This window comes from Ictidomys tridecemlineatus, chromosome 1 (genome assembly GCF_052094955.1).
Source record: "Ictidomys tridecemlineatus isolate mIctTri1 chromosome 1, mIctTri1.hap1, whole genome shotgun sequence".
In the NCBI taxonomy this organism is placed as follows: Eukaryota; Metazoa; Chordata; class Mammalia; order Rodentia; family Sciuridae; genus Ictidomys; species Ictidomys tridecemlineatus.
Genome location: NC_135477.1, coordinates 71,864,290 through 71,936,378, shown reverse-complemented (window position 1 = coordinate 71,936,378; position 72,089 = coordinate 71,864,290). Strand labels below are relative to the sequence as shown.

General features: G+C 37.0%; 1 protein-coding gene and 1 pseudogene across 1 annotated transcript; both read left to right on the top strand.

Annotated features, from left to right (window-relative positions):
• The first annotated feature begins 32,433 nt into the window (after positions 1 to 32,433).
• Positions 32,434 to 37,615, top strand: LOC101965298 (spermatogenesis-associated protein 13 pseudogene; annotated as a pseudogene).
• Positions 37,616 to 38,311: 696 nt separating this feature from the next.
• Positions 38,312 to 68,384, top strand: LOC144376070 (uncharacterized). Its single transcript, XM_078042242.1, is given in 8 exon segments — positions 38,312 to 38,407; positions 59,795 to 59,877; positions 60,118 to 60,830; positions 60,833 to 60,962; positions 62,327 to 62,507; positions 64,377 to 64,524; positions 64,900 to 64,986; positions 64,989 to 68,384. Coding segments are annotated over 8 exon segments (1,584 nt in total). The 5' UTR covers positions 38,312 to 38,380; the 3' UTR covers positions 65,204 to 68,384.
• The last annotated feature ends 3,705 nt before the right edge of the window (positions 68,385 to 72,089 follow it).

Sequence of the window (72,089 nt, the reverse complement as noted above, 5' to 3'; positions counted from 1 at the left end):
CGTGCTCACGGGTGAGCTGGGAGGGGCCCTTACAGGAGAGCTGAGATTGGCCCTTAAGTTTTCCCCAATGTGTGGAGAGGGAAGGCTAGGAAATTACACACCTGTAGCCGCAGGTTTCAATGAAGTTATCTCCTCCGCCGCAGTCTGATGACGTCAGTTGTCTGCCATGGTGGTATCTCTTGCAAATGGGGACAGTTCGTTTCCCTTTGCCGGGTGACCAATGCAACGGGTGGGTCCTTACTGTCTCTCCCAAGCCCCGTTTCAAACCTGTGGCCACTACCTATGAAGGCTCGGTTGGCATTTACCTCCGTAGGATCAGAAGGGCTGACGAGTTGTTTCAGCCGGATGGATTAGTGCTGAGTCACAGCTGTTTGTCTGCGGGAAGCAGGCGAACGGGAGCTTGAATTCAGCCGATCCAGGTTCAGTGTGTGTTCTGAGAGGCCCAGACTGCTCGTTCCAGATCCACGTCAGCTCAGCATTGCCTAGTGATCCTGAGCAAACAGAATTAGGCTGTTTACGACTCCCTATGCCTGCACAGCTGAAGAGGTCAGAGACTTGATTTCTCCGTGCCCGCCGCCATGTTGGAATCCCCCTCCTGATTGAAACTTTTAATCAAAGTAGTTTGAACAATCTGTCTTCATTGCAGTGTAGTCACAATGAAAGTGAAGTCAAGAGTTTTGTGTATCCAACTGGCATAAAACCTGAGTTATTAGTTTAATCAAAGTGATGTAGCTGCCAGGGATCTTCAAGGCATGAACACTAAGTTTTATTTCCACATAAAACTCACATGGACTAGGTCAGTCTTAGATAAAAACAACAGATACCCGCATGTTGGAAATGCCAAAATTACCATATGACCTGACAATTGTGCTAGAAAATTAAACAATGCTATAAGTATGAAAAGAAGAGAGTTTGAAGAGCATGCTATGTTAATTACTGAATGCTTTGAGGGAAAATGTCCCTAACTTAATTATAGTATCACTAATTCAAATTTGAATTATAGGTGAATAAATTGTTTACATGTGAGTGAAGTGACAAAAATGGTTGTGAACATTTAAGAAAGTAAGAATTGACTTAAACATTGACAATAATATTCACACTTTCAGTATGAAACCTTTAAAGTCAACGTGTATAGTGAGAATCTGACAGAAATTTTAAATGACAAGGATAAAAATTTTCACATAGATGTCAATATTCTTAAACTTATTCTTGGCACCTTTTGTTTGACAATAGATCCATGAGCAGACATGCCTGTATACTTGTGTGTATAGTATTTATATATGTATAGTATTTATATATTATATATGATATACATTACATAGATATTTTAAATGTAAACATATATTGCTATATAGATAGATAGGTAAATATAAGATAGATAGATTAAAGAATATCTCAATGGTTTTCAGCTTTGGTAATCATAAAAAAACCTACTATAAAAAATAATGCATTTTTTTTTATAGACAGAAATTTTCAGTTTTCATCTCTTTGGAAAAATATCCAGAATGCAACTGTTAGATCATATGGTTAAAGTATGTTTAAATTTGTTTAAAAAGTTCCACATCTTTCTTTCAAAGTGATTATATCATTTTTAATTCTGATCTACAGTGGTTTAAAATATTTTTCCTCTAGTCTCTCTATTTATATTGTCATGGTTTGGGATTTGGTCCATTCTAATTGAATTGTCATGGGATTTTGTTGTTTTGATATGTAATTTCCTAATTATATAACATCTGATGAGCATATTTACAGATGTCTACTTTTCTCTCTTCATGTCTTCTTGAGTAAGGCATTTATTCAGTTGTTTTTTTGTTTTGTTTTGTTTTTGTTTTGTTTTGTTTTGTTTTTACATTCAGCTCTCCCTTTCCTTATTGATGATTTTAAAGAGTTACTTGCACATTTTAGTCACAAGTCCATTTTCAAACATGACTTTTGGACACACTTACTTCCAGTTCATGGATTGTATTTTCTTTTTCTCTTAATAGGATTTTTCACAGAGTTATTTATTTATTTATTTATTTAATTTTATTTCAATCATGTCTTCCATCAGTTTTTTTAATTAGTCCTGCTTTTGATGCATGTAAAAACTAACAGCCAAATTCAAGGTCACCTATATTTCCTTCTTTGTTAACTTGACAAGTCTTAGATTTTGTGTACTATTCATATTTCCCATATTTCCATTTTCTGATGCCACATATAAAAAGCTTGGATATTTTTACTACTATCCTCACAATAAGAATAAAGATGAGCAATCCAAAAATCCAAAATCCTCAGTTCCATGAGATCATTGGGGTAACTAAACTGCAGCCTTGAAACCTGGGAATGAAGGCAGACAGACATAGAATCAAGATTAGATATCCACATTCAGAGAAATAAAACTAAATACCAATCTCCTGCCAGTGACAAAAATCAATTAAAAATGGACTAAGTATTTACACGTGAGATGTAAATCTGTAAAACTTATAGATGAAAATGTAGGGGAAATCTTTCAGGAGACTAAAACTGGCAAGAATTTTTTGAACAAAACACCCAAATCAAAGAAAACAAAAACAAAACATAGAGAAATCAAACTACATCAAAATAACACCATTTTGCTCATCAAATGAAATGATCAACAGAAGAAGGAGACAATGCACACTATGGGGGAAAGCATTCCAAACTCTACAAGAGGTGGATTCCAAAATTATACAAGAACTTGAAAACACCTCAGACCAAAGCAAAACAGAAACAAGCACACCAATGAAGAAAGGAACAATGGACCTAAAAAGACATTTCTAAAAAAAAAAAAAAAAAAAAAAAAAAAAGACATACAAATAGCTAACATGTGTATAAAAAGACTTAACTTCACTAACAGAGAAATGCAAATCAAAGCCACACTGGTTTATTGTCTCAACCCAGCAGAATGGTTATTATCAAAAAGTCTAAAGGTAACAAGTGCTGGAGAAGATGTGGAAAAAAGGGAACCCTTATAAATTTTCCTCTATCATGGAAAAGAATACAGAAGTTTTTCAAACAACTGAAAACAGAGATACTATAAGATACAGCAATGCCACTACTAGGTAAACATCCAAAGGAAATGAAATCAATAATGTCAGAGAGACATTTACACTGCTATGTTCTTTGCAGCACTATTCACAATAGGTAAGAAATGGGAACAACTAAAGCATTCAGCAATTATTGATGGATAAGGTAAATATTGGACACATACACAATGCAGTACTATTATGCTATAAATAAACTGGAAGCCTGTTATTCATGGCAACCTGGGTGGAACTAGAGGTCATTATGCTAAGTGAAATAAGCCAGCAGAATAAAACAATATTACCTCACAGTATTACTCATGTGGAATATGAAAAAGTGGATTTTGTAGAATTTGTGAAGAAAATGATGGTTATCAAAAAATAATAATGTTAAAGTCAAGGGTAAAATAGAAGGAGGGATCTTGGATAGAGGTTGGTCAGTGGATACTCAGGAGTAGGAGGTCCTGGTGGTGTTCTATTGTACAGAAGGCTGACTGATTATACATAATAAAAATGTACTGTATATTTCATGGAGGTAGGAGAAAGGAGTTTGAATGTTCATAAAATTTGCCAACAGAATTGCTATAGTTCAACAATAATAGATATTTGACTGACAATTACTCACCATGACATTAGTAGCTCAGTGTTATTATTTATTAGAAAATGCAAACTAAAATCGCAATGAGATATCTCTATACCTCTACTTGAATAATCAAATTTTAAAAGACTAAATAATTAACAAATTTTGATGGAGCATTCCTTTTATTGCCATACAAAATGGGATAGCCACTTATAAAACAGTTTGACAGTTTTCTATAAAATTAAAACTATCTTTCACATAGCATCAGCAGTTTCACTCTGAAGTAATTATTAAAGTAAATTAAAGTATATGTACCCAAAGACAAGACCCAGATACTTACAATAGTAGATTTTTTTTATATTATAAGAAAACTGGGCAAATAAATTTTGTATCTCTATATAATACAAATCAACACTATAATTTAAATTCATTTCTGATTTCATGAAATAGGTCTGTAAATCTCAAAGATATATTTAAAAAGCCAAAACCTAAACACTATATCTTATATAACTTTATTTAATATGGTGTCAGGAATAAGTTTATTCATTACTGGTGTACAGAACATATGAGGAGAAGACTGCTTATAGAAGTGCACAAAGGACTTTGCTAGTGATGGAAATGTCCTGTATAATCACTGTGGCTGTAATTAAATAATTGCAAACTTTTAAGATATCATCAAATTACAAGTTAGAAACTGTTTACATTAAAATGATACTTTAGTAAGACCTAAATTAAAGTAAATAAGGAGGCAAGCCACCTAACTAAGGACATTGTTATAGTTTGGGTATAAATTGTACCCTAAAGATTCATATAGAAAGCCTTGGTCTTCAGGTGGTATTATTGGTAGGTACTGTGGACTTTCATGAATTGAGAACTTTGGGTGGGTTCTAAGTACATTTTAAGTACACATTTAAAACAATTATGGGACCATGCTGATCCTCTTTCTCATTCTGCTTTGGTTTAAAATGTGAGTTTGGGGGGCTGGGGATATGGCTGAAACATGAGCGTGGTCGCCTGGCATGTGTGCATGGTGCTGGGTTCTATCCTCAGCACCACATACAAATAAAATAAAGATGTTGTGTCCGCCGAAAACTGAAAAATAAATATTAAAAAATTCTCTCTCTCTCTCTCTCTCTCTCTCTCTCTCTCTCTCTTTCTTTTAAAAGAAATGTGACTTTTTCTCTGATCTTTATTAATGACCATTAGCATCAGCACCATGAGGTAATTTCATTAATCATTGACTATTGTGAGGTCAGTACTTTGAGCTTCTGAATTGTGGGTTGAACAAGTGTTTTCTCTTTATGAAGTTAAGTATTTCAGTTATTTCATTATAGTGATGCAAACATGACCAATATATTCAGTTATTTCTAAGGGTAAAATATTTGCATTATTCTATATTTCATTCTTTGTCAAATGCCATCTAACAGGAAGGTGATCGTTTCCATTAAGGAGACTCTGTTCTATTAAGTAACAGATCAGAATATTCATTCCAGTCTGGTGCCACAGACAGATTGTCTTATTTTGACACTTTATATACCTGATTCTAGAATTCAATTTTAATTTTATTTAAGGCTATACATTTTATCTTGTCTTGTTACACCTTCAAGCACCACAGAATATTCAATTCCTTTCCTAATTGTCTGAAACATGGCTTTAGTCACTGTTTCCACCTCCATATATCTAGGATTTAGGGATTCTGTGTCCTGTCCTTAAAATCCTTTTATTCTATGAAAGATCCACCCACCAAAGCTTATCATTTGTTGAATATACAAAAACAGAGAACTTCCAATAAAAGTTATTGGTATATAATAAATTCTTCATGTATGTGTCTGTGTGGTGTATGTGTGTATTAGAAATACTACATTTCAGAAATGACTTATTGTTTTGGTATTTGATGAAAGGCTATCCAAATTACATGAAAACATGAATTATTTCAGGATAAATTTTACAGTTTAACAAGGAAATAAAATATGCTGTGGTAAATTTTTAGATGGCGAGTTAAAAAAAAATCTTTCCTTTTTAATTCATGAATGATCTCTCTCTCTTACTTTTTCTGCCCTTCATTGCAAAATGAAAGAAAGACAAGTATTAAAAACAAAATGGCACAATTGGAAAATTTTGACTATGTAAAATGGAAGATAGAGCAAAAATGGAATGTCTTTAAAATGGTAGAGCCAGAGAGGCATTGTGTTGAACTTCATACAAAATGTCAACATTTTTTCTCACCTTCTCATAATAAGTTTTGTTGACTTTCTAAAGGGGACAAAATCATCCTGGTTTTTGGATGAAAATTTAGCAGGACTGTTAGAAAGATCAAATTTTTCTCAAGTATTATTCTTTGTCACAAAACTCAGAAGTACCAGATCCCCTGAGGCAGATGTAAACAGCCTGCCACTTTTGGACTCTGTCTGCTCCACTGCTATGTGATGCACCATCTCTTGGGAAACATACCTGCTTCACTGACTTCTCAAATATTTACTTTGTACTACTAATTAGGTTAGAAAAAGTCAAGGTGAAATGATTCTTCACAATTTAGAATGGATATTTTAGACTTGGGATTCTTTAACATTCTTAGTCATCAATAAAGATCCATTAGTTAATTAAAAACAAAAATATTATAAATCAATATGAATAAAACAATTAATTTTATACCATTAAAGCAATTATTGGCATCAAATAGTTAACACGTAAGAGAGAGATGAGATAAAAAGTGTTTTATTCTCAACTAAATTATGATGGGGAAACAAATCCATGATTATTTTATTATTACAAAAATATAAAATAATTAGTAAATTTTTCAATATTTCTATTTGAGAATAATATTGCCTCAGTAAATTATCAAAAGCAAGGGTAAATCAGGAAAGAAAATTAGTATATATAAATATAGGTCCCAATAGATATACCTCATGGTACACACTACAGAATAATATTTAACTTTATTATAAGCTTTTAGACAATAGGTATCTCAATAACTGAGGAGTAGTAAATAAAACTTTTACAGGGAAATACAGGTGTTTTGCACACACACATAAATACAGTACACAAAACCATAGCCATAGGCACAAAGTCCTGGCTTCATTCAAATGTCAAGTCATGGAGATATTTATTAAGCAATTGCCATCTCATTTCATCCTCAAAGGCATATATCAGTGTATGTGCTCTTTCACTTATTTAATAAATTGAGGGCATCAAGAATCATTGGTTTAAATAGCTTACACAATCTTGTAAGTGAAAAGGTTTTATTTAAAACCAGATGTAACTTTATCCATGGTTCATTACATCATAGTTACCCTGATGCCACCTTACTGCTGCTTTCTGAGAGAAAAGATATAAAAGTGAAAAACTACAAAAGAAACACAAAATACACTGATGCACAATAATGTGGCTAACAAAGCATTTCAGAGTTTCACCAGATTGCACTTCCTTAATGAATACATAGGGAAAAAAGTCTTATTTTTAAGAAGTCAATGAAGTTAAGAAAAAAATTCTCTGTATATTCTTCATAGTATTTATAAAGAAATTTAAAATAGTAATGTGGATCCAGCAATACCACTAAAGTTCATATACAAAAAATGAAATCAGTAGTTAAAATAAGTATCAGCTCTGCCATAATTGTTTCACCGTTATTCACAATATCCAAGTGATAGATTCAAAAGTATCTATGAACAGATGAATGAATCAAGAAACAGAGAATACACAGGGATACAAAATGAAATACTACTCAGTATTTAAAAAACAAAGAAATCCTGGCATTTACAATAACATGGATGAACCTAAAGATTATCATGTTACATGAAATAAGCCAGGTACAGAAAGAGAAGCACCACAGGATCTTATTTACATGTACAATCTCAAAAGTTAAACATCATAGAAATACAGAGTAGGATTGCAGCTACAAGGGTCTGACAGAATTGGGGAAGATTGAAGATTTTGGTTAAATACTACAAAACTTTTTTTTATACAGAGAAATAATTTCCAGAGATATATTATATAACATGACAACTGTAATTTATATCAACATATTATTCTTGAAAATCTCTAAAGACTAGAATGTGTGTGTGGTGTGAGACACTAAAACCAGGGTCTCAGGCAAAGCACACAGACTTACCATTAAGTTACACAACCAGCTTCTAAATAGTAGATTTTTAAGTGCTCTCACCAACAAAAAAAGGTGAGTAGGTGAGATAATATGTATGTCAAATATTTCAATTTAGCCATTATACAATGTATACATATTTCAAAGCATCATGTTTTACCATGTATCTATGTTTTATCTATTAAGAAAACAATGAACTTAAAGATAATGAAACAATGTTGAACAATCAGATCTCTAAAATAAATATCTGAGTGAATAAATTAAAAACTAAGGTAGTCGTGTTCAAATTGGTTTAGGCTCAACTGCCAAAGCAACCAAATTTACACAATTTTTCCAATCTTCTTTTTATGACATCTCTAAATAATTTCATATAGATTATTACATGACTAAAATTATCTTAACAAATTTTATGTGGGAAAAAGTTTTCAATTTTAATGAGGCATGCCTAGTTTTACAATTATTGCACCATATGATACAATATTTAACTGTGTCAGAAATTACCAAAATGGAAGCTGGGTGTGGTCAAGCACATCTGTGATACCAGCTACTCAGGAGGATCACAATTTTGAGACCAGCCTTGGCAATTTATCTGGACCCTGTCTCAAAATAAAAATGGTTGAGGATTTAGATATCCCTAGTAAAATAACACCAATAAATTTAAATATCCCTAGTAAAAATAACACCAATAAATAAAACTAAACAAATCAAAAAACATAAATAAAAACAAACCAAAAAACCCTGCCAAGTATCTTCTATATTTTAAAGCAGCTGTACCAGTTTTCATTCCTACAGCAATGCATGAGAGTCTCTGTCTTCAAGCATTCTCATCAGTACTTGGTAAGAAAAATATTTTATGTACTTTTTATAGTGTATAGCAGTGCTTTATGCTGTTTATTTATGTAAGTTTCTATTTTTTTGAGAAATTTAAGGTTTACTCAGAAATTGAATGGAAAGTAGTTTTCATATGCCCTGAGACATGCAACCACCAAACCACCTTGGTTTCTCCTAATATTGACATCTTGCATTATTGAGGTGCCTTCTTTATTATCAACAAGTGAATATTGAAACATTGTTATTAATGAAAGTCTATGTGAGTTTTTACTCAGTCTTGTATCTGTGATGAGTTTTGACAAGTATATAATGACATGTATATACCCACCATTATAGAAGCATATCAAATAATTTCATTGATTCAAATGTTTTCTTATTCTGATTTATAATTTTGGTTATTGTGCTTTGTTTGCTAGTAGTCCCGTTCCCCAGGTGAAAACACTTGAGTCTGGATTTCTTAAATGCTTAATATTTCTTAATATATTCTTTTTAAAATTAATTTATTTATTGTAATTTGTTAAACATGACAGAAAAATATATTTCAATTCATAGTATAAGTATAGAGCACAATTTTTCATGTACCTGGCTCTTCATAAAGTAGAGTCACACCTTTTGTGTCTTCATACATGTACTTAGGGTAATGACTTCCATCTCATTCCACCATCTTTCCTATCCCCATATTCCCTCTCCTCCCCTCCCATTTGCTCTATCTAGAGTTTGTCTAATTTTCTCATGGTCCATTATGAATTAGTATCCTTATATCAGAGAAAATATTTAGCCTTTCGTATTTTTTGATATTGGGTTACTTCATGTATTCTCCAACTTCATTCATTTACCTGCAAATGTCAGGATTTTATTCTTTTCTAATGCTGAGTAATATTCCACTGTGTATATATATCCCACAGTTTCTTTATTCATTCATCTATTGAAGTGTTTCTAGGTTGGTTCCACAATTTAGCTATTGTGAATTGTACTGCTATAAATATTAATGTGGCTCTGTCACTGTAGTATGCTGGTGTTAAGTCCTTTGGGTATAACCCAAGGAGTTGGATAGCTGGGGCAAATGGTGGTGTCATTCCAAGTCTTCCAAGGAATCTCCATAGAGCTTTCCATATTGGTTGCACCAATTTGCAGATCTGCAAGGGAATTTGACTCAGTGTTGCATTGTTGGTCAGTTTCTAAGACTCAGAACTTTCTAGACATTTGTTTAATAGCATATCACAATGCTTATTTGCTTAATTCATGTATAGCTTTGGTTATCTGTGAGGTAAGGATTGTCTTAATGGTTTCAAAGACTTTCTCACAAGGTTATTAGTTTCAGAAATTCTCTGGGTAAGAATTCTTCCAGAAAACCCTGTGTGAATCACATTTACAGAAAGCTGATTTCCAGGCAAATGATAAAATGCCAAACATTACACAAAGTTTTCTCCCGCTTCAGTTTCCTCAAAGAAGTTCCTAATTAAGTTTATTTCGCGTGCATGTACTTTTTACATGAAAATCTTTTTATTTTTTATCTGACTGAGGGTGGAACAAGAATGTTAAGCAGATTGACATATTTTTGTTTGTAGATATATATCTCTAAATAGTGCTCATTACATGGAAGTTTCTCACTCCTTCCCTTGATGTTTCTCACATACCTCATGCATTTAGTGGGCACATTGATTATTATCCATGGAACAGATGGGTGTAGTCGCATTTTCTACTTCTTCACTTCTCAATCACTTCTAATATGACCTTTTAACAAATTATTTCATTAAAATAATTCCCCCAATAAAAGTCTACAAAAAATCTAGAAAACAGTACAATGAATAACTTTCTATTCTTTACTGATATTCCTCAATTATTAAAATTTGTCTCTTTAGCCTTATTTCTGGTGAAACAAATTTTCTGTACTAATATTTTCTTTATGACACTTTGTTTGCTTGAACTGGCTTGACTTTAGTATGATAGTTTGTCTTGCTTTGTTTCTGAATAAATTGTGTCTTTAAAATAATAATTATTATTTTTTTATTTCAAAAACTTGATAACAAATTTTTGAACCAGAAAAAAATACTTATTTTGAAAATGTCTGTTAGGTTTAATTTTTAATTTTATTTTTAAAAATTTATATCTTTGAACAACTCATCTTCAAACATCCTTTTGTCTTTTACTGACCCTGTTGGTATAGATATTATGCTCAATTCCACTGTCAATACATCTTCTTTAACCAGATGCATTATCTTCTTGAAAGTTCTAAAGTACTACTTAGCATTTTTGCTGAGATCTGATACATCCATGTATTGATTTTAAAGTCATTAATTCTGCAAATTCATGCACTAAAAATATCAGAATTTATGGAGGATAAAAGATATGACAGAGTAATTAAAACTTTGGCAGCTTTGTAATCTGGGCTTCAACTAAGCTTCTAACTATCCTAATAATCACACAAGCATATTAAACCTCCACTGGCATTTCAGCCCAGGATCAGCCAGTTCATCAGACACAGACAATGCAGGGCTTTCTGCCTCTTCCTTGGAGACTGTCAAAAGAAGCATGGATTCTATCCCAATTAAAATTTTGATAGAGCCTACATTTCTATCAATCAGGTTTTATTTAAGCATTTATTTTTTTGCACAGGGGAAATATCTCTGCATTTATTTTATTTCTATTTGCAGCATCACAGTGTCACCAGAGAGCTTGACATCATTGGGAGAAAAGCACTGTTTCCAGCCACTAAAATGAATACCATTGCTCTTAGAAAAACACACTTGGCAGATATTTCCAACTATAATTTTTCCTTTTCTTTTTTTGACAATTGTTTTACTGATTTTTATTTTAATTAGTTATACATGACTGTAGAATGCATTTATGCACTTTGATATATAATACATAGATGGGATATAATTTCTCATTTTTCTGACTGTACATGTTGCAGAATCTTATTGGTCTTGTAGTCCCATATATACATAATGTAATAATGTCTGTTTCATTCAATTATCCTTCCAATCCCCACATCCCCTTCTTTCTCCTCCCATAACTTCTCTCTACCTAATCTAAGGTAACACTATTATTTTCTAGTGCCTCCCATCTTATTGTGAATTAGCATCTGCATATTAGAGAAAACATTTGGCCTTTGGTTTTCTGGGATTGGCTTATTTTGCTTAGCATAATATTTTGCAACTCCATACATTTACTGGCAAATGCCATAATTTCATTGTTCTTTGAAGTGGAGTAATAATCCATTGAGTATATATACCACATGTTCTTTATCCATTCATCTATGAAGGGCACCTAGGTTGGTTCCATAGTTTAGCTATTGTGAATTGAGCTGCTATAAACATTGACTTGGCTGCATTACTGTAATATGCTGATTTTAAGTTCTTTGGATATAAACTGAAGTACATAATTTCTCCTTTTCTTACTTGAAATTTTGGCATGTGTTCTTTTATAGTGCTACATATTTGAGGCTTAAAATCATTTGTTTTTTTCATATTTCTCTTTACTTGTTATAATATTATAATAGGAGTGTGAACATTAACAGTCTGTAAGAAGATTTTCTAAAAATTTGCATTCTTTCTGAGTTTGAATGCTATTATAGCATACCTATGTGAAGCTATTAAAACTCATGCATTATTTCATTTTATTTATGGATAATATTGTCTGTACCATAAAATGCTTATATGGTGAATATACAGTGTGAAGATAAAAATAAATTCATTGTAAGCTTGAATATGGGTAGAATAATTTTAGAAACCTCCTACTATGGTTTATCTATGGTTTTTATATGTCACTCAAAGTCTTGTTTACTAGACCTTGGACTCAGTCTGAAGATATAGAGTCAGTGGTTTCTTTAAGAGGTGGGATTTAGTTCAGTCACTAGACCACTGAAAGTGCTTCATTTATAAGGTATAGATGCTGTACTACTAGGATCCTGGTTAATTCTTATGAGATGATTATTGTAGAAAAACAAGTCTGGCCCTTCTCTCTCTCTCTCTCTCTCTGTCTCTCTCTCTCTCTCTCTCTCTCTCTGTCTCTCTGTCTTTCTATAACCTGTCCCTCTCACACACATTTGGGCCATGGTGATGCTAAGATTATCCACTATACCCTAAGATGTGAGTGCCATGCCTCTGAAATTCCAGAAAAGTGAGCTTAATAAGTATCTTCTCTTTATACTTAAGTCACTCAAACTTATTCTAATACAGCAAAGGACCACCATTTATTTATATATTTATTTAAGTAACATAGCTATACAAAAGTCTTGAAAAGTTGATTTGGGGCCAAGTAACTGAAGTCTAGCTATTGAAGTATAGAAGAAAGGAATATACTTCAATTTCTAGGTTTGACTCTTAAGCTTTCCAACATATGATCCTCTTCTTCCTATTACATCAGAAATTTGAAGGCACCACCAAAAAAAGTAACTTCAATCATGGGAAAGTCATACAAGCAGAAAAGTATAATTCTAACAGCTTGAAATGAACTCTGGTTGTGGAAAATTAATGGTTATTAAACCTTAAAAACATATTTGCACTATTTGTTTCAGCATGCCTAATATAATGACAAATTGCCAGAAGAAGAAAGTGGGAAGTATAAGAGGAGAAATAGCTGATTTGGAGGCACCTCAGAAAGTGTTGACTATGTAATAATTTATATTCCCCAATTCAGTGAGGGTGGCGGTGCTGTCACATGCCACCCTACAACATCAGAAATTAAATCCAATGCATTTTTTCATATGGATATTTTTATAGCTACTGTCTATCCACAAATTTGGTGGTTCCCTATGACTTATGATAATGCTTCTTTGTGCTTTGTGGCAACTGCTGTAGTCCTCAAGAATGTTAAATTTTCTCTATAAGCAAACCATGATTTACTAAGAGGAAACAACTTGAAACAATAAGTATTAGATTCCCAATTTTTGTAATCTAATTTAGAGAAACCTGAGAAACAATTCCTTATTTCAGATGCCATAAGCCATGTGAGAGGTGGGACTTCTAACAAGATCTGTGAAGAATCTGATATTTTATATAACATGTTTAGTTTAAATTTATGTAGTGCATCTCAAAGGTATTAAGACAGCAAAAAGAAGGAGGTATATAATTGAATTTCTATAGAACAATGGCTCAAATACATTAGGATTCCTTGCTAAATCTAATTTTTATATGTGAATTAATGTTGAGAAACTATTTTATATTTTGACATGTTCATTGACATGTCCTGAGTTTCTTTCAATTAAGAGAGACTGACCCTTTAACCCACTACATTCTAGTTTTCAAAAACAAAAGAAAACAAACAAATTTTAGAAGCGATTATAACCAATATGTTATGACAAATCAGGTGATACACCCTTGAAGACTGCACACAGGAAATTGGTATGTTTAATTTTGAGGAAGAGCTGATCCTTAAGCACAGATGTTACAGATCACACAAGGGAAGCATGCTAGGCATACACAGCCGCTCTCTCAGTGGGGATGGACCACCTCAATTTTTGGAAACTGATTTTCATTGCCAAACCTGGGATGTATTATACTCACTGCCTAATTTTCTTTGCAGCAGCTAATTTTCTTGCCCTCAATAAGAATAGACCCATTTTCTTGGGTAGAAGAGTATTTATATCAACCCTAGGTCCACATATTTGAAATAAACATTATTTTTATTGGATAGACATAGTCCAGATTGAGCTTCTCACAGGATTACCCCCTTGTTCCAAAAATCATTCATTCAATGTAAGTCCAAGTCCCTGGATGATCCATAAGACATAGTCTTTTTTTATCTTGTGTAAAGATAAAAAAAATTAAAAGGGGGCATATAAGTCAACTGGCAATCATAAGACACAAATCTGGATCTATTGGTGGACAACTTAGTTTTCACTTTGAGAATGCCTTGAAATGAAGCAAATTCAGTTGGAAATTATATAGAGCTAGAAAAAAATAAGATTCTTGATGATGGTACTCAAACATCTGAACCCAGTTCTAGTAAAGTTTTAGTTTTCTGTTGTTTCATTGGTGGGTGTGTGTTTATGTGTGTGTTAGTATCAATACATTTGTGTCTTTTGTTTAAGTCAGTTTGAGGTTAATAGTGTAGTCTGATTTTCTATGAAAATCTGAAACTTGATTGTCTGTTGTAGTTTTGTTTTATCTTTTGACTAAAGAAGGAGAGTACAGCAGTATGGTTAAGCTCTGGTCCATACAGAAGCACTAACATGAACTATGTCATCAACCTTACCCAATATAAGCAGAAAACTGAATGTGCAAACAGAATTGTTTTGGAATCAAGAATCAGAGGTGATGCTTGGAGTGGTGGGATGCAGGCAACCTGGGTTTGGTGCAACTTTGTACTTCTTTGGCCACAACACTTCTAAGTACTACAAAATATATTTCATTTACCATCTGGATTCACCTTCATACCCGCATATGCACTTGCTGTTATTTCTTTTAATTCCTCTAGTCAAGGGTACCTCTACTGGTATCTGATATAAGAAGATAAGTGACCCTAGATTTCTGTGACTATGTTTTTAGAATTTATATCATGACATCTTCTGTCCAGTGTTTAGTTTACCTTCTACTTTCACCAGTTTATAAACCATCAATTCAGCTATGCTTATTACACAAAAAATAACAAAAAGTATTGCATGTATATTAAATATTTTTTCTGGAATTAAAAAGAAAATTTGTCAGTTTACATTTTAATGAGAAATAATAAGAGAGAGAGAGAGAGAGAGAGAGAGAGAGAGAGAGAGAGAGAGAGAGAGAGAGAAGCCTGAGTTTTTTTTTGAAGTTCACAACTTCTCTAAAATTGTATATTGATTGCGAGGTTAAAAAGCAAAGTTTTCTTTTTTAAAGTTCAGAAAATGCTGTATAAATCTGATAATAAAATCTTATACATCTTTTTGAAAACTTTCATGTAACATAATATAATTATTTCAAGACCAGTCTCTAAACAAATGATTACTGTGATCTACTTCCTTTAAAATATTATATTCTACATCCCATTATGTGAAATATTTATGGGCTTATTCATTATCTCTTCCTATAGGACTATAAATTTCCAGGAAATTGATCCTTTTATAAATTATATTTCACAACAATACATGTGAAAAGTCATTTTAATTGCCCACTAATCATTGAGGATGTAAAAAATTCTTAATATGGACATACCTTATGATTAGAATAAATTTTTTAATATTTATTTTTCTGTGATATTAACTGCCTAAACTATTGATTTCACAGTTTTCCACTTTGGATCATATCAGTCTCAAAACAATTCCTGATTAAAAAACAGTAACAACAGAGATGTTCAACTGGGTACAAATAGCAAAATGTTTTGTTGTTTGGGAATTCACTGAAGATAAGTGCAGTCTCTGGGGATGCTCAATGTGATCCAATGCTGCAGCCTTCTGCCCAAAGAGCTTCATTGCAGTAACAATCCTGCCCAAATGGTCTCTGCTTTCACTTATTCCTAAAAACACTGATAAAAATGCCCCTTTTATAAACTTCCATTTTTACCCCATATACAGATTGCAGAATCATTCATAACCCACTTGAATCAAATGTATGAAATATAATATGTCAAGAGCTTTGTAATGTTTTGAACAACCAATAATTTAAAAAATGCCCCTCTTAATATTACTCATAAATATGAATAGTGCATATTAGAAACTTGGACTTTAAAACAAATGATACTTTCAAAGCAGCAAATTCTGAAAAATATTAATAAATTGTTAAAATAAAAATGTATTCTGCACATGTATTTTTTAATGTTCTATTTTATAATGGACAATCCTATTCACATATGTACATCCTGTTATAATATTCATTATACTTCTTTTATAATCATAATTTTAATGTTGTAATTACCAGCAAAAGGATTTTTTTTTTGTACCAGGGATTAAACCCAGTTGTACTAACCACTGAGCACCATCACTAGCCCATATATTTTGAGACAGGGTCTCACTAAGTTGTTTAGAACCTCACAAAGTTGCTGGCTTTGAACATTTGATCCTCCTGCCCCAGGGTCCTGGGCCACTATGATTACAGGCATGCACCACCTAACCCAGCCAGGAGAAGGATCTTTATGAAAGAGAAGTCTTACATTACTTGTGCTTCCTGGAGAAGCTACTCTTGGTTTAGCAGAAATAAAAACCCAAGATTGAAAAATAAAGCATTCCTTTGAGTACTTGCATAAAAAATATAGGGTCCAGAAAACAGGGAAATGGAATAGAAAAATTAAAAGAAAATTAGTTGGGGCATCTTTACCTTTACGCACCAGTGTGGCACATGCTGAGTCCACTGTATTTCTTTCCTTATAAAGAAAATAATGTGTGAAAAAATGAAGCCTTTATTTTACATTCTTCAAAATATGTGGCTCTGCATAGCAATTGAACTTTAGAAATCTTAATGTAAAAAAATTTGTATACCTCATTCTGAGAATGAATGCCACTTTTGATCACGTCTTAAACCCCTTTGATATTGAGTAGAACCTCTGAATATGACAGATGTCATTCTTGTGACTGTGACAAGAGATTTTTGGGGTGGGTTCCATGTGATTGCATGAACCCTTTGCAGATTGTGACCTCCAGATGATGATAGAGGAGGAGTCAAGGGGATTTAAAGGCTAATAATGACTCACAGTGCCACTGCTGACTTTGAAAATGCATGTGGCATTACATTGACCTTAACATTTCCACCAACTTAAGTAACCTTTAGAAGATTTCTTCTTGACTGTGGGCCTCTGATTTACCCTTTGTTAGAGCACATATTTTAGAATTTGGAATTATAAAATCTGCCTTTGCCTCATTTAGATGTGAATCCTTTGTGAAACTAGAAACGTTGAGATGTAATCATCAAAATCATCACATTGAGATGTAATTATCCAAAGAGATGATATAAAGCATCTTTTCCCCCAAGTCTTGGAAGGCAGGATAGAAGCCCAACTTCAAGAAACAACAATCATCACACTTGATGGCCAGATCCTACTGGCCAACCTTTCTCCTGACATCTACCACTATTCCATTAGCTCAACCCACCATTGAAAATCTTCCTAATTATTATTTTTTCTGGAGAATTAAATTTAATTTCTCACCTGTATGACAATAATGGCTTTCCCCTATCCCAATAGTCTTGAATTAATTCTTCCTTTAATGTTTAACTGATCTGATGCAACTTTTCTTTTATAGAATACAAGAACTAGACAATGACAACTAGGAGCTCATAGGAATGAATGAGGGCAATAACAGTTAAAAAGTGAGCTCAATTTTTTAGCCTCGAGAAATAAACTACACCAACATTCCCAAAGAGGCTGAAAGTAGATTCTTCATCAGAGTCTTCTGCTAAGAGCTCACCATGATTTGGCCTGGTGAGAACAATTAAACACACACCTGGGCATCCAACCTACAAAACTTATTAAAGCCACTGAATTTCTGGGAATTTGCTATAAAGCAATAGAAAATGAATACATTTCACTTGAATCACAGATAATTTAAATTTCCCAGCTTAAATATGCAGAATGAAATAAAGATTGAAGACTTTTGGAATGCAATTTAAATAATTTGGTCTGTTTGTCGCTACATTAAATGGCACAGCTGAGGATTGTTTAGGCTTTATTTTTACATAATTCAGGTACTTCAATGTTAAAAAAAAAAAAGGTCTTAAATTTTGATCAACTTTTTAAGATAACTTGTACATACAAGTCAGTTTATTGATCATTATATGCAATAAACATATATAATAAACATAATAAATATCAATAATAAAATAGATTATATTAAAAAATAAAACATCACATGTATTTTAAAGCTTTCCCATATTGTTAGATATGCATGCTGGTAAGATTAGTTATTAACATGGCTTAAAATGGGCAAATGTTTAGCTGTTAACTTTCATTTAAGAAGGAAATATTTTTAAGAATACTTGAAATATGTTAGGATAATCTGATATAGATTAATTAAGGAAACATAAAAAAATTAATCAATTTTGAAAATTCTCCAAAAAGCTCCAAAATATATATGTAATGGATGATGTACTGTAAATCATACAGTATTTATATATTGAAAATGAAGCCTTTCAGCTGCTCATTTCTGGGTTACATTTGTAAAGAAAAAAAAAGCCATTCATCAGCTAGAGTCATTCTTATGCTTAGGATGTCTCTTGGTCTAAAAATGAATGTAATTCATTAGGCCATCAACTAGAGTACATTAACAAAATGATGTTTATCATAACTACATTTAAAGTTGAAATTTTATGAGTGCATTCACGCAATGCAGAGCACAATCATACAAATTATTTACTGAATCATAACCTAGCTCATATTTCCAAGAAGGCAACATGTTTTTTTTTCCTCTGAGTATTATTATATAATTAATTCTGGGAACAATGCATTTTAAAGTGTGTTATACATTTTATTACACCAAAGACAGCTGAAGTACTGTGTCTCACCACACTTTACACACTAGTCCAGTGTTAGTGCTGCTTTGTAGAAGCTATTATTCAATCATACCAACTGCCCACTTGCTGCATAATCAGACTTTGGTCTTTGAGTTTTTCACTGATTGACATGAGACCTGGAACTGAGAAATGTTTCCAAGTCCTCTTTCTAGCTTTCATTTATTCTATCATTGAAACTTCTTAGAATATGGAGTTTCCAATCTGTTCTTAAACCTTTTGTAAAGGCTTTAATCTTGCTTTCAGCATTGGTGAAAGCTTTGTCCTTGGCTTCAAAACAGAGCTCTCTTAGTGAAAGACCTTGGTACAGCCTTTGATAGAGCCACTTCTTATGTTCAACAGCCTCTTTTTTATTTCTGATATCAAAACTATTGACAAATTGATGAAAGCATGGAATATATCTAACTAAATAAATAAATCTTTAAAAATTTCACAAATGGTGTCTATGATTAAAATAAGTTTCCATTTCATTTTGTACTGATGTAATTCAATGCTGATTGAATTCCAGTCATTTTAATAAGTAATATCTTGTGATTATTTTTATTGACCTACTGTTTCTTAAGCATCACTGAACTCAGAGCACTATAAAAAGCTCTTACAGAGACCAACTTGTGTGCCCAGAGAAAACAGCACTTCAACAAAATGCATTTGTGGATTGGTATTGGTTAATGCCTACCAAGAAAAAAAGCTATGGTTGCATTATGTAGGGTTTAAGATAACAATGAAGATCTAGCTAGAGAAAATAAAAAGAGGAAAAGTATGCTGAAATATAGAGAATCATTTTAGGAAGTTGGCTATACATTGAATGATTTAAAAATGATATGATCAGAAAATTACTTGACTATGACTACACAACAAAAATCACCAGTTATTATTGTTATTAAATTATTGATATTATTTATCATGAAAATTTTCTGTTAGAAGAATTAAAAACTTACTTCCCCATCTGCATTGCAGTTGTGAATTTGTTTAAATATTCATGGATTCATTCACTCAGTGAAGTATGACATTTAAGTTCACTACCTACAAAATACTCTACTGGGTAGTACAGTAAACAAACCACAAATTGTTCCTTCTTTCAAGAATCTACAAAATAGTCAGAGAAACTGACAAAATAAAACTACTTAGATAAATTAGGATACAAATCTGACAGTTTCTGATAGTGTTAAGTGGACTATGGAAATAGACTAAGAACATATTGTATGAGAAATAGAGAAAATAGCATTAAAACTGGACTCAATTAAATTCAATTAAATGTATACATTGCAAAAGGAAAAACATACACGAAAGACCTGCACCAAAGAGAAAAATACCTAGTACACTGTGGGGGTACAGACATGCCAGAGTAAGAGCAGTTTTTTTCAGAATCCCAAGAATGGAGTAAAGCAAATTAAGAAGGAGACAGGAGACAATAAAGACATGAGCCTTACACAGCAGGGTGATGGTTTTAGACATGATGCTGAAAGCACAGAAAATTGTTGCAAGGTTTTAAGCCTGGAAGTGACATGATTTGTGAGGTTCTTAAGATGAAAACTTCTGATCTGTATACAAATTCAATTGTTTAGGAGTAGGAATAACTGTTTGGAAACTCTCCAGGAGCTACTGCACTTACAGAGGCATAATAAATTTGGTGGATGATGTTACCATTTACTGAGTTCTGAGTTGAGGAAAACCAAAGAACCATTAATTTGTGCGACTTAAGGTATAAATTCAAATTTGGTCAATATCTTGTTAAAATGTATATGGAATACTAGAAATTAATTCGATTGTGAGTTGCGGAGACAGTGTATGCAAAATCATTAGAATAGATCAAATTAAATAAGGAGACAGTACAAAATGTTATTTTATAACATTTTAAAGGAATAAAAAAAGTTGTATGGTACTCATTTTTTAAAAATGAGGTATTTGAAATATTTCCATAGTGAACTAAGACTTACAGTGAATTGGTATAAAAACAAATAGAATTGAAATTAGGTAAGGACATGGAAAAAAATTATGGTGAAGAGAGGAGCATCAGCTCAGTGAGTATTAAGAGTATTCAAGTAGGGTTAGCCAAAAGGTATCCAATAAATTATCCTTATGTAATTTATTAATAGGTTTATGAGAAATTTTAAAGAGGTTCTGTGAATTAATACATATCAGATTGAAATGGGCCATGAATAATTGAGCAATGAGAATGTTAACATAAAATAATTACCTTTAGAAGTTTGCATTTAAAGAATGAAGATAGATAAATCAATAGGAATGGCACACAAAAGAAAAGTTTGGCTTAGATGTTTCCATTTGATCAGGGTATTAGTGTTTGGGACTAGGTTAATTATAAAATAAAGTGTTTCCAAATTTTCTAACCAGCAGAGGGCACTCTGCCATGTTACATGACAGTAGTATCACTTTCTTTTTCTTTCTTTTTTTTTTGTGTGTGTGTGAACAAATGAAGTATGATTATTTATTGATCTCCTAGTGTTGGGTTTCAACTTTATTATTATTATTATTATTATTATTATTATTCAAAACATTACAATGCTCTTGACATATCATATTTCATACATTTGATTCAAGTGGGCTATAAATGCACATTTTTACCACGTGTACAGATTGCAGAATCACATTGGTTACACATCCACGTTTAAACATACTGCCATACTACTTTCAATTCTATGCTACTGACCTTCTCAATATTTCTGCAATCTCCAATTGTTTTCCTCTTGTATTGGGTAATCATATACATAACTATGTAGCTCATTTTGACATATTCACAAATACATACAACATAGTTTCCTCTGTTTCAATCCCACCATGACCCCTTTCCCTTCTATCCTCCCTCCCCTTGATCTACCTTTATTGTTCTTCCTCCTATTAGTTTACTTTTAAAATTAGTGTACTATAGTTATACATAAAGGTGGGATTCATTGTGATATATTTATGCATACATCAATTCATTTCACACTTCATCCTGTTTTGCATACCTCTCCCCCTTTAACCCACTCTTTACTCAATTGTTTGCCCTTATATATTCATCAGATCCTTCTTAATGACTTTCATTTCTCTAGTTTACACATGTGATAGAAAACATTTTACCCTTGACTTTCTAAGTCGGATGCATTTCACTCAGCATGATGTTCTCCAATTTCATCAATTTACCAGCAAATATCCAAATTTCATTCTTCTTTTTGGGTGAGTAAAACTCCATTGTGTATATATACCATGTTTTCTTTATTCATTCTTCTATTGAGGAACACCTAGGCTGAGTCCATAAGTTGGCTATTGTGATTATTGCTATCAACATTGGTATGCTTGTGTCATGTTAGTATGCTAATTTTAGTTCTTTTGGATAAATACCAAAGGGTGGGATAGCTGAATCATATGGTGGTTCTACTAGTAGTTGTTGCAGTCATACCAACAATGCATGGATGTAACTTGTTCCCCTCATCCTCAGCAGCATTTATTTCTATTTTTGATCATTACCATTCTGACTAGAGTGAGATAAAATCTCAGTGTAGTTTTGATTTGTATTCTCTTGATTACTAAGGATGTTGAACAATTTTTTTAATACTTTTTGAGCATTTGCACTTCTTCTTTTGAGAAATATCTATTTAGTTTGTTTCCTTATTTATTGACTGAGTCATTTGTTTGTGTGTGTGTGTGTGTGTGTGTGTGTGTGTGTGTGTGTATCTTAGGTGTTTTAAGTTTTTAATATATTCTGAATATTAATCCCCTATTGGGAGAATAGCTGGCAAAGATTTTCTCCCATTTTTCTAAGTTCTCTACTTACACTCTTATTGTTTTCTTTGCTATGTAGAAGGTTCTTAATTGGAAGTAATCCACTTATTGATTCTTATATTTTTTGAGATTTAGAAGTCTTATTAAGAAATTTAGTGCCTCCACCAATATGGCACTATGATTTATTCTAGCAGTTGCAGTGTTTCTAATTTGTAGGTCTTTGATCCACTTGGAGTTGAGTTTTGTGCAGGGTTAGGGATAGAAGTCAAGTTTCATTCTTCTACATATAGATTTCCATTTTTCACAGCACCATTTTTGTATAAAGCTACCTTTTCTCCAGTAAACATTTTTGGCAATTTTTTCAAGGATCAGATGACTGTATCTATGTGGATTTATTTTTGTGATGACAGTGTATATATAGATTTGACTCTGAAAGTTAGACAATGATCTGACATGCAATAATATGTATTTTGAGACTTTCAGTATTTCTGACAATCCTCAAATAATTTTTAAGTTTCTGTTGATGTCACTTGGCCCTCTATTAACTAATCTCTCCCTCTTCTATGATAAATGATGCCATTTTGAATAAGTATCTTTAAATACTCATAAGTTAAAGTTTCAGTGTTCATCCAAATTTTAATGAGTATTTCCAGTCAACAGAGGCATACTGCAATTCAATCCTTTAATTGCCTTCCAGTCATTGGTGTTCTTTAGTTGGCCACCTGTGTTTACTTCTTAACCTGCAACCTGCTGCAACAGCCAACCTGTTGTACCACTGATAATTTTATTGATTATTTCCCTTAATGTGTAATTCAGCATTTCCAATGACACACATTGAACCAAAGAGAAAAATATAAAGCAAGAGCTCTAGTTTTTGATCTCCACTTGAAGGCTCAAGATTTATCAAGCATAAGGTCATATGTGAAAATATAACTAACCTCACAAACTCCCACATTATTATGCTGAGCAGCTTTGTCTTTCAGGTGCTGAAGTTCTCCATTGACATTTCAGTTTATGATTTAAATATCGGATTCACATAACTGCAGGACCCACTTGATAAATTTTTGGCTTAATAGGTCTCACTCCTTATTTTAAAAAAGGTGAAATTGTACAAAGGTGAAAAAAGTATGTTTTTCATGTATGCACAAATATGCCACAATGAACCCCACCACTTTTTATAATACCAGTAAAATACTTGAAAAAAGAAAGCAAAAATCATTCTCATAAATAGACAATAATTTCTCCATTAAAAAAAAAGAGTCAACCACTGGCAGTTTAAAATACAAAATTGTTATTGTATTTCTCTACATTAAGTGTTCCATTAGAATTACAGTCCAATGTTTAATAGTTGTTATACCACCTTACATTTGAATCAGTTAGGAAAGCAAAAAAAAAAATTTAAATGTAGTGTAAAGGTGATATTCTGTAAAAAAAAATAATAAAAACTTTTTGGTTAATGATAGAAAAAAAGTCTCTGAATTTATTCTGAGTATATAAACCAAAGGACTGGGGCTTTAGCTGAGTAGGATAGAGCATGCATGTGGTTACATCTGAAGCATGTGCACACACACAGACACACACTAACACAAACACAGAGAGAATAAAAACCAGAGAAATTTGAAAAAAAAAATGTTTTATTTCAAAAGAAAAAAAAAAAGAGCAGTACCAAACTAACTTATACACTAACCCTTGCCCTCAAATCTTAGAATTTATTATATTACTTTTAGGAAATCCCTCAGAAAAAATGCAAACCTCATTAATTTGCATTCTAAATGCAAATGACTAAATGTAAAAAAGCAAAAGTAAATGTAAATCAGTTTAAGTATTTAAACTGTGTGTGTACCTGCTCATTGGATCATATTCCTTTCATCTTAAAATAAGAAGTACTGTATACATTCATTTGCAACCAACAGCAGGTGGGTGTCATTCCAAGTATAATGGTAATCTATAGGACTGCTGCTTTTACTGGAGAAAAGACCATGAGCTGCAGCCTCATTTACTCCCTCAGAACACGTGGTAATTAATTAACCCTGGAGAATTTCTTCCAGGCCATTTATTCTGACTGTGAGGTAAAAGAAGCAACTCAGACAGTTCCTTTTAATTTTCATTAAAAATCAGTTTTTGTTCATAAATCAAGATGTCCATCTCACCATGATTGCCTAATCTTCAGCATGCGTTTGGGATTTTCCCACTTAATTCAAAGTGGTCTGAAAGGAACAAGTAAGAATCATTCTAAAATCTTTCCCAAAATTGTTTCACAAACTTTGTCCATTTTTTTTTAAGACCATAGTCAGGAAGAATAGTTAAACTAACAAAATTTTGGTTTCTGGAAAGCAAGACAGTATGTTTTGAAACATTTTCTTTCCTCTATGACAAAACAATTAAAGTAATATTTTTGAAGCTTAATAGAATAAGCCTAAAGATATTACAAAAGAAAGTGTAGCCTTAAATTTATATTGAGGGAAGGAAATCTAGTTAAGCCATAACTCCCACCACATCAAAAATTATTATTCAATAAGCTTGTAGTTTAGGCAGGAGGAAAGTAACTTTAGATAATGCTCTGAGTTATTTATGGAATAAATTACAATAAAAATTGTATTTATAGAATATTAATGAAAGTTGACAATTAAAAACCTACTACCACGTAGAGGTACTTCAAAGAAAAGAGCAGTACCAAGGTGATGAGAAAAAAGATAAAGAATCTCAAGAATTTAGAGGTCCTTTATTTAGAGGTTATTAGGGTGACACAACTGAAAAATCACATAATATCATAAAAAAAACATAATGAGGTCAGTGATTCTATGCTAAAAAGCAATTCTATAATTTCACTTGCTTGACAAACAAAAAGTTACTTTAGATAGATACCATGTGACCAACATAAATCAAGGAATGGAACTGCTCATGGAGTTCCCTAGGGACACAGGCTAATGGATTTGATTGATGTGAGCATGTACATATGATCTCCCAAGTTGTGGGAAGTAAACCTGGTAAGTTCACTTTTACTTGGGGATTATTTCCCAAAATGAATCACATTTCTTCTGGTCTTATGCCATTGTCCAAGAAATCAGATGACCTTAGAAAACTTAAGCAATTTTTCAAAAAATTATCTTCAGTATATTTCCATGTAGCTACAAAGAAAAAATCTGGAAAGATTGTACTAACAACAACTGATGCATGTCTTAGTCAACCTTAGTACCCAAATCACTCTTCCTTCATTCAGGTGAAATGCTCTCCAAATATAACATCTAGAGATGGAATACCACCCTAGACCCAAAGACCTATAAATGGAAAGGAAAAAAAAATCCTTTTCACACACACAAATTAAAATTGGAAGAATAAGGCCCCCTGTTTTGTATTTTGTTTTGTTTTCATAAGTCTCTTTTTTTCTCCACTCACATGTAGAAAACTTGTGACTTAATTATTTTGGGGTCGATGTCTGCATTTAATGTCTTTTCTCAATAATCTTTCTCTCAATGGAAAAAGTGTGTTGAGTTCTACCATAACACACTCAGAAGTATTAAGAAAGAAATTACTAATGTACTTGATGACTTCCTCTTTGTAAAAGGGCTAAGCATAATCATTCCTAGTTATCAAAGTATATGTCAATTTTTTAAATTATTTAATAGTTGAAAAATCCATTAGTTCTCTCAATATTTTGACTATTCTGTTTGGTTTCAAATTAGCCAATGTTATATTTCTTTCTGAAGTCAACAACTCTGAAAATATTTTGCTGAGCATAAAAGATGAAAAAATACTACTACATTCAGCCAGGTATCTCAATAAAAAATAACCAGAGAATTATTATGTCATTCAGTAATCAGATAATACATAGCATATAATCTGTTTTCCAACCTACGGGTTGCTACTTATGTGTTATAATCTTGAAACTATGCATACACACACACACTATGGTGAGGATTTTACCTAGTATTTTGTCATTACCACAGTGATCACCTTGTAATGAATTGGTATCATTTCAATTTTCATTTCTCATTGTCCTTCAGGTGCTTGCCTCTATTTGTTCTTAATTTTCCTTGAACACCTTGTCTTACCTGGAAATCATTTACATTTTATATGTAGTCAGAACTTTGCCAAATGTATAGGAAAATAAATAATAGAAAAATGGACCCAGAAATGGGTATATAAATCGTTTTTGAATCTATAAAAAAGTGCTTAACATGGCAACCAATAAAATTATCCTCACAATAAAAAACAAAACACACACACACACACACACACACACATAATTAAACTATTATTACTATTATTGGAAAAGGTAACATTTTTCTCTTGTTTTTTTTTTTCAAATTTTAAATTTAGTTTCCCTATGTGAAAAATATTTAAAGAATATCAGTTTTTAATAGCTGATTGGCCATGATTTCATTTTTTAATATACATATTGAAAAACTACTAAAACTATTAACCTTTGGTTCAGAACTGTACATAGATTTAGAGAAGGAACCCATGGAACTTGCTTGCTGAAACACTCAGGCAAACAGGCCCAACTGTGACTGAGTGGACAATTTAAAATGGGCATCTCTGGAAGGAATTCTTTAAAAAATCAAGTTATGTGCATATAGAAATATATGCATGTATGAATTTATACAAATAAATTACCACAGGGAATTTTGCTATATGTATAAGCAAAAAGAACCAATTAAATATAAATATATGAGTGATAATAAAGGAAGGAGAATAGGGATGGAAAGGAATAGGAGGGAAAGGGCACCATGAACTGAAATCTAATTCCTTGCATGTATGAGTTTGTCAGGATGAACTCAACTACTATGTGTAACTACAAAAGTCCAATAAAAAGTTTAAAGAATAAAAAATAAGATGGGCATCTCTGTCTCACAAATACCATGGAAATACATATACCAATCAAGTTTTAATCAAATAAAATATTCTGATAGATCCCTTTATCAACAGAAAAAATAACTTAAAAAAAAAACAAAGAAAGTTTAGCTTCCAGAATCATTTTAAACATATTTGTGATAAGAGGAAATTTGGTTATCTATGTACCCATTATATTGCTGCAAATGTAAGAAAAATATTTTAAATATAATTGCTGTAGCATATAATTTTCAAATCTAATAGAAAGTTAACATCTTCTTATAGTAAGTAGTTAGACAATATACCATTTTACTTTCCAACTTATTGCTTTTATGAGAGAACAATTATCTAGTGTTTTCCATGCGAATAGGAATGGAATTGCTAACACCACAGAAAGTGCTGGGTAAATAGTGTGTGCTTATGATACTAGGGTTTTGATATTGTGGTAACACACTTGATTATAGTTTAATCTTAAAGAATTGTTGCTCATGCTCACTTTTAGAACAATACTTATAGTATGCTACCAATGCATTAAGAATTCAACCTATTGCATTTTATAGGGCAAAGAAAATGTTTCTGAAGGTAGAGTGGGTAATAATGACATTATCACTATTATTGAATAATTATTAATTAATCATTAAGCCCTCATGAATTTTCAATTAAAATCAATCAATTGTAAAATTGAGTTATCCTGGGCAAGAGACAATCCCATTTGGAATCAGGGCCAGAAAACAAGTTTCTTTCTTAAGAGGACATAGCTACATCCACCTATTCTTCAAAAATTTGCAGGAATTGAAGAGCACTTTATAATGCATAGATTTTTTTATCAGTCTTATTCTACAGAAGGTAAACAGAGGGTGTTTGCAGTTTTCCTGGAATGTATGAAAAATAGCCCAGATTAAATCACTGAAATGAGTATTCACCAAGGTGTCTAGGAATAATAGAGCAATTTAATGAAATTTCAAAAGAGGAGGATTTAATTTCCATATAATGAGAATATATACTAGAGACTTTATTAAAATGACTTGCCTAATTGGTCTCTTGAGATATGACTTGAAAAAATAAGATTGTATTTTAGTAATGAAAGTGATACATGTCTGTTGTAAATACTTGGAAAATGCACAAGATAAAAAATATTTGGTCATCAAGTAGAGATTTTTTTACTTATTTTCAGTGAATATGCATTTTTCATAATTGGGAACACATTGTCTATTAGAACTTTAAATCACATTTTTCTTCACTTAGTGTTGTAGCATATTATACATAGTATATCATTTAGATTTTATTATGTTTCAAGGGTCAGTAAACCTAATTCAAACTGGCTGAAACAAATCCAGGAAATTACTAGCTGCAGAACTAAAATGTCCTGAGGCAGAAATGAATTTAAGCAAAAACCAGAGGTTTATCTGGGTTCTGGTTCCATTTACCTGCATTTCTCTCATATTTGCTTCCTTTAATTGCTTTTTCCTGGTGTTAGCTCCCATCATGGTATAGAACAAAACCCATTAGTATGAGTTCCAGACTTCATACTCTTTTACCATAGTATTCAAGGAGTTTCTTTTCCAAAGCTCTTACAAAAGAAAATCTGTGTTCCAACTCTTCTTGGAAAAGTCTTGAGATATGCTCCAACTGGGCCTACTTAGATCAGCTGTTCATCCTTAAAACAATCAGTATGATTAAGGATTTTGCTCTGACAGGCTTAGCTTGTAATATATACGTACACTACACTGTCCACATGGGCTAAGATTATAATTTAATAAACTTTATTTATTTATTTATTTATTTATTTATTTATTTTGGTACTGGAGATTGAATGCAGGGTTGTTTTATTACTGAGCCACATTCCCAGACCTTCTTATTTTTATTTTGTGACAGAATCTTGCTAACTTGCTTAGTATCTTGCTAAGTTTCTTAGGCTGGCCACCAGCCTTTCTATCCTGTCTCAGCCTTCCTGAGTTGTGGGATTATAGGCAGGTAGATACTACACCTGGATAATTTAGTAAAACTTTTTCCATTACATGAAAATCACCTTCACAAATGTCATTGTGATATTTTCATACTATCTCATTTTACTGTTATGCCAATATTTTATTTAACATTATTCTCTTATTAGACATTTACTCCAGATCCAATTTTCTCTAATATGAATCATGTTGAGAACATGCTTTCCTATAAATTTTGAACTGTAATGGGATTTAGTCTTTTGGAATAGTTTACTGCAGGTATACATTGAGTCAAAGAAACATTTTTTTTTATTTCTTGTGTTGCTTTTTGGAAGAACCATGTATCTAATATGTAAAGCTATGGATCTATCACACCATTGCTAGCATCATAACTAAAAAATAAACCTTTGCTAATTTATCTAAAGAAATAATGTACATCACTGTTATTTTTATTACCAATGTTTATAGGAACAGTGTGTTAGAACCAAATTGTTGAAGTCCTACCTAGTGTTGAAGAAGCAGCCCTAAATATTGGAAGGTTTCAGGCTTTAAAATACTTGTGTCTTCTGGGGCTTGTTTTATTTCTTTTATTTTTCCAGTGTAAAATATTGGTTTTTCTATTGGAAAAAAAAACAGCATAAAAGTTTACATCATCAAATTACATGTGGTAAAGAAACACTTTTAACTTTCAGTCTGGATTTATGTTATATAGTTTAACAGCTAGTCCTTTCCCCATCCCAATATTTACTTTCTGGAAAAATGAATATCAAACAGGTCTTCAGAGATTATTTATCTATTTCTTAGTGCTGCACATCCTTTTTTAAAATTTCTAGATGGTGTCAAACTGGCTGTTCCTTGTGATATAGTAGATAATGTAACAGTGGTTGTAATTGGCTTTCTGTATGAATAACCCAAAGTGTACAATATTTTATCTGGTAGTAAGTCACCAGTGGGTTAGCCTTTAAGCAGGGATTCACAACAGTACCCTTATCTATGATATAGTCTTAACACTTGAATGGGACTTTGAATGGTTATAGATTTACCTGTTAAATAGTCAGAGCCTTTCTGTTCCAGTTAGTAAATAATATGACTGAATAAAATTCTTAATCAAACCTGATCCTTTAGTAACAAGTTTTGGTGACATACTCCTAACACTTTGAACATACTTGATGATTTTTTTCTGCTATAATGAACTATTTATCTGGCTAAAGACCAAGAAACACTAAATAGCAGTGCCTAAACAGTTAATGGCAGTGCCCATATTATACATTTAAAGAAACCCATGCTTTTATTTCCTTTCAAATTTATAACATGATGAAGGGGACAGGTTTGGTGGCATATGCCTAAAAGTCAGTGATTTGGGAGGCTGAGGCAGGAGGATTGCAAGTTCAAGGCCAGACTTGTCAGCTTAGCAAAATTGACTCAAAATAAAATTTAAAAAGGGGCTGAGAATGTAGCTCAGTGGTAGAGCACCCCTGTGTTCAAACCCTAGTACCAAAAAAGAAAAAAAAGTAGCTCAGATTTATAAAACAAGGAAACAATATTAAAGGAAAATCAGAATTACACAAACATATTTCTATAAAGACCCCCCAAAACAGCGACAAACAAATAACAACAACAACAAAACATTGTCAGAATAGAAGTGCTCATTAACAGGCTACCTGAGAGATCAGGATATTTTTTTCTTCATCACCATTTTAGGAATAGGCAGCATCCAAAGCCAAGAATCCAAAAACAAAGGTAGTCTATAATTTGTTGGGTCAAGGAGAAAGGGAAAATTCAGACTGTCTTGTTAGTTAGCTTTCATTATCTTCCCTCTGCTTGGTGATTAAGATCAAACTCAGGGCTTTGTGTACACTAGGCAAGTGTTTTGTCACTGAGCTACACCCACAAGGGGTGGGGTGGGGGGCTATGTTGTCTTTAAGGAGGAATTTGGTGGAGTAGAATCTCCTTCAAAGGAATTTTTCAGTGATCCACTAGTTTTTTTTTTTTTTGTATTTCTGATTGACCAAAGATTTTAAGAGAAAACAGATAATTTTAAAGTAAGATCTTCTGTTTCTTTTGCAATAGCTTTTTACTCATTTGGATTTTGAGCAAGAATGAGTGGATTCAAGAAAATTACTTTCTTTTTTTAAAAAATCAAACTATTTTTAGAATGTCATCTTTTAAAGACAAAGCAATATAGTGTAGAAGATTATTGTATTTATTTGCTAGGATTCCCATAACAGAGTTACACAGAGTGGATGGCTTAAACAACAGAAATTCATTTTCTCAGTCTGGAGGCTGGAAGTCTGAGCTCAAGGTATAAGCAGAATTGGATTCTTCTGAGGCTTCTCTTTGGCTTGCAGACAGTTGTCTTTTCCATGTTTTTGCATGGTCTTTCCTCTGTGTGTATCTGTGTCCCATTCTTATAAGGATATTAGTCATATTGAATTTCCTCCCAAATGACCTCACTTTAACTTAATCACCTCTTGAGAGACTCTACCATCTGTCACATTGTGAAGTATTGGAAATTACAACTTCAATATATGAATTTGGGGGAGGAGAAATACAAGTTAGCTGATAATTTGTCAGGGAGGTAGGAGATTATTTAGGAAGGTCCCATGAAGATAAATGAAGAGAATCTAAACTAAGGTATTGATAATAAAAATGGAAATGAGATTTGAGATTTAGAATCCTTAAGGAGCCAGTAATTTGATATTAGACTGAATGTGGAGGAATCTGAGAGAGAGGGGGCAGTGTCCTTCCTGGATTTCTGCTCTAGGAGAAGGAACAGACTTGAGGGAGATCTGAGCAGTGTGATATATCTTTTGAGTACCTAGCACTTTGACAGTCATATGACCAAGGTGGGATCAACTCTGGGGACATCCTACAATGACTACTTTATAACATGGACTATGTCACATCCACTGTGCATGCAGGTTTCTCATCTTTGAACCTGCCCTTGAATATATCTTATGACCTGAACTAGAAAATGAGTGTGATACTGGAGAAATGAAGAACTTGGAGGTCAAGCAAACTGTCTGGATGTTTTGGGCAAAGGAAAAGGAGGCCTTGCTGTCACCATGCCTGGGTGACACCAGAAGAGCACATGGTTGGGGAGCTGTTTCCTATTCAGTTTCTTTAGATGGAGGTACTGAGTCCTCTGCCTTAGTCGATGACAACGGTAGCGAGGAGGACTTCAGCTATGAAGAACTCTGTCAGGCCAATCCTCGGTATCTACAGCCAGGCGGGGAACAGCTGGCCATTAATGAGCTGATCAGCGATGGCAGCGTGGTCTGCACAGAAGCTCTCTGGGACCATGTGACCATGGATGACCAGGAACTGGGCTTCAAGGCCGGCGATGTCATCCAGGTCCTGGAAGCCTCGAACAAAGACTGGTGGTGGGGCCGGAACGAGGATAAGGAGGCCTGGTTCCCTGCAAGCTTTGTCAGACTTCGAGTCAATCAGTAAGAGCTGTCTGAGAATTCTAGCAGTATACATGGCGAGGAGCAGGAGGAGGATACCAGCACAAGCCACCACAAGCACTCTGAGAACAAGCACCAGATGCGGACAAATGTCATCCAGGAGATCATGAACACCGAACGGGTGTACATCAAACACCTCAAGGACATCTGCGAGGGCTATATTCGACAGTGCCGCAAGCACACGGGAATGTTCACTGTTGCACAGCTAGCCACTATTTTTGGAAACATTGAAGACATTTACAAGTTCCAAAGTAAGTTCCTGAAAGACCTTGAGAAACAGTATAACAAAGAGGAACCTCACTTAAGTGAAATAGGATCCTGCTTCCTTCAGCATCAAGAGGGCTTTGCCATCTATTCCGAGTATTGCAACAACCACCCAGGAGCCTGCGTGGAGCTCTCCAACCTCATGAAGCAGGGCAAGTACAGGCACTTCTTCGAAGCTTGCCGCCTGCTCCAGCAGATGATTGACATCGCCTTGGATGGGTTCCTCCTCACGCCAGTGCAGAAGATCTGCAAATACCCTCTGCAGCTGGCAGAGCTGCTCAAGTACACCACGCAGGAGTACAGTGATTACAACAATATAAAGGCAGCCTATGAGGCCATGAAGAATGTGGCCTGTTTGATCAATGAGCGTAAACGGAAGTTGGAGAGCGTCGACAAGATTGCTCGCTGGCAGGTGTCCATTGTGGGCTGGGAGGGATTGGATATTCTAGACCGAAGCTCAGAATTGATTCATTCAGGGGAATTGACCAAAATCACTAAGCAGGGCAAGAGCCAGCAGCGGACCTTCTTCCTGTTTGACCATCAGTTGGTGTCCTGCAAGAAGGACCTGCTACGCAGGGACATGCTGTACTACAAGGATCGCATGGACATGGACGAGATGGAGCTTGTGGATGTGGAGGATGGTCGGGACAAGGACTGGAACCTCAACGTGAGAAACGCCTTTAAGCTGGTCAGTAGGACCACAGACGAGGTTCACCTGTTCTGTGCCAAAAAACAGGAAGACAAGGCAAAGTGGCTGCAGGCCTGTGCGGATGAGAGGCGTCGGGTGCAGGAGGACGAGGAGATGGGAATGGAAATTTCAGAAAATCAAAATAAACTCGCCATGTTAAATGCTCAGAAGGCAGGACATGGAAAGTCAAAAGACTATAGCGAATGCCCTGTTGCTCCGCCGCACCAGAACCTGCATCCCCTCCACCAGCGCCACATCACTGTGCCTACCAGCATCCCCCAGCAACAGGTGTTTGCCCTGGCAGAACCCAAGAGAAAGCCTTCCCTCTTCTGGCATACCTTCCATAAACTTGCCCCTTTCAGGAAGTGAGCAGCAGGCCCATACTTCCCCCGAGGGACTGAAGAGGAGAACCATGTTCATTTCTTTTGTGTGAAACCCAGGGAAAGTTTCTTGGGCCCAGTGTTGAAAACTTCTTTGGAGGCTCAAGGAAGGAGTTGGACTCACCTTCACTTCAGAGATCCTGCTGCTTTCGTGGAAAGGAGGAGAAGGTCATGACACATGGCTCTGCCCTGCATGAGAAGCCCCAAGGAGCACTCTGAGGTGGCTGGGACCTTGGAACCAGGGTCAAGTTCTACAGGAATGCTGCTGTGGTAGCTCCACAAGCCCCACTAGAGATGGGGACACTCCTGCGGTTCCAGAGCACCGAGAGCTTTTCAGTGCTAAGGATTGAGTCTGCATTTGACTTTGAAGGGAATCAACGATGGGGAGTAGCTATAATGCTGCCTCTCCCTACCATGTGTCTAGTCACACTTAGAAGGTGAGCTTTTACTCCCTCTGGTAGTATTAGGGGATCAACAGCTGCTTGGAGATGACCAGGATGTTCCCTCGTGTCACCTGTGTCTACACAGTTGCCAAATGCAGGCCTCATCTCGCAAGGTGCCTCTTCTTCAAGCTAGTCGGGAAAATTACATCCGTCTCGTGGCAGCACAGCTTGAGATGTGGGGGCACTGAGGCATCCCCCAGGTCATGCTACTTTCAAGGCCAGCTTGTTTGTCCTTGGCAAGTCGGATCCTCACTTGCCTGAGTGCCTTGTGTAACTCCCTGAGCAGAAATCACATCTCTCTCATTCATCCTAACCAAGAAACAGCATTCGAACAACTGTTTGCGATATAAAAGCTCATTTACTTTAATTTTTTAATGACATGAGAACGCACCAGTTGGAAAGCATTCTTAAAAACATCCTGCGCATCTTCCAGTAGTTGTCTCCGATGTCTTCATCAGTAAAATTGCAACTCGGAAGAACCCATGAAGAAAACACAGGGCAGAACAATCCTGCTTCTCTGGGGTTTAAGGCTGCCTTTGTCCTATAATCTCAAAACGGTGGAGATTCACTGCCTGTGAAAGACACCTTAGCAAAATATCTAGGCTCAAAGATAGGAGTCTCTTTTTAATGGAGGCCACACAGGCTGATGCCTGCAGATAATAATCTCCTTTTCTTTGCCTATACTGAGAAGTATGATGAAAGTAACTTTTAGTTACTTTTAGTCTGGAGAAGACAGGCTCTGCACTCTGTGATAACTAGAGGATATTGTGTCACATAGTTTGTAAATTTCTGTTTGAGAAGCTCATTTTTTGTATGCTATTCTTGCAAAGTTTCTTCCCCCACAGACCCAAGCTTGAGAATAAACAAGTCTACAAAGTTAAAGAGGAAGGTGTTAACTTCCTTCTCCCTTCTCCCTTCTCCCCTGACTTGCCATATGCAGAGTTATTCATGCATCAAGAAAACGTAACTCTGGACCTCTCTGCTGGGCCCTTAGGGCATTTTGTGACTATTCAAATGCCTGCTTACATTGGCTTGCTGAGAGTTTGCCTTGCCCTGTGGTTTACAGCCTCAGGGTTGCTTCTTTCTCACCACAGGTCCCTTGACAGAAGAGGTGCTATGGATTCATGCATTGGTTGTGTGTATATGTGTGTGTCCATGAATAACTGTTTCAACCTCAGTTGCATTTATATAACTGACATTTTTACTAACAAAATGTAATGATATATTTTGAAAACTACTTTTCTGTGCTAAATAGAGTTGTTTGTATGTACAGCAATTTTGAACAGGTTTTTGTTGTTTTTAATGTAATATAAGAGAATTGCTTTAAGGTAGTAAAAATATAATTTACTTATGTTACATTTTCAGTGAGGATTCATTCGAGTAAGGAGTCAGAGGGCTTCCATTTGCTAGTATTGACCAATTGGCAGTGAGCAAAGGCTTTAAAGTTTTGTGATCAGTCCTAACATGTTTCCCAGCTGAGTCCTAACTTCAAGTTCCCATCTACCTCCATGGACTCCATAACAGAGAATCCTGAACACCAGGACATGTCTTGATTAAGTCAAGGTCAGTTCAAGACCTGGGATTGTGAGAATCAGTTTTATAAAGCGTGATGGTCATTTGATGATGTCATTTGATTATATACCTGGCCTGGGTGGATTCTACTTGGATTCTGAGGTGATTTTGAAAACTGCTAACATATATATTTTTTTAAAGGCTAGAACATCCTTTGACTTCTTAAATCTGTCTAGCTTGGGTTTTATTACTAAAAGAACAGAAGGCCTCAGGTATTCTTGTTTTCAGCTTGCCATACTTCCTTTTTGATTTAAGTCATGTTCTACTTGGAGAGAGAAAAAGAGGCAACAAAAAGTCCCTGCCTGTGTGGATTTTATTGGGAAACCCCACCTCCACCCACTGCCCAATCTATCTTCTCCACCCCCAACCCTGGGTGGGCATTTTTATTTTTTGGCCTTATAAATATGTACAATTTTTATGATTTTATGTACCAGTTTAAAAAAATAAATTTAAATTTCTTTTAAAAGTCAGGCTTAGATGACTTCACTGGTTGACAACATTTGGATGAATTTCATTAGTGCATCACAATTTGCTAACTTTGTGAAAGACAGTTGAAATGGCCGTGAGCAGCTTTCTCAGTTTTTATATACCTAAATGGATGAGAACCCTGCAGTGAATTGTAAGCCATTCTAAACAATATTTGAAAAGTCCTAGAGAAGGGACATTCATTGTCTTTGGCCTGCTAACAAGGAAGAGGGTAACAAGCAGTTTGCCAGCACTGTCAAGGGATACTGTGTGCATGGTTTGTTTTCAGTAAATCTGGGTTTTGTCTCTGGTTGGTAGATGAGATTTTGTTATTGAAAACATATCACCACCATCAATGCCATATCCAAATACTGTACCCTGTTATACCTAATCTATTTGAAGACTAATGCCACATCCTGTGATGTTATTGTATAGCAAAAGTGTTTTATTTCAAAATTTACTTCACAATAGAAATCTTTTGTAAAAACCAGGTGATTCAGCATCTGGCCAGGTAGCAATCTCTGCATGCCTAAATTGCTAATATTCCTGAATACAAATCAACCTCCTTTCCTAGTCAGAATAGAAGAGCCTGATTGCCCAGAGCTGGGGGAGTATTACTGCATTATTCTTGCATGAAGGAGAGGAAAACCAGTGAAGTGTATGTAAAAGGACAGTGCCAACAAGTGTGAATAAACATCCTTTCAATGAATGGCTTACAGACCAGGGATGTTGGACCCAACTTATAGATTAAACCACTAGCAAAGTTTTCCCTGTAATATGCTTCACCTAACTATCAGCAACTATTCTTGTTAATCTTGTTTATTTTCAGGATGTAATGCAAATGGAGTACAAAAATTTTTTGGAAAAAAAGTGGAAAATTTTAGCTGGTCTTGGAAGGATTTTTTTTTAAAAAAAACAGAAGTTTAAATGTTTCATGTAAATTTACCTAGTAGAACATACTTTTTGTTACTGCTTTTAGTTATCACATTGGCATTGACATTTGTATTTAGAAAATACTTTAAACCAACTCTGTAATTTAATAATTAGTCTTTTTGTACATAATAGAACCCATTGTGTATGACTTGCTAATCCACTTTGCAAGGCTTTGGTAATTTTTAACTCATCCATATAAAGATGATGTTGTCTGTATAAGTCAGTGATGCTTCCAAACTGGTGGATTAGCTTTGACAGCTAAAGTCTGGTCTACAAGAATACTGTAACTTGATATGTATTTTTGTTGAAATTCTTTTTGTAAAAGAAAAAAATTATTTGCAATGTTATTTGAATGATTTATTGTAAATGCTGTGAATCTATATTTGTTGTTTTGTATCTGTATATTAAAATTAATTTCCAAAAAAAAGAATATATCTTATGATAGTTATCACTCTCTTATTATTATAATTGATTTCAAACTCCTGTATTTTCCCTGATAAATTCCTTTAGGGTAAGGCCTACTGTTTTTATTATTTTTTTGCCCAATTCTTCAGTATCCGATAACTGGCTTCACACATCTAGTACATAGTAGAAATAGGTTGTGCTTAGCAAATTCTAGTTATAGGAATAGTGTGTCAGGAGGATTGTTATATTCTTTGCATATTTTAATCAAGGCTCAATATTGAATACCTGTTTGGCTTTCTTGCAGAATGAGAAGACTTTGGGACATTCCATGAGTCATTCAAGCAACATTTCTAAGGTAGAGTACTACAGAAATATATTACTAGTGCCTTGGGACTTTTATATTCTTATACCTTACATGTGTTTATACTCTTGTCTTTTGAAGACATCAAGTTCTTGATACATTTCTGTAATTTGCTTTGGGACTATACTAGGTATTGGCAGTTATGTTTTTCTAGTCCACATACCTCACAGAAACACACTGGTCAGCATACCCACTATTTTCCTGAAGGTATACCAGACCCCTACAGACCCCAGAGACCCCACCTACCTACCCCATGCAGTCAGATGGTTGACAGGCACGCCCTACAGAGCGCACTCCTCCATGCATCTCTGTCATGTCCACTCAGGTCTCTCACATACACTGCCTAGCACCAAGCACTGTGCCCACTTTACACCCCATGCCAAAGTGATTAGGTATACCCAAGGCTGCAAGTGGAGCCCCCACCCCTCATTCCATGGGGAACTGTTCTATACATCCTCCCTAGGACCCTTGCCCATCAACTCTAGTAGAGGGACCACCATTGAGCCAACAATGGATTCCAAGCTGGCCTCTAGCCCACCTTCCAAATGTGTCAGACAGGAAGCCCCTTGTGAATGGCCTCCTCCTCTGTCCTGGCTCTCTCTCTGTTTTCTCAGGCCCTTTCCCCTTTCTGGGGTGGGTTGGCAGAGGCTTTGGCTAGTGTGTGTGGAATCATCAATAATCTTTAGTGTTATTTTGGGGGAAGTGACTTGCAAGGGAAACATAGTTTCTTCCAGGAAATCATATTTTTAGGCAGAATAAATCTTAGTCACCAGAGGATTTGTCATCTCAATTAGGAATGCATTGGACTGAAAGTAACACAAAGCTAACTATGGCGACATAAATATAGCTTTTTCTGGTTCAGATGATGAGGTGCTTGGAGGTAGGTAGCTCAGGGCTAAGTTGTTCATAGACATTGCCAGGTATTATGGTTTGGGTCTGGAATGTTCCCCAAAGGCTTATATGCTTAAAGATTTAGACCCTAATAGAGCAGTGTACAGAGGTGAGGCTTTTGACAAATGACTGTATCATGAGGACTCTAACCTCATCAATGGATTAATCTATTTGGTGGATTAATAATTTGAATGAACCATTGGGAGGTGTTGGACAGTGATGAAAAGATGAATAGTCACCTGAGCTCTCTTTTCAGTGTTCCTTTGGACACTTGTCATTCTCCTGCTTTGCACATGGTCTCACAATGAATGAGAGCTGAGTCTTCAGCACTTTGGCCTTGGTAGGAATAAGAGGAATGACTAAGGAAGGGAGGAGTCTGTCAACTGAGGGACCCTTTTTGGTAGGAAGACTGATGCTTCCCTAACTGGAAGCCCTCTCCAGTACTTGATTTCTGCTTATTTATCTCACTGCCAGAACTGTCTTAGCAGGCCACCTCTCATAGGAAGGTAGCTAGAACAAGGAGGGATTGAGGGTATGGGTTAGTCATCCATGCAGTGGGGTCATCTAGTTAGCTTACCAGGAGCATGTCAGCTGCTAGAATGTGACCCAGGAACCATCAGTACACCATGCAATGAGCTTGCACCCATGCAGTGCTCCTCTCTCAGCCCAGAAACAGCCCTGGCTGTCTCCTTATGCAGCAAGACATGAAACTGATTCTGACAGGAAGATTTGAACAGTATGATGAAACCTGTCTTACTGCCTCAGATACTCTGAAATAAAGCTACTGTATATGCCATTTTAACTTACTAACTGTATAGATGTTTTCATTAAGATTATCTGATTTTTTTAAACTAAAAGAATCTAGCAAAATATCTTTTTAAATTTTGAGTTGTAGATGGACACAATAACTTTATTTTGTTTATTTATTTTTTATGTGGTGCTGGGGATTGAACCCAGTGCCTCATGAATGCTAGGCAAGCGTTTTACCACTGAGCCACAACCCCAGCCCAAGAATCTAGCAAATGTTCTGTAAGACATTAACTCATCTCTTCTTAGGCATATTTGTAATCTAATAACTTGATCTTCTTCTTAATTTTGCATAAAAAGAAAACCTCATAGTGCTTAGCATGACATTGCAGGCCATTTGCATTGTGGTCCTTGGCTTCTGTCCTGAGTTATTCCCCAGACCAGTTCCTTGAGAAGTGGGCTTCACCATGTTGTGTGAATGCTTTTCTTTGAATACTCTCTACTTATACGACCTCTGTTTCTTTTCTCTTGTTCTCCCTTCATCCACAAAACTTGGAGCTCTAGAATGGTGCAGTGGTAGGTCATTACTCTGGATAAAGAATCCAATTTTGCTCTACTACCTTTCAAGGGAGCTAGCAAGTGTTGAAGCACATATGCAGATGAAATGTTAGAGGAAGTTGAACTGCATGTGTTAAACAGAGTGCTTTTTTTATTAGCTACACATGGCATTACAATGATCTTGGCAATTCATACATTTGAATCAATTTCTCATTTTTCTGATTATACAGATTGCAGAATCACATTGGTCATACCTATATACATACAGCAATCATAATGTATATTCTATTCTGCTGCCCTTCCTATCCCCCCTTCCCCTTCCCTCCCCTCCCATCACTTCTCTCTATCCAATCTAATGTGACACACTTTTTTTTTTCTCCTCACAACATCATACATGTATTCTGTATAATGATGAGGGTCTCCTTCCATCTTCCGTGCATCTCCCCTTCTCCCTCCTTTTCCCTCCTACCTCTCTTCCCTATTTAGTGGTAATCTTCTTGTCATGCTCTTCCTCCCTATCCCATTTTGAGACACCCGTCTTATACCAGAGAAGACATTCGGCATTTGTTTTTTAGGGATTGGCTAACTTCACTTAGCATAATCTGCTCTAATGCTATCCATTTCCCTGCAAATGCCATGATCTTGTTATTTTTTACTGCTAACTAATATTCCATTGTGTATAAATGCCACATTTTTTAAATCCATTCATCTATTGAAGGGCATCTAGGTTGGTTCCACAGTCTAGCTATTGTGAGTTGTGCTGCTATAAACATTGATGTGGCTGTGTCCCTGTAGTATGCTCTTTTTAGGTCTTTTGGGTATAGTCTGCGAAGGGGAATAGCTAGGTCAAATGATGGTTCCACTCCCAGCTTTTCAAGGAATCTCATTCTGGAGGAAGTTATCTTCCCAAATAGTTCATGTGGTTTAGTAACATTTTATTTGAAGGAAAGTTTTTTTCCTGTAATTAAAAAAAGCTTGTAAATGACTGATTTAAAATGTCTAGAAATTAGGTTAATGGGCATGGCATGGGGTGTGGATATTCTGACTTGCTTTGGAGGATTGGTTAGGGGGTTACATTGACTGTGGTTTATTAGTCCTGTGACTTTGAGAAAGGTAATTCTCTGAGCTTTAATTTCCTGATGAGTTAATTTATGGTAATAATGCATCTTTAAAGGTTGTTGTGAGTCTTAGAGTTAATATTAGCTGGGTTAGTTAATATTACCTGGGCTCTCTTCTTGCACAGAACCAACAAATCTGACTCTTTTCAGATTATGTCAAATCATGGTGATCATTTGGATGGATTGGGTCTGAATAGTCTAGTGGTAGCTGCTATTATTTACTGCTAATCAAGGGCAGAAGCATAAGTGTTATCTTTTCTTCCTGTACACATTTTTATCATGTGCTATCTGTGCCTGGACACTTACTGTGTCCACTGCGTTCCCAGACACTTTTTAGGGTCATAGGAGAATCTCAGAAGCAGTGTGTGCTTTAGAACTCTGTTCACAGAACTTCCAGGGAGCCACTCAATGTGAAATTTTGTCACAAAGTATACCCCTCTGTAACTAAGAGTTACAGAGGCTGTATAAAGTTGTTAGGCTGAACCAGTTCATTGGGGCCAAGGGAAGTTGGGCAGAGGACACTGTGGAAGTTACTTTTTTTTTCTTGAAAATCATAGTTCCTTTTTATTGCAGGATTTGTAAAATGAACCTGCTGGTTTCGACCATTTTTAGGCCATGGCATATAAAATCCTATCTTTAGTATGACAGATGTATTTCAGCAGATTCTTTATACCCTTGAGATAAAAGGTACAAAGAAAGGAGGTCAGAATAAGGACATGTGTTCTATTTCCCAGAATTCTCATTGTATCTCTCAGCAGATTTTTCCTTGCAAATTCTCTGCCTCCATATGGGTTCAGCATCTTAGTTGCTCACCTGCAGTCTGTCTTGGATTTCTGCAGTTTACTTCTTGCTGGCAGGATATTAGAGGTTGAAAAGAGGTGAACATAAACCTCAGTCTGTTTCATGGTAGTCTATCTGGATTGGATTTTAGGAGTTCATCAAATTTGTTACCACTCCCTAGTGGCCCTTCCTAGTCACTTAAGTGGTTCATGTTACTTTTCCTTTTTTTTTTTTAATTTTTAACAGAGCACTTATTGCTGCCTAGATGTTTGAATTTATTTTTTCTGCTGCTGCTTCATCCCACTTAAATTCTGTTGACATAGAGTCACGTTTTGTTTACTCCTAAGCCTTCAGAGCCAAAGATAGGATATAACCCTGGAGGTTTCCAGCAGTACTGAATGAATGTTTGCATAGTATTGTTCTAGATGCTTTATACTCAGCCTGTTGTTTTTCCTTCATTGTCACAGCCACCTTCCAGGTCAAGCTTCTTAGCTCCTTTTTAGCTCCCTAAGAATCTGTGTACATTTTGACCACTTTTCTGAAATCCTTCTCTGACTAGCAACCTGTAAATGGAATCCTAACACTTCTCCTTTCTCGCCTTCATGTATTTCATTTTGTTAGCGTAAGTTCCCATCTTCCTACCTTTGTCTGTTAGAATTAAAGTGATCTGGCACTGGCTGCTTGGAGCCTCGTCCATCTCAGTGTCCCATTGGTCATCAAAATCTAGATGGTTCTGGCAGGTCAGTACTCTATCCATGCATGCATTTTGCACATGTTATTTCCTCTAGTTGAGAATGGATGGCTGACTCTTGTTTTCTTCTTTAAGACTTGGGCCCCTTAGAGGGGCTTTTCTGGATACCTTTTTCTTAATCTAAATTATCTCACTCATTTGGGTATTACATTTTTTCCCTTTTTAGCACCTGTTACAGTTTATAATGATATTGCAGCAATGTGTACAAAAAATATATTTTTAGAAGTAGCTGTTTGAGGTTGGATGAGCCCCACAGAGGACATGCTCATAGAATGTTGGACATTGGAATGCAATTCCTATTCAGCTCCAACCTTGTCTTCACCTTGCTGAGGGGTGGGACTGCAGAGCCATCTTGGAGCTATATTCTTCAGCTCCATATCCATACCCCACCCAAATTGCATTCATTTCCTGTGCTGTTGCTTAGTGTTTGCTGAAGAACCAACTTAGAATTTTATATATTGTATAATATCTGAAACCACATTTGATTGGTAAGTTTTCCAACCTAAAATTAAAATGTAAAACAAAATGATGGTCAGCATTTATTCTAGGGAGAAAGCAGTGGAATTCTCCAGTGTGGATGTCACCTCCAAGTTCTCTGGCTCTGAGAGTTGTAAGGGCCAGCACCCCTATTGGCTGGTTTTAGAGCTGAGCACAGTTGCCATGTTATACCATGAGTAAAGTGCCTCTGGTTAATCAGATATTCTTGGGTAAAGTTAAACTGAACTTATTTAATGAGCACTTAGAATTATTGTTTTTCTGTTACTTGGCAAGCAAATCTCAATGAATTTGGGCTTTGATTTGTTTAAATTCTTTGAAATACTTTCTAGGTTAGTGCTGCATTTAGACAGTAAAAAGACATAGCAGAATGTCTGTGTCAGGACATCAGGATGGAAACCTGCTACCACTTTGCCTGGAAGCAGACCCGAATGTGGTCATCAAGGCCAGGGTTTGCTTCTCTTTGTTTCTGAATCCAGAGTTGATCAGACAGACTCAGTTACTCAGACTCATAGGTTGCATATAAGGCAGTGTGTATGTTTCTTAATGTGTACTGAAGAAAATGACTATGCCAAAGACAAGAGACTTATTTTCATGCAACAAAAGCAAGAGGAATGAATTGGACTTGCTGGCATCAGGCGGTAGTGACAGCCTGCTCTATCTTCATCACAGGTACTAACCATGTAGCTTCGCTTGCAATCCCAGCAGAGCCTGGTGGGCAATGTTTGCTATTTGTCTCTTATTTTACAAAGTTCATTGATGATATTTTAATAAATTTCTTTCTTCTGATTAGTTACAGCTTAATTTTTTGGCTAAACATTAGGTAAACAATTTTCAAAGTTTAATTTATGGTCTCCTAGAGGTAAAAAAAAGTGAGGCCAAATTTAAAAGAATTTCATAGTGATACTGAGACATTCTTTGCCATTTCTACCTCATTCTCTCACAGATGTATGGTGGAGTTTCCTAAGACTGAGTGACATACAAGATGGTATCTTCTTTTAAACACTTATGGAATATGTTCTTGTGTTTTAAGGTGTATTAATGTAGTAAGATTGAGAGCTATAACTCATATAAGAAAAAGATCTTTGGAGGATTACAATAGTTTAAGAGTGTAAAGGGGTCCTGAGGCTCTGACATGGGCAGTCTCCCCAGAAAATAATTATTTGATTCCTTCAGCAAATGTTCATTGAATACCTACTGTGTGTCAGGCCAGATGGCAGAAGGTCTGAAGTTGACATTGTTCCCCAAACATAAGCCTTGTTAGGTACTGTAGAAGAAGTGAATAAGGTGCAAGGACAGTGAATAATAGGGATGGAAAGTCCCTTTTAAGGAAAAATCTGAGGAAGATCCAGCTGTGTGAGGTGAGTGTGAAAGTGTTCTGGGAAAAGCAAGAGTTATAGAGCCTTGTTTTAGGGAAGGCTGCAGCCTGCTGGGTCAATAATAGCGCAAAGTGGCAGGGCTGGGGGACTTGCCAGGGTAATGAGACTTCTAGCAGGTCTCTGAACCTTCTTTGATATTGAGTGTGTAGGTTGGGGGTACGCTTAAAAAGATGATCGATTTCTTTTGAAGCCTTCTGACTCATTTGACTTAGGAGCAGGAGCCTGAGCATGAAGTTAGGGTCCTATTTTCCCATCGATAAAGTGCTCCCAGACTGTTGTTTCACTCTTGGAATTTTATGCATCTTGGCCCAGTGCTGTCCATGAGCAGCTTGGGTGGAAGCTTTCTTCATCCCAGGTAGGTGGACTGCTATGGAAACAAAGCATTTTATAATAGATATAGAACCTGCAGATTATTTTGTGGGTCATCAAGCAGTGTGTGCATTGGTGCTTTGGAATAGAAAGTATTCCTGGAATAGTGAAAGTAGAATTTCTGTATCTCCTCTGATTTTATTTGATTCCTGAAGCAGTCCTATCATTAGGTTGTTGGCCTGATTTTGAAATTATTGAACTCATGCTCTGTGATATGCTCAGTGCTGTGATGCCAGAGCACAATGAGGGCTTAGAGTCAAAAGCCAGTGCTTTTGCCACCACCCAAGAATTCTCTGTTTCCTTTATCTGCAATGAAAAAATATTTTTGTTGTATTTGAAAAGTTAAATATTTAAAGAAGTTACTACAGTAAAAGTCCTTGTGAGTGAGGACTCACAGACATAAGCCCTTTCACCATGTTATTTCTAGTGATTTTGGACCTTTATATCGTCACACTGTAGTTTCTGCATCTTTGCCCCAGAATTGTTGTCTTCAATGTAATTTAGTAAAAATAATTTTTTTGGGGGGGGGGCTGTGGATATAGCTCAGAAGTTAGAGTGCTTTTCTTGCTTACCCAAGGCCCTGGGTTCAATCCCCAGCACCAAAAAAAAAATAATAATAATTTTTTTGCAAGATTGACACTGTAGCATGGAGACCTGCTTGGGAAGGCAAGCCCTAAGAAAGATCCTTCAGCTGCTGCCTTCTCTGTAGCAGTGCTATGATACACACCCCTCATTGTGCTGGGGTTGTATTGACATTCATATAATCTCAGCTTCTTCTAAGAAGCTAGAATAGAATTTAGTGTTACTGATACTTTCTAGGCAATGCTAATGAGAGTCATTTATAATGGAAATTCTTTGGGCATTCAGTAGTTCTTATTGTGTATTCTTTTCCATAAATGAGAGGGCGGGGAGAGAGAGAATAAGAATGTGTGTGTGTGTGTGTGTGTGTGTGTGTGTGTGTGTGGTTTTGTAATGGTCAGTTTAATTAATTTCCTTTGTGAAAGCTTGGTCTTGGCAGGCCTTCAGCAAGAGCCAGCATGTATTTATCAGAGCAGCCACAGAATGGCTTGTCCTTTAATTGTAGCTCATTTTTAAGGTGAATACAACTGAATATTTATTTATAGAAATCAGAGTCTCATAATGAAGTTTTGATTTTGACAGAATAACTTCTGTGCTAAGCAGAAAGTTTTTTGAAACATAATTTTAGTCTGCACATTTCAGTATCTTAACACCAAGTGAGATTTTGTCTGTGCTCGATGATGTCATACTTGCTGAGGTGGGGTTAGGAGATCACTACTGTCTCTGAGTTTAGAGTGGGAGAATAGTAACCTTTAGCAACCTCCTGAGCAGGACACACAAACTAAAAGGTGGTCTGATAAATAGGACTTCTAAAATGGCCCCTCAGAGATGTTCTACCCTTTTGCCTAGAATCTGTGAATATCCTGAGATGTTATTCTCTTGATCATATTTTTTGTCATGTAGCATAGTTGGCCCTAGAATAGGGAGATTATTGACTTATATACATGATCCCAGTGGAATTCCATGAACACTGAAAAACAGAGAAATTTCTTTTAGTTGGTGACAGAGAGACATTAGACTGATAGTACAAGTAGGCCTTGAAGATGGTAAAGGGTCCTGTGATGGGCCATGCATGCAGCCCTTGAGAGACAGCCAGCAAGCTGACATCAGTGTCCTCAATACTGTCATTTCAGGGAATAGCATTGCTAGCAACCCAAATGAGTGAGGATATATATTGTTTCCAGGCTCTCTAGGAAAGTGGGAGACCCTATATGGTTTTTATGAGGTGCCACAACAAAGTTCATGTGAGACAATGCAAGAAGTGATTAAATTATGAGAAGTGGATTAAAATACTGAAATAGATTAACTGTATCATAACTATAGGCATGTAGGGTATAGCTGGAGGATGTAGGTCACTGAAGGTATAACTCTGAGGTTTATATTTTGCCCGGTGAGTGGAGCTTCCTCTCTGCTTCCTGATGCCATTTTGCTTTACCTCAAGTCAGCCAACGTGGACTGAATCTCTGAAACCATGAGCCAAAATAAATTTCTCCTCCTCTATGTTGTTCTTGTCAGAACTTTTGGTCACAGCAACATATAGGGAACTAAACCAGACCCTGAGGAGAGAGTTCTAGCACACTGTGCCTGGACTTCTGGTCCATTGAAATGGTGTGATGATAAATTTTTGTAGTTTAAGCCACTAAGTTTGTGGTACTTTGCTATACAGCAAGAGAAAAGTCAAATAGATTTGTGTTCTTGTCTGTGTGAAGGAGAGACCTCTCCTGGGAACTGGCAGAAAAGTTCACTTCTGAAGTTCTCTGAGCTGATGGGGTAACATGACTTCTTGATTGTGCCATCATTTTTTTTTTTTACTTATTTTGTTGCTTTGTGTTGTCTATGTTAGACTTATCATCATGCAGTGACTGTCAATTTACAACCATGATCTTTAGAAAGTTTTAACATAGAAAACTGTTCATTCACATATGCAACAAAAAAGTCCCCTTCAGAACACTTGATCCTTCTTATGTGAAATACACTCTGAATACATCTGTTTTACTCTATTTCATTCCATTTCATATTTTTAAAATATAGATCATGACTTGTGAAATCAGTTTATTCACTTGTTGTTCTGGAGTTGAATAATTATTGCCATTGGCTGTGCTTGTAGTTTTGTTTTACCTTCATTTTTATTGTTTTACTATTTTTTATTGGTTATTTTAGTTATACACGATAGTAGAGTCCATTCTGATATAGTTATGCAAGCACAGGATATATTGTATTTAGGACCCAAGTCTTATTGATGTACATGATGGTGGGATTCACTGTGCTGTATTCATATATGTACAAAGCAAATTTATGTCACAGTCCTTCCACTGCCTTTCCTATTCCTGTCCCCACTCCCTTCCTTTCATTCCCCTTTGTCTAATCCAGTGAACTTCTATCCCTGCCCTTTGTTGTGGATTAGCATCTATATGTCAAAGAGAAAATTAGACCTTTGCTATTTTGTCATTGGCTTATTTCACTTAGCATGATAGTCTCCAGATCCATCCATTTACCAGCAAATATCATAAAGTCATTCTTTTTTATGGTATATGTATACCACAATTTCCTTTCCCATTCATCCATTGATTGCCATATAAGTTGAGAATTTTTTCATATATTTGTTGACCATTCATATTTCTTCTTTTGAAAAGTTTCTGTTTAGTTCATTTGCCCATTTATTGATTGCATTATTTATTGTTTTGGTTTAAGCTTTTAACTTCTTTATATATCCCGAATTAATGCCTTATCTGAAATGTGAGTAGCAAAGATTTTCTCCCATTCTGTAGGCTCTCTCTTTATGCTCTTGTTTCCTTTGCTGTGAAAAAGCACTTAAGTTTGATCCCATCCCATTTATTGATTTTTTATTTTACTTCTTGTGCTTTAGGAGTCTTATTAAGGAAGTCAGTTCCCAAGCCAACATGTTGGAGTGTTGGGCCTACATTTTCTTCTCAGATATGCAGGGTTTTATACTTAGGTCTTTGATTCTCTTTGAGTTGATTTTTGTGCAGGGGTGAGAGATAGAAGTTTTAATATGGATTATTATTATTTATATATGGATTTCCAGTTTTCCCAGCAGTATTTGTTGAAGAGGCTATTTTTTTCCTCCAGTGTAGATTTTTGGCACCTTTGTCTACTATGAGATCACTGTATTTATGTGTGTTTCTCTCTCTTGTCTTCTGTTTCTGTTCTGTTCCATTGATTTTCATGCCTGTTTTGGTGCCAATAGCATGCACTGGTTTTGGTACTGTTTTTTTTTTTTTTTTTTTTGATTGAACATAGGGGCACTTGACCACATGTTCAAAGGAGTGGGGATGGGAACGACATCCCCATCCCATTTTTGTATTTTATTTACAGACAGGGTCACTCATACTGAGTTGCTTAGCTTCTCAATGTTGCTGAGGCTGGCTTTGAACTTGTAGTCCTCCTGTCTCAGCCTCCTGAGCTGCTGGGATTACAGGCATGTGTCACCACACCCAGCAGCATGCTGTTTTTGTTACTGTGGCTCTGTATTACAATTTAACATCTGGTATTGTGATACCTCCTGCTTCCATAAGCTATTTTTAAATGAAATCATGTGTAGGAAATGTTGCTCAGGTTTAAGGCAGCAAAGCTCTTCTGTAACGTTTCTATGGAGAATCAGTGTTTCCCCCATCAGGTGCCAGGTCTTCCTCTGTGGATTGGATCATCTGTGAAGGTGTCAGCACAGATGGCAATGATGTTTCTCTGCTTGTTTCTCTGTGTGTCCATTCCTAGGCACAGCAGACTTCCTCTTTCTTTCTTATGACTGCCTCTTATTTCTTCCTGTAGATGTAACAGTATTGCCTCATTTTGCTCGTGGGCATTTAAGCTGACATCAGCTGTTTGCTCTCATGAACACTGCTCTTTAAATCCTTTGGTGCAGGTGTTTCTGGATGAATTCCTAAAAGAATTGCTGAGACAAAATTAATGTGCCTTTTAATTCTGAAAGCTGTTGCTATCTTACGGAGTGATAGGGAACAGAGATGTGAGTGGTGGGAACATGAGGTAAATGGAATAATTCTTTAAACTGGGCCCACTGTGTTTCCCGACCAACCCACCAACCAACCAACCCACCCACCCTCCCTTCCTCCCTCCCTCCCCCCCTTCATTCCTTCCTTCTTTCCTTCCTTACTATTACATTCTTCAGCAAATAGCCTATTATCTGCAGGAGAAATGGAGGCCTAAAATGCCAATAAAAAGAGTATAAATTATCCTGAAGTTGGGGACTGTTGTGACCCTTACAAAGACCCCATCGCAGAACTCAGGGAGATAAGGATAATCCCCACTAACCATCTGTAAGACCAGGTTCCAATTAGAACTGGTCATCATGGGCCAAAGTGACCTAGAGTTATCACATGCAGTGGGGACTTCAAAGTCTGATATTATCCTGCTGTCAGTCCAAAATCAAGAGGTGGACTTGGGCAAGACTCTCTGAAAACTTTCCTGGGACTCCCACAAAGAGTAGGAAGGAGTGGTGGAAAAGGAAGCCAGGCGGTAATCTAGTGGGAGGAGCAAGGGAAAAAAAGTGACAAGAAAGGAAGGCTTGAGGTTATCCTGCAGTGAGAGAGTCGTGTGTTCCTGCCACCTACTGAGAAGTCTGTCTGAGGAGTGTATTAGGATAGACACTCTAAGGGCAGTAGGTTCTCCCAGAGGAAACAGAAGGAATGAGAAGCCAGGTTCTGTCAAGGTTTAGGAAGTTTTCTTTTCCCCATATATCTTCACAGCCTTGTTAAAAGTAATTCAAAACAGTGACTCTGATAGGAAAGGCAATCATTAAGAGGCTCAAGAATAGCCATACAAAATGTCTAAGAGAGTGGTAATGTCTAAAAGTATCTGTCATTCCTGAGAAATGAAGTCAACTGAGATTTAGGCTTATATATCACCTAAAGGTTTGCTTTGGCAGAATTGATTTCAGCATCACAAGAAGAGGAAATTTTTTTAAAAAATTTTTGTTTTAATTAGTTATACATGACAGTAGAATGCACTTATATACTTTGATATATCATACATAGATGGAATATAATTTCTCATTTTTCTGATTATACATATTGTAGAATCACATTGGTCATACAGTCACATACATACATAAAGTAATAGTGTCTGTTTCATTCTACTATCTTTCTTAACCCCACATCCCCTGCCTTCTCCTCCTTTCACTTCCCTCTACCTAATCTAAGGTAACACTATTCTTTTTTTTTTTTTTTTGCATTACAATTCTTAGTACACATATATACCACAATTTTTGTATCTTTGTTTGTATATAAAGTATGTTGACACCCAATTCAAGTCTTCATACATGTACTTTGGATGATGATGTCCATCACATTCCACCATCCTTGCTAATCCCTGCCCCTTCCCTTTCCCTCCCACCCCTCTTTCCTATCTAGAATTCATTTATACCTCCCATGCTCTCCCTCCCAGTCCTACTATGAGTCAACTTCCTTATATCATAGAAAACATTCTGCATTTGTTTTGGGGGGGGGGATTGGCTGACTACACTTAGCATTATCTTCTCCAACGCTATCCATTTATCTGCAAATGCCATGTTTTTTTTAATGCTGCGTAATATTCCATTATGTATATATGCCATTTTTTTCATTCATCCACTGAAGGACATCTAGGTTGACTCCACAGTTTAGCTATTGTAAATTGTGCTGCTGTAACTTTAATGTGGCTGTGTCCCTGTAGTATGCTGTTTATAAGTACTTTGGGTATAGACAGAGGAGAGGGATAGCTGGGTCAAATGGTGGTTCCATTCCCAGTTTTCCAAGGAATCTCCATAGTGCTTTCCATATTTGCTGCACCAATTTGCAGTCCCACCAGCAATGTATGAGTCTGCCTTTTTCTCCACATCCTCCCCTACACTTACTGTTGTTTGTCTTCATAATAGCTGCCATTCTGACTGGAGTGAGATGATATAAAAAGAGAGAATTTTCATGAATATTTTTTACATTTTTTTTCATGACTAGAAAGTCTCTTGGGAACCAGAAAAGTGCTTCAGGAACAGAGGGCTTCAGTATATTTTGTTGTTATTGTTTTTGTCACATTTAATTTTCTTTTTATAGACAGTAGCACCTTTTGCCAGAAACTGTCAGGCCCTGTGTTATCTGACCTCATGGAGGAAGAGTGCAGGTGCTCCTGGAATTAATTTTGTATGGTACAGACCTTTGACCTGGTGCTGCCTCCCTGGCTCCTGAGTGCCACTGTGCTATGTTTTGGAACTTCTAAGAAGAGATTGCTAGCCTTTGACTTTGAACAGCTTCCCAAATCTGGCTGTGAAACTGTATTGGAAACTTTAGGCTTCCTTTTTGTTATCCATCAGGCCAGTTTTCTAGATCCTTGTTGGTAGATTGACAGATTTTACTCAGCTTATTGCCAACAACAGATCAGGCTCTTTAAAATTGCTGCAGCGATTATTCTGCATATGGATTGGTCTTGATCTTTGGAACATGTACTCTTCTTTAGCTGGTAACAGAAGGAACTTCTGTGGGAGCTGATATCCCTACCATCCTTTCTCATTTTCTTGCTCTTTCTGGAAAAGGGAGTCAGCATTTACTGAAGTTTATATTTGTTAAAATAAAAGTAGATTTTAAAAATTTCCTTGAAATTTATAGTCTGATAAGGAGACTTGTTATTGGGAACTTTGTTGAAGTTTTGGACATTACTTGCTGACAGCATCTTACAACATTTTTCATGAAGTTAAAGAGGGTCAGATTGGGACAGGAACATAAATAGAGAATGCTGAAAGAGTCCCAGTTTCCTGAATAAAAATTGGGTAGCAACAATATTCCTGCCTTGCCACAACACCATTCTTCCTTGAAACTGACTGCAGCCACTATCTCAGGAGCGTTGGTGTCTGCTGCCAGTGCAGACACACCTGTTTGAGTTTCTTGCAATGCATCTGAGATGGAAACCATCTAGGCAAGTGCACATAGGTCTCTTCATATGTGGACAGTTGACTGCTTCCTTGATAAGGCCTGTTACCTGTCCCTGGGCCTTGCTGTTCTTACCCCATATTCTTAACCCAGGCACTCATGGATGCAATCATTATCCCTTACTTCCCTTTTGATATAGATTATGTGACATTCAGGAGAGTAAGAGGCATTTTCTCTTGATTTCAGCTTCATGAGACCTGCCTTTTCTCAGAACACTGACCCTGATTCAGCACCGTTCTGTAAATAAGATTCCACTCTCCTTCCACAAGACTTACCTTCCTTTCATAAGACAGGAAAGTTTATGAGGTTCCAAGAAGATCATGTTCTTTCCAAGAAAGTGAGGGCATGGAAGATAACTAGTTAATTCCATGTTTTCCATCCCTTATGGGGAGGGGTTTCCTTTTATACCTCTGTCCTGGCAACTGAGCTTAACCTGCAACACAGAGAAAGAAGAGTGACCTTATATCAGTGAGAGTACAAGGTCATGAATGCAACTGGACATTACTTCCTTCAGGTCCACCTGGAGAAGGATGTTGATGATTCACACTTTTCTGCTGTACATTTTTACTAGCCTGTGTTTTTTATGTTTTCTGTCACTGAACAAAAGTTAGTCACTCTCAGAAGTAAAAGGAGGCAACAAGTTCATAAAGGTTTCCAGTCTCATAATGGGTTTAGGATTGGACATCAGAAAATCATCAGAGGTAAGAGTTTGGGCACTTTGGGCTGGGGTTGTGACTCCGTGGCAGAGCACTTGCCTAGCATGGGTGAGACACTGGGTTCCATCCCGGCACCACATAAAAATAAACAAATAAAATAAAGGTATTGTGACTCTATAACTAAAAAAAAAGAGTTTGGGCACTTAAGAATAGGTACCCTCAATCTGCTTCCCTGTACTGATTAATAGTAACTTACTGTTTATGCATTATTATATTACACTTTTTTCATTATTTTATGGTTTATGCACTTATTATACTACAGTTTTATCATTATTTTAGAGTGTACACCTTCTACTTATTAAAAAATTTACTGTAAAATAAGTATGCAGTGTTGTACCAGAAACAGCCTCATATATCTCATGTTTACCATATCTCTAAATCAGATCAAGAGATTGGGGCCTAAAGAGCTCTCCAATAGAGCCCGTAATGGCTGTCTGGGAGGAGGCCTCAAAAGAAAGAGGAGGAAGGCTGGTATATTTGGGACTGTGGGATACAGGGTATGAATAGCACCATCTCCACATGGGTCCTGAGATCTCTTTCATTTTGTTTTTGGAAGAATCCTATAAAGTAGTAATGGAAGTTATTTTGGGATGTCATTTTCATGTCTCCAAATAAACTTTAGATTCTTAAGAACTTTGACCATTAATGCTTTTAGAGAAAATATGTCCAATGTCCATGTGTACATTTAGTTAGAAAATGTGGATTCTTGGGTGACTCAGAAGATGTGTTAATTGAGTAACACTGGATGATTTCATTATACACACGCAGCATGGCAACTTCTTGGATCAAGTTTCTTGAGGTTTATTATGTATAAAATGATGTTTAATTTTGTTCTGGGAGTAGGAGTAGTGGTCCAGCAAACAACCTAGTCCTGTTTCTTTCCAGGCTGGTGCATTTGCTGCAAGGGTGGGATAGGAATAGGAATTTCTGGGCAGTAACAGTTCCATTCCAGTGGCTAACAGATGTCCCATGGGTGGGGTGCCAGGATGAGAGTGTACCCCTGGGGGTGGCACTTAAAGTAGGGGCTAGACCTCAACTAGGGTCAAGGTGAAGCTCCTCTTGAATCACGGTGAGTGGTAATGTGGGCTGAACAGACTCATAGCATTGTTCTCTGGAATTAAGGAAGGAAGAATGTATTTACAGTTACATGTCACATAATGATCTTTTTGGTCAATGACACACTGCATATAAGATTATAGTGGATCTGAAAAGTTTCTCCCTTCTAGTGACAGCCTTGCAATTCTAATGTGGTACAGCATGTTATTCATATTTGTGGTGATACTGGTATAACCCTGCCGTGCCTATACAACTGATAAGTAAATGACTATTATTGATTAATGCACTTATTATACTACACTTTTATTTTAGAGTGTACTCCTTCTACTTATTAAAAAATTTACTGTAAAATAAGTATGCAGTGTTGTGCCAGAAAGCAGCCTCATACATCTCATGTTTACTATATCTCTAAATCAAATCAAGAGGCCACATCAAGTGATTGACCTATGCCATCTAGGTTTGTGTAAGTCCACTCTATGATGTTTGCATGATGACAGAATCTTCTAGTCATACATGTGGACCATGTTCCCACTGTAAGCAACACGTGACTATAAGAAGGACATAGGTACCCTAGAGGCTACAGAATGAGTCTTGCTAGACCCCAGAGAGGCATGCATGGAAGGCCGGAGGCCTTTAGTGATGGCTTTGCATGCTCAGATTAGCTCCTTTCCCATCCCTATTTCTCTTCATCCACTTCTCTTCTCACTGTGGTGCTTTTTCTGTCCTTGATCTTTCCCCTAATTTTGGCTTGTTTACTACCTCTCAGAGACCCTATTCTATCCTATGAGCTCTTCTTACATGTTCTTTCAACTTAAATTTCTTAATTATTAATTCACATTTCTAAGATTAGACCTCTTGGGAGCATCCTATGTTCAGCCCTCTCCTAGCTTCCAGGTTGATCTGTGGATTGGTGGTTCAAATCATGGAATCTTCTTTATAAAGAGAATTATGTTGGGGCTGGGATTGTGGCTCAGCAGAAAAGCACTCGCCTAGCATGCTCAGGGACCTGGGTTTGATCCTCAGCACCACATAAAAATAAAAATAAATGAATGGAATGGAGGTGTTGTGTCCAACTACAACTAATAAATAAATAAATATTAAAAACAAGAGAGAGAGAGAGAACTATGACATTGGTAGTGAGGTTATGTGGACCAGCAAGTGGGCACTGTGCATGAGGTTGTGAGGTAGTAGAGTGCTCTCAAGTCCTCCAGCCTTGGATAAGATTGTCTCAGGAACCATGTGAAGGAATTCTGGGAGAAGCTAGTGATGACAGGCACCATGCCTCCTATATCTTCATTTTATTGACTTATATATGAACTTGTGAAGTGTAGATGCTTAGGGGAAAAAACAGCCACTGAACTCACAGAAGCTTGGCAGTGAGGCTTTGTGGTTTCAGGTATCTCTGGGCTATATTTTTATCCACAGTGTCATGTACATAGCCCTGTTGTGCCAGGGCAGTGGGAAAAGTTACTGAAAGACCAAATAAAATGCCTGGACATGACATGCAAATTTTATGCTTTACTGAGAAATGCTACAGGGAAGGTCCAGAAGCAAAAGGCTGGAAAGGTGCTTTGCCAGAAAGTCCAGTGGTGACAGGCTGGGCAGATGGACCTCTACTACACACTGTGTTTCTGGTACCTTGCAGAGAATAGTGCCTCCTATCCCTCTCCACTCTTTGTCCAGGGGTAGCCACCTGGATGAGCACTTCTGCCTCCAAAGTGCTCTGATCTGCACCAGTTACTACAGGAGGAGGGGGTTTATAGTTAGGTTACAGAAACAGCGACATCAACATTAGCTTGGTTAGGTTGCATGTATGACCAACACCCCAAGGAGCAACTACCCTGGTGTACATGCAGAAAGCAACTTTCTTCTAATAATGTTAAATTGTCCTTTTTCCCAGCATGCATGAGAGAAAGTCAGTGTCCTTCAAGATAGCATGTACCTAGATATTCCAGTCCAGGCTTGCTCTCATTGCTTCTTTAACCTGCACATGTTTGGACAAACTTATAGACTTTTGATAGGGGCAAGGGTATGATGAAATCATGCTGCCACTATTTTTTCATTCTTCCCTCCTGAGCTACACACTTCATCACATAAGACATTGGTCATGTCTGTTTCTGAGGCCACCACCACAGCCTTGTCTAAAACCATCATGGTATCTAGAAAATCCAATTCATAGGGCTGTTCTTGGAATACTCTGCTCAAGGTTTATAATTTCGCTGTGTGTGTGTGTGTGTGTGTGTGTGTGTGTGTGTGTATTTAATGTGCTCATGTTCCCAGTCCCACTTTATTTATTTACTAAATGGCACAGTGGTCTCAACATCTCTGCTAAATATGGAGTGAAGGGGCTTAATGATTCCAAATGAGATGCATCTCTTTGGGAGTAGTCAGGGTAAAGAAAGCTTAAATTTTACCTATGAGAGAAGCTGGTACCACTGAAGTCTTATCCAACCAAATAACCCCAAGTATTTGATAGCCCAAGTTTTTGCAACTTGGAGATGTGACTGCCCATCCTTTCTCTGGGAAATGCCCCACCACCTTTGGGTTGCCTCCTCTTGGTAGGGAAAAGACTCAGAAATTAACACTGTAAAATCAATATAATGAAACATTGATACTGTGTCAAGTTTTGTCCATTAGTTCAGATCAATTGCCATCATCCCATGATGTATGTTTGGACTATGTAAATATCCTAGGGGAAGAACATTGAAAGCCAGTTTTTGCCCTTCCCACATGAAATCAAATTTCTCCTGGCTTTCTTTATTGGACATCTTGCCTTTCTTTTACTCCATCCTTCTCCCACCTTTTCATCCATATTCTGTATCTCTCACTTCCTAATCTTTTAAAAAAATATTTATTTTTTAGTTGTAGTCAGACATAATACCTTTATTTTATTTATTTATTTTTTATGTGGTGCTGGGGATCGAACCTAGAGCCTCACACATGATAGGCGAGCACTCTACTGCTGAGCCACAAACCCAGCCCCTTGCTTCCTAATTTTTTCAGTTTCCCCTATATCAGTTTCAGCCTGTGCTGCTTGAGAAACTGGAAGGGCCACCAAAGGACTGAGAATTCATACCAGAGTTCCATAATATGCCTGAGAGCCATTTGAAGAATGTCTTCTTTATTCCTGCTATGTCATTAGGACCTTTGTAGATCTCTGCATAAATTGCATACTTCATTCCTCTCTTAGGAGGTCATCTGGGTGTGCCACAGGTAAATCCCCAGTGGAGCTAAGCATTTTTTATAGGCAGCTATCATCCAAGGACAATAGAGATGTCATAGTTCTCCTTAACAGCTGAATATAAATGTTACTACAGGGTAGGGTGTGTGGTGCCTGAGGCATTTTATTTCATTTTGCTCTCTGATAGGAGTGTACATTCAGTAATAGTATCCCAAAGCCACAACAGCCATACTGCTACATTTCCCCTAGCTTTCCGTCTAAACTTGTTCCCTGGTTCTGGAGATATGCATGTACCAACTGGGAGGGGGAAGATTCTCATCATCCACTTTCACTAGCTGAGACAGATCTGTCTTTACCTTTTGATTTAGGAGCCATCTGGCTTTTAGTACTGGTACCATAATCGGTTCATTCCAGTACTCATATTTTCTTCTGAGATCCTGGGGTCACCAAGGGTCCCAGTTCTTTTAAGTAATTTTCATCCTTATTTTAGCTCATGGTAGATGTTTACCTTTCAGTTTAGCAAAGCAGAAGGCTTAAGTTTCTAAATTCTCATCAATATTCTTCTATGAGCAATTATTGCTCAGTAGTCCCTGCTTGAGTTAATCATGTTGCACACTCCAGTTTTAATTCTTCATTAGTTGCTTAATACAGGATTGGGCCTGAAACTCTGCCTCTGTTGCTGCATCCATTGCTATGTGGAGGGGCCACCACAACCACATAGCTGCTGCTATTTTACTCACCTCTTTCTTTTTCTTTAGATAGTATTGCTTGCCCACAAGCAATAATATTTCCCCTGGTCCCTGGGGTGTTTTCAGGCATCCTCCTACTTGTGTGATATCCCCCAAGTATCTATTGTAGCCACTATCCCCAACACATGGAAATGGGAAGCCATTTGGATGTTACCTATGGCATATGTCCCCTTTTCAGCTGCCACAGTCTTGGTGCTCATAGGATCTCTTTGGTCTTCCAGCTGGCCTGCTGTTATATCCATAGCCCAGTTGTTCCAGGACATTGGGACACATTGCAGAGAGACCTAAGGTAATACTCAGAGGTGGCTTATAAGTCATAAGCCTTTATTGAAAAATTCACTTTATCGAGAAGTTCACTTTACTGAGAAATGGTCCAGTGGCAAAACGCTGGCAAGGTGCTTTGCCAGAAAGTCCGGTGGTGACAGGCTGGGCAGATGAACCTCTGCTACACACAGTGTTTCCGGTACCTTGCAGAGAATAGTGCCTCCTATCACTCTCCACTCTTTTTGTCCAGGGGCAGCCACCTGGATGAGCACTTCTGCCTCCAAAGTGCTCTGATCTGCACCAGTTACTACAGGAGGAGGGGGTTTATAGGTTAGGTTACAGAAACAACGACATCAACATTAGCTTGGTTAGGTTGCATGTATGACCAGCATCCCAAGGAGCAGCTACCCTGGTGTACATGCAGAAAGCAACTTTCTTCTGATAATGTTGAATTTTATTTTTTCCCAGTGTGCATGAGAGAAAGTCAGAGACCTTCAAGATAATATGTACCTGGACATTCCAGCCCCGGCTTGCTCTCATTGCTTCCTTAACTGACTAGGTTTTTGGGGGGGAATGAAAAGTGAGATCAAGGTATATTACTATCTTACTTTTCTTTAAGGGCAATACACACATAGGAAAAAAAGGAGGAATGATGTTGTATTTGTTTTGCCTAGGTGTGTAGGACCTAATATATTCCTTATTGTGAGCAATAGACTTTCTTAGATTTTTCTTCTCACAGCCATTCATGAGAAGATGGTGTTTCCACTTACCTTGGCTCCTTCCTGAACACTGACTGGGGGTATGTCATTGCAGGCTGGGAGTTCTCCTTCAGCATCAGCTCCAGTGTCTGCCTTCTCTCGCTCTTCTGTCACACCATCCAACCAGGACATCTGCAGGTAACACTGTGCTTCAGATGCTGCCGTGGCCCATATGATTCTGGATATAAGGATTAATGTCTATAGCTTCTCAGTTTTTCATTTGTTTTATCATTCTTCCTTTGGTGACGGAGTTGGCCCAATTTTATGTGTTGTTTGCTCACCAGATTACCACACCAGTCTCATTTCTAAACTTTGATATCTGTTTTCTCTTAAAATTGTTTTTACTTTCTGTGCTTTATTCCACTGTTCTGCATGCAGTTCCAGTGCAGTGTTTTCTGAGTATTGTCATCACAGTCCCATGCAGTCTGCTGTTGTCTTGAAAGCACCTCTCTGCCAGAGTTCTCTGACACAAGGGCTCCCTGTGACAGTTGTCTGTAAAGACACATTACAGGCATCAGAAAGCAATTCCTTTGATTCTGAATGGTTTCAGGCCTTGAAACCTGCTAAGAATGCCAAATCCAGAAGAACACTAACGTTTTCAAAGTCCCTAAATGATGTATGTGAGAAGCCCCAGGATACTTTGGAAAGCTTTGACTATGTGGAAAGAACTTGTTCTGAAGGAAAATTGGTACTCTCTCAAGATCCATGTCTCAGAATTAACAGGTTTCATTTTAAAGAAAAAAGAGCACTGAATCCTAAATCTCTTGGCAGTTCCAAATGTTTCTGTGTCTCATCCCTCTCTGCCAACCATTCTGTTGCCTCAGAGGTAGAAGCTGGCAAGGGGGCCATGCACAGCCCAATTTTGGAAGAGAAAGAAGATGGCGAGGCCGGGTCCAGAAGCCAGCGGCTGCTCCAGTACCTGTTCTTGCTCTCCCATGGCTCTAACACCAGCAGTCTGCGCAGATTCCATGAGCTGGAGAGCCATACCGCTCACCTGCATGCCACCAAGTCCTCGAGTCGGCTGGCAGGGAGCATGGGCTTCTGCTCTGATGAAATGGGAGACGACGACGTCTTTGAGGACAGCACATCTGCCAACTCAAGTGCAGGGTTCTGCGGGCACCCCTCTGCTCAGTGGAGAAGGACAGTGACCTGGATTGTCCTTCTCCCCTGTCTGAAAAATCTACCCCCATCTCTCCTGTGTCCATCTCAGGGCATGCCTGCAGGTTGGTTTGCCAGGAACCACCATTCTGGCCATCTCTGCTCACACCTTTGTAGCCTCATCTTGCTTTTAATATGTGAAGTTTCGGGAAAATAGTTAAAACAGTTGTAGCCATTTGGGGGGTAATTGTTTTCTTCAGGAGAATGAAGTGTTGTTGCTATTTGAAAAACTAATTTTAAAAGAGGAAGAAGCTATACATATTAAAGGCCAAACTGACCTTCTCAACTAAAAACAAATAGACTTTGGATAAGGAAATTAGAAAAAAGAAAATAGTATTTCCAGTTTTCCAGCTTGGTGGTCCTGATTTTAAGCATTTGCTGCCATCCCAGTCTCGTTTTTTACTCCTTGTAGCTCCCCTCCATGAATGTTTAGGAGTAGCTGCTCTCCAGTATCTCCTTCCTGTTTTCCTCTTAACTTAGGTGTGGCCACCCCTGCCCAATCTTCTTTCCTACCTTATTTTCTCTGTGCAGCATCCTTGTCTGGCCCTAAGGCTCTGAGAATTCATTTTCTGTCACAAATCTCCTGTTTCTCCCAAACCAACCATTTCCTCCTTGGTGACACCCATTACATTTCTCAGAGCTGGATCAGAAATCCTGTGCCTGAAACAACCAGCCCAAGAGTCTGGCAAGGTCAGGGCCTGGCTGCTTTCAGGACACATACCCTGCTTATTCTTCAGCTGTTGGAAAAGATCCCTGTTCTCAAAAGCCTGATTAAGTTCCTTGAGGTTAGTAGTTCTGCTGCATGCTTCCTTAGAAATAATGACTGCTTTAAAATTAATTTTTGTTCAGTACTATGAGTGGTCCTGAATAAAAGAAATGAAATTGCAGTATGTCATCATGGTGAGTTTTTAGGTGGAGGAGAGAGAACTATGATCTCTGTTTACTCCATGAGAGAGGGTGGGCTGATGTACCTGTAGTGTGTGAAGGCAAAGTCAGTATTAAAGTTAGAAAGCCGTGCTTTCTTAAGTCACTGTAGTATTTTGGGGAGGGACACTGCTCATTTTATTTTACATAGAAAATTTAATTATTTTAATGTCTTATGTTCTAGAAGATGACTTCATGTTGCCTTAAATTCATCTTTCAGTGAAGTTCTTAAAGTCTTAACCCACAATGATTGCTTTGTCATTTCTTATATCATTTTCTCCCTCTTTATTGCCAAATGCCATCCTGACTTTCCATGTGTGTGCGGTAAGCTAGATATTTTAGTTTAAATATTATTTTCATTTGTGCTTGTATGTTTTTGTGCTCATAGTCACTTCTGTGATGTTTGTTGCTGAAAGTTTTCTTTCATGGATTGAACTTCCACTGCAGTGTCACCTTCCTTGTTGTGGGGCTCTTCTGGCACTAACTGATTTTCCTCCCACCATAGGATATGCCACTGTGAAGGTGATGATGAGAGCCCCCTGATCACCCCCTGCCACTGCACAGGAAGCCTCCACTTTGTGCACCAGGCCTGCCTGCAGCAGTGGATCAAGAGCTCTGACACGCGCTGCTGTGAGCTCTGCAAGTATGAGTTCATCATGGAGACCAAGCTGAAACCTTTGAGAAAAGTATGTGAGAAAAGAACATTCTCAGAAGTACTTAACCCTCTCTGAGATGAATGACCTGAATGAGTTATCATCTCAGACCATGGAGCCATAGCATGCCTCTGTTTGTTTCTTTAAATAACTGACTGGTGCTTACACTCACATTGTAGATTGTTGTTTCTGGTACTTATGTCTAAGTCCCTACCCTCAGGAAGAAGCTCTTTACCACTATTCAGTTATGATACTTCTCTTTCACAATTAGACTGCTTGCTTGTCTGTGTCAGTCGCTTGGCTCTTGGCCACAGACTGTCCTGTGACATCTTAGTCAGCATTTAGCTTTGTATGTATTAACTGTTAGTATCTTGCCTTTCCAGTGAAGACTGAATATTGGAGATAGTGTGTCTCCCAACCATTAAGCCTAGCATAGCACATAGTCAATTTGTTCGTGTATGCCTGTGATAAGTGTTTACTGGATGGGAGGTGGGTGAATGGGGAAATGCAGCTGTCTTCATGTCACAGATCATTGCTTCATTTTAGAGAAACTGTGTGATGCTGATTACCATTCAGATGTTGACTGTTTCATACATCTTTCTATGTGCCTAGCACAAAGGTTTTGTTTGGAAAAATAAAAGCCTATTTCTGTCTTAAAAATGTCAACATGTAAATCGCCAGGGGAATCACACAGTCAAATAATGGCATACAATAAGACCAATTAAAACCATGCAGAGAGAAGTGTGTTGTGGGCATGCCTCATCCTAGGGAGGTGGAGAGCATCAAAGAAAGTTTGGCTTTTGTAGCAGTTCTGGAAGGATATATGCATGGGCTTTGAGGGCAAAGTGAAGGACTTTAGAGAGGTCAAATTGGAGAAAAGCATCCACCAAGAAAGACAAGAGGGTGAGCATTTCAGAGGTGTTAAAGAGTGGAGCTGTGGGTGTCCTAGGAAATAGTGATAGTCAGGGGACTGGAGACACCAAGACACTGATTTTGTTTTAGGTAGGAAACCCAGAGAACTTGCTGGTTATAAAAACTCAGCAGAAAGCAATCAGATGTTACAGAAGGCAGGCTCATATTACTAAAAGAAACATTTTGCCACCTATTCCATGCTGATCTCTGAAGTGACTCTCTCTTGTGGCACGTTGATAATTTAGAGGCTCTATTTTCAGCTTACATTGCATAGAACCATCTGGATAAAGGCTGTGACTACCGTTGGCAAGGGATATGCAGAGTGTTTACACTTTCTTCTTTCTGTCTACTTTTATATGTTTTCTTCTGATTTGGAAACCAGTAAATGAAAAAGAAAATCTGGCTATTTGGAGTAAATTAATGTGCTCCTAGAGGAGATGGCACTGGCAGAGTCTGCTTGTACCAGGAACTCTTAGCATCGATGTCAAGCTGCTGCTGCAAAGGTAGCAGAGGACCAAAGAGTGAGCGCCTTCCGCCATTCACCTTCACAACATAGTGTGACCCATCTGCCAGTGTATTGTGGCATCATCAACCCTATTCTTCCGCTTGTCCATACCAGTCAACAAGCCAGGGAGACATAAAACAGTACCTGGGTCTTGAACCAACATGTTGTTTTCATTAGGATTGAAATCACAGAATCCTTTATTAGGCCACTTAGTGTCTGCTTGTGAGAATAAGCAGGTGCTGATGATAATGCAGTGCTTATTTTGATCCCAGATGCTTTTCATTTCATAAAATGTTTGCTGTGTCTGGTACCTGGTTGAAGGCCAGTGGCTTAAAGAGAACAGCTTTGAGTATTTGGGGAAAGTCATCTAGTTGAGGGAGAGGGAGGGGATGGAGAGCTGATTGTGGCCATCAACAATATTCTCACTCCCATTATACCTATTTACTCTGGGCCTGAGCCTCACTCTTTTCTTGTCACCTTTCCAGTGGGAGAAGTTGCAGATGACGGCCAGCAAGTGCAGGAAGATCACATACTCAGTGATGTTTCATGTCATCGCCATCACCTGTGTAGTCTGGTCCTTATATGTGCTCATCGACTGTACTGCTGAGGAGATCAAGCAGGGGCAGGGAACAGGTAAGAGCTCAGCCTGAGAAGTAAGTGCTGCACACAAGCCTTGGAGAACATGCTGGGGTCTTGAGGTCAGAATGTTGTTCCAGCCCTACTGTGAGCATCTGGGTTTGGGGGGCATAAATAGGAGGCACAAAGCATTCTTTTTGTATGTTTCTCAGGCTAGTTTAAAATCCAGTCAGAAAAAATGGAATAATGGAGTGTGAGATGAGAGGACAGGATACAAGATGGTGGATGTTCTCTTCCACCCCACTTTTGAGGAAGGAAGATTTGATGAGTGAAGGATCCATTGGTTATGAGAAGTTCAAAAGCTGTGTTCTATTTACTTCAGATGTTAAATTTGAACTCTATTGAGAGGCTGATTGAATTTTTCCCTTCCAGGAATCCTAGAGTGGCCCTTTTGGACTAAATTGGTGGTAGTGGCCATTGGCTTCACTGGAGGACTTCTTTTTATGTACATTCAATGTAAATATACCTGCAATTGTGGAAGAGACTCAAGGCTTATAATAGAGTGATCTATGTTCAAAACTGTCCAGAAACAAGCAAAAAGAATATTTTTGAAAAATCTGCACTAACAGAGCCCAGTTTTGAAAATAAAGATGGACATGGAGTCTGTTATTCTGACACAAACTCTTCTTCTTGCACAGAGCCTGAAGACACTGGAGCAGAAATCATTCACGTCTGATGGTGTGGAGGGTATTGTTTTTGTGGACATCTATGAAGAGCTAAAGGAATTTGTTTACTGCCAATTGTGTACCTTTCTAAGTCCTTTAAATAGTATAGACTTGGCAGGTGACCATTGCCTCTCTTTTTTGAACCCTTCTTGACAAATCTCCTGGAAAGCCCTCCTGTGTGTCAGGCATGGGTGAATCCCACTTCTGCCTGGCCATTCTATATGATTTAAAGGGAGGAGGAGACCCCATGCAGCCATCATGGGGAGCTGGCTGAGTTCTGATTCAAGATCTTGAGAAGAATGAGGTAATACAATGCCAAACCAGAAGGAAGAGCAGGAGCAGAAGTGGGGGAAAGCCCTGATAATGAAGCTGTCCCTGTCCCAGAGCCAAGCATTGGGAATGTCTGGCAGTAATGAGAGAATTCTCTTCTCACTAAAGAGGGCTGAGGAGATGGAATGGAAATAGTCTTTATAGGCAAAAACTCCCACCCTCCTTCTACTGATGCTGCCACATTGGCCCTTAAGCAGATGAAGCTGTGGTGCCGTGTCTCTGGTGGTGCATGATTTACTGAGCAAACAGCACTTTACAGAAGAGAGTATTTTGTAATATGTGTCTACTGGGAATGACACTTAAAATTGGGTGTTGCATTTAGAAATCTCTTGTTATCTCTTTTACATAAAAATAGATCTGAAACCTTTTTTGCCTTATATATTCTAATAAATGTGGCATCCTCTTTAAGTCTGAAGACACTTATGACTTGATAAGAGGGAAGACCAGGTCTCAGACTTTGTCGTAACAGAGTTCATGGGAACTCATGGATGCTAAAAGTCAGGTTGCATATTTCCTATAGTTTTGAGCCTGTTTTATGACAAGTCCTTATTTTTCATAGGCCTGCCCTGTACATATCTTTTTTTGTCTACACTGAAAAAGAAGGGTTTTGAGATACAAATGGAAGGAAAGGAAGTACTTAGAACAAAACTGAGTATTGAAAAAATGATTACCAATAGATTTCTCCAGTTTGGTGCTGGCTTTATGCTGAAAGAGCAGACACATATTGTCTGGTCTGGATGTGTGTGTTGTAGGTGCTCCTGTCACCTGTCTGATGTGCTGGCTCCTGCTGGGGAAGTTCCATGGAGCCATTGCTAAGAGCCAAAAGGCAGGTGACTGGCTCTGGGAGGAAGGCCAGGTGTGAGCAGCAAAGTGCATGGGCCACTATGTTACTGCTTCCCAGCCAACACCCACCCATCATTGCCTTAACCAGACTGAACAGACAGGATCCTTTAGGAGCCCTTGGCCCTGCAATTGGTCTGTTCTATCATCAGGGATTACCTTTTGAGCCATTTTTCATAAGACAGACAAAACCAAATTCAACACTATCAAATGACCTTTGTCTCCCTAAAATGTCTGCTTATAATTCTGTTCTTGAAGCCCAGTTTCATAGTGCTAGGCAAATAGTCAACTCTGGGAGTTGGCCAGGACATGAGTGCTCAGATGTTCAGCCAGGGAACTGTCATCCAGCTGCTAGCACCTGCAGAGCCTCCTGAAATGGGGCAGGGTGATACCTGGGGAGTCCTGCCTGGAGTCTCCCTGAGCCTTAGGTGCCTCAACTGACCTGTTAGAAGGATTAAGCAGTGGTGTGGGGAGATATCTCAGTGATTAGAGCACTTGCCTAGAATATTTGAGGACCTGAGTTTGATCCCTAGTCCTGCATATCCCCCATCCCCCCCAAAAAAGATAAAGCAAATACAAATATTCAGAGTAGAAGCCCTGCAACTGGTATTGAAGGTTGGGAAGAGAATACAGGATCTCTGTTCCCTGGGTGAGAGATCCTGGAAGTAAGCCTTCTCTTGCTGTTTCTGTGTCTTGCTGACTGGGATCACAGTTCTGGTCTGTGGAGTTGCCTCACCATGATCTTCCTCTCATTGTCCAGAGAACTGAACTGAGGTCAGTCTGCCCTCTCTTGTCTCCCAGGCCATATCTAGTCCATGCCTGTGCCCACTGTGCCCCAAAGTGCAATTACCCACATCCCTTCTCAGTCTGCAGACACCAGGCACTATAGACTACCCGCCAGAGGAGCTGAACCTCAGCTCAGCCCTACCCATGCCCCTTAGGAAAGGTCCCTGGTTGTGTATACCTGTCCTTTCTATCCTCCAACCATGGATGAGTGATAAAATGAAAACAAGGATAGATTTTTTTAAGTGTGAATCCCTCTCCCTCATAGAACCCCATGTGCTGAACTTGAAAAGCACTGAGGGTTTATGTAGTGAGGAAAGTGTGTTTAGGTAGGGATAGTTCTAACACCTGTGTTCTGGCAGGCCAATGAAGCTGACTTAGCAAGGATATGTGTGCTTCCCTCTAGTGGGGACTCTAGGTCTTACTAATCTCCTGTGGTCTGTACATTTGCCCCTCAGTGCTTTTGAGGGACTATTTATCCCCAGTTTTGCCTTATTTTTCACCAGTCTTTATGGAAAGATGGCACTTGGCCAAACCAAACAGAAATCTTGGCTGAGGTCTCAGGGCCAGGAGGACTGTTACTTGTGGGCCGAGTAAGGGAGAAAAGGAAAACAGTCTCGGGGTATCACTGGCCAGCCCTCTCTCTGACTTGGCCTTTACTCCTTATAAGTCATGATACCACTGGTGGGCTTCTGACTTTGGCTACCAGCAGTAATTCAGATATTGTGCCCACATTTATTGCAAGAATTTCCTGGAAATGCTGTCAAAGATCTCTTACCCCAGTCCTATCTCCCCCATTTTTTTTTTTTTTTTTTGCTTTAGTGTACTCTTCAATCACATAGACATAGTTACCAAATCTGTTTGTGCTTTGTTTGGTCTCAGACATGAAGTCCTCAGACAGTGGGGTGGTTCAGAAGCCTGGGGTGATGCTTACGATTTGGGCTTACTGTACAGCCCTGATGGTGGACTGCAGAGCTAGGTCTAGCAGGATGAATATCCACATGCTATGGATGTGGCTGTGTACAAAAAGCACATTTGAAATACTGCCCCTTTGGAATCTGCTTTTACATACAAAAACTTCTTTCTCTAGCCCAAGGAAAGACAGAGACATAAGGAAATAAAAGCATTTGTCTTTGTTTTGGAAGTAAAATTGTTCAAATTGTGCAGCTGATTGGTGAACATTTAGATGCAATGTTTATAGAAAGTTGATTGTTAATAAAAACCAAATTTACACTGGTATGTGTGATGTAGTTTCTAAAAAGGTATTCCACATTTCAACTTTTTCTTAGAAAACTTATAGTAATCTAAATGTCTGGTTTTGTATCTTTTGTGTATGTTTACTATTTCTCAGTTTATTTTTTTCAGAACTTGTAAATGTTCTTTCATATCCTATATTCCCCCCTCCCAGTTCATCTTAGATCTTTTTTAAATTCATTGATTATTGTAACAATCAACTTTTAAAATTCTTGGCATTTTCTCCATGTTGATATCATTTTTTATTTGGACATGATTTATTGACATACCTTCCCTTATATTATTATTCCTGTTGAAAATGTAAATAGCTCAAAGTAACATCTCTTAAAATGATTACTCATACATAAGTTCAGAAATTTGTTAAATTCTTCTGAGGAGATAGTGATACAGCTGGAAAAAGTTCATCTGATTCATTTCTGTCTGTGGATTGAGGTGATTGTGTAGAGACCAGTTTGTAGCATGGGGTGCATGGAGCCTTGTGCCCATCCTGAGATAATCAGGGAATTGAAGACTATGAATTTCTAGGCTTAAAATATGGTTATTTCATCTCCTCCACTTTGATATCTATGGGTCCAGTGATTGGAGCATTAGGAACGTTTGGAGGCACTTTGTTTTCTCAGCTTTCAGTATTGATATTTGTGCATTTGCTGGGAGGGATATCTCTTTTCTTGTTGGGTGAGGGTCTTTTTAGTGAGCTGCTTTCTCTTTATTATATGATTCGAGCTTGGTGAACATCTGAGTTAGAATTCCCATTCAAAATGATCACAATGCCATGATCAATTCCTCTTCTTTGAGAAAAGATAATACTCACTAGCAACTCTTCCCAATTCAGGGCAAACCATATACTAATAAACCATAAATACTTAAAATGTCCTTTGTATCCTGCCAGTCCAAAATGGGAGTAATACTCTAGGCTGAAAATTAGTTATTAAAGGAAGTAAAATGACCATTAATTTATATAGGGCATGAACAGTAAAAGAGGAAAAAGTAAAATGAAAGGGGTGGTAGTGATATAAATAGATAATGTGAGGAGGAAGAAAATTATCAATGAGAAAGAAGAAGATTTAAAGAATAATTCCAATAAGCACATTAAAAATGTTTAAAAACATAAAATTGGAATAAAGTATGCAATATAAAATAATGGAGGAAAACCTCTCAAATCAACATAGAACTCAATACCAATGAATAAAAAAAAACTATTGAGTCTAAAATTATTTCTTGGTTAGCTGTTTGAAATGGAGAGATTTCCTACAAAGTCGTCTAGTTTGGATATGTTAGGTTTTTGGAGGTGTAGTAAATGCCCATGCCTTCTCCTCTTGTCCTCTTAAGTTTCTCTGGGTGTGGAAGTAGCAACTATTCCAGCTATCTCTGTGTTAGGTTGGAGAGGTTTATTTTTAGTTTTTTCCCCATCTACCTCAGCTTTCTGCTTCAAAAACAGCATAGAACTTAGGTTTTGGAAGCTATCCACACAGACATAGTTCTGTCTGCCTCTGGTGTAAACCTAGGTGGGTCCCTCAGTTCCTTGGTATGTCTAGGGAGACTTAATATCTCTGGAGAGTCCACACAATGACTTCTGATTGTCTGTGGCCTAGCAACCAGGTCTTTCCCTGTGTAGTACTGTAGCCTTGTGTGTCTTCCGGTAGAAATGCTGTGTGCACCAGGGTTATCAAAGTAGGTATGAGCTTAACCATGTAGTATTTGGTGTGTGGGACTGGAGGCCCATGCAGAGTCATGGGATGGCAGCTGGAGTTCATGGTAAGGTGTGACTTTTGTGAATTAAGCTAGATTCCTGCAACCTTGCTATAGTTGACTGTTCTAGAAAATTTTTTGGTTGTTTCTTTTGGATTTTCTATATGGATGATCATGGCACCTTATTAAAAAACACTATTATTTCTACCTTCCCATTCTGTATGCTTTTTATTTCCTTTTATTGTCATACTGAATTAAGTAGGACTTTGTAACTTTTTCAGCATTGTTTTATGAAAATTCTTTTTTTCAGTAATTTCTTGTTGGTACAGTATATGTGTATATAATGGTGGAATTCCTTGTTACATATTTGTGCATGCGCACAACATAACCATACAATATGGCCAATATTATTCCCCAACATTTACCCTTTCCCTTCTCCCCTCCCTCCCTCTACTGTCATTACTCTACACATCTCCTTTTAGGATAAATACCAGGAAATGTATAGCTAGGTCATATAGAGGTTCCATAGCTAATCTTTTGAGAATTCTCCACATTGACTTCCATAGTGGTGGTGCTAATTTGCAATACCAACAACAGCATAAAAGTGTTATTCTCCACATCCTCTCCAGCATTTACTGTTGTTTGTATTCTTGATGGCTGCCAACATTGTACCTTCAATCCATATGAATATACTTCCTCTAACAGTTTAAAGCATTATTCTCTATGTCTTTGTCTTCTTACTCCTAGTATATACTTGCTTCTCTATGCCCTATTCCTCTCACACTGTCTCTCATTATTTCAAATACTCCCATCAGCCTTTTTCTCCTTTTTACCTCAGTATGTTACTTTTCTTTTTTTTCTTTTTCTCACTCTCTTACCCAATCTTTCTTCTTCCCCCTTTCAGCCCTCATATAATTTTATAGCAATTTTACTATGACTAATTAATTCTTAAACCTGTTTTAGAACCATACTGTGAGTTTACACTTAGATTAGAGGAACTGTGGAGAATATTATCAACAAGATTTTTACTTTTTGAAAGATTGAATAGTATGTGGCTTGGCTCTGAAGTGATTGTAGTACATAGGGTTCAGTGTCATCTCTCAAAGTAGACCTGATACTAAAATTAACAGAGGCGACAAACTAGGTTAAATTGTCAATATCTGGATATTCATCTAACCCAGGGACTCATAAGAGAAAGAAGCTCACAAAGCTGTCCCTTAATAAGAAGCAGCTGTACAGTTCAGCTCACAATAGCTAAATTATTAAACCAAACTAGATGCCCTGCAACAGATGAATGAATAAAGAAAAAGTGATACACAAACACACACACAGGAATATTACTCAGCTATAGAGAAAAATGAAATTATGGCATTTGCTGGTAAATATCTGGAACTGGAGACTATCATGCTGAATGAAATAACAGTCCCTCCAAACCAAAGGCCGAATGTTCTCTCATATGCGGATGCTAACAAACTTTAATAAGGGGAGTAGATAGGGAAGAATAGAAATACTTTGGCTTAGACAAAGGGAAACAAAGTAAAGGGAAGGATGATGGGAATAGGAAAGACAGTAGAATGAATTGAGCATAACTTTCCTAAGCTCATTTTTGAATACATGAACAGTGTAACTCCATATCATGTACAACCATAAGAAAGGGAAGTTATATTCCATGTATGCATAATATGTCAAAATACATTCTACTGTCATATATAACTAAAAAGAACAAGTAAAAAATTAAAAAAGCTATAGGGCTGGGGATGTAGCTCAAGCAGTAGCACACTCGCCTGGCATGCGTGCCGCCTGGGTTCAATCCTCAGCACCACATACCAACAAAGATGTTGTGTCCGCTGAAAACTAAAAAATAAATATTAAAAAATTCTCTCTCTCTCTCTCTCTCAAAAAAAAGAAGCTATAACCTCCCAATAAATGGGTACAAAATATGAAAAAGCAATGTAACAAATCACCTCAGGCAGCCTGTAACATTCAATAACTGACTCCATA